Source organism: Lycium barbarum, chromosome 2, assembly GCF_019175385.1.
Source record: "Lycium barbarum isolate Lr01 chromosome 2, ASM1917538v2, whole genome shotgun sequence".
Classification (NCBI taxonomy): Eukaryota; Viridiplantae; Streptophyta; class Magnoliopsida; order Solanales; family Solanaceae; genus Lycium; species Lycium barbarum.
Window position 1 is genome coordinate 20,319,656 of NC_083338.1, and position 60,948 is coordinate 20,380,603.

Genomic DNA, 60,948 nt, shown 5'->3' on the forward strand with positions numbered 1-60,948 from the left:
TCGGTTCCCCGGAATCCGCACCTAAAGTTTTCCACTTTTTGTTCAATAGAATTGAACTAGAAAGTGTGCCAATTGTTGGAAAAACCTCCTACACCCTTAGAACTTGTATGAATGGGACCCGATTACCCTAAGACCCTCAAAAGTAACGTTATGACACGTAACATACATAAATCGTATACGCTACCTCATCCGGCCCGAGGTGGGCCCGTTACTCTCGGATTTTTCTATAAGTCGTAGTTGACTTACTTGAAGTAAATCCAAAGGGGACTTTTGATCCCAATCTCGTTACCGAATGATAAGTACTATGACCACTCTAACGAGAATGTTTCTATGAGGATAATGACAATGACAATGTTAGACAAGAGAATGTACCTTTGGTAAGTACGACCGGAACGACTCTATGACTAAGCTAAGTATCTTATGTAAACAGGAAAGTGATACACTAATTTTTGAATCGTATTTATATTTCCTAGCTATATCTTTATTTTCTCTGACTCCAAAGCTTATGACGGTCATCTATGATGCCCACGATTTCATTCTACGGTTACTGTAATACTATTCTCCGTTGATAGTCTCGCCTTAAAATACTTGTTCCTTCAAGGTGAGACAAAGCTATCACTAGCATTCCATAACGTAATCGGAGGTCACCGACCTTACGTCACTCCGATGGATACATGATTTTCCTTGGCGCTTGTATGCTTATATGATATATGTATATAAAACAGGTATATGTGTATGGATATGTATATATAAATAAGATAAGTAATTGTATATGAGACGTGTATATGTATAAAAGATAAGCAAATGTATATGTATATGTGTATGGGAAAAGGGGAAGGGCCACTGTTATATCACCACCTGATTCAGCTGGATTCCATCCTGGACGCGGGATGCCCGGACACGGGATATGGGAGAGCCGTATGCGGCGTCTGTATATTTATATAATGTATGATACATATATATGATGTAATGTGTTGGGACACCGTTGGGGAGGGGGTTGGGAGAGCCGATGTATTCGGCGTCTGTAAATGTGAACAAAAGGTACCGTTACTGAAATGTACTGTTTTCTATACACGAGAATAAGTAATATATAAATGTTAATTCCTATGCTTATGAAAAGAAACGTTTCAAAGACGAAAGGACAAGCCTACATGACAGCCGGCCTGAAAAGGGGCCTTCCTATGCACAGGTTACTTGCTCGCCTCGTTATATGCCCTGTGACTCCATGATATTATTAATCGTACTCTATGTTACTGCTTGTATTATTTTCTATGCCTTACATACTCGGTACACTATTCGTACTGACGTCCCTTCTTGTGGACGCTGCGTTTCATGCCGTGCAGGTCAGCAGACAGGTGGACTTGATCCTTAGGAGCTCTGCCAGCAGTACTCTATAGCGCTCCAGTCGTTCCGGAGCCTTATTTCAGTGGTACTATTTTGTGTATATATAATCTCGGGCACGATAGTACTCGGCCCTTTTCTATGTATAAGTGTACTATGTCTAGAGGCTCGTAGGCAGATATGTACAGTCAGTCAAGTACAGTTAGACATATGGTGTTTTGGCATGGTTGTTGTATAAAGTGATAACGAAGTTTGTTAGTCTATGTTCAGAATGACGCTGCTAATGTTAATGTTCAAAAAAAATATGGCTCTGTTTACACGGCTTGCTAAGAAGTAAAGGAAATATGATAGATAAGGAGTGCTCGGTACAAGTATCGGGTACTCGTCACAGCCCCTAGTCGGAGCGTGACAAATATCTACTCCAACCAATTACAAAACAACTCCCAAACATCAATAACAACATCAACAATGACATAATCAAGATACTACATGACAAACATGTGTAGTCAAAACATTTCGCCTCATTTATGTCGTAAGTAAACTAACGTAAGCCCGGAGAGGTCATGGAACCTTTATAAGGTTAAGGAATACTTTTAACAAGTATTAAGTAAGTGTCTAAAGGTTCCGGGATCAAGCAAATTGAAGGAATTAAGTTTGTCAAAACTTTGGGAAAACATGACAGAATTTTAGACAGAAATTTTGGTCAAATTTGAGAGTCATATCTCCTAGAATATGAGGAGTTATGGAATCTATAATCTACGTAAATTCAAGTTCAACGAGTCTTCTTTCCAATACAACTGACATATCACAATTCTGAGAATTACGGGATAAGTTATGGCCCGTACAAAATGAACATCCCGTACATTTTTGACATACATTACCCGAAATTTCCAGAAAGTTGAATTTTTTTTTATCTCCAAGTATGGGATGATAGTAGCACGTACTTGAAAGTATGATATGAACAATAGCACATACTTTGAAAGTATGGGATGAACAGTAACACGTATTTTGCCCAAATTTCCAGAAAATTTAAGTCGGTGGACTTGGCCTATATATTGATTTCCCCATGACTTGGGCCTCATTTTTCACTAAAATAAAATCCCTAATGTCTATCTAAGCTTCCCTTAACATCCATAAACACTCCAAATCATTCCAAATCAAATCAAGAGAAGATCAACCTTGAAAACCTAAGTTAATTTATGAAAGTTGGATGTTCTTGCTTTTACTTGGATTTGTGGGGATTAAGTCTTGGAGTAAGTAGTGTGAGTTGAAATTATTCAAATAAGAGATTTGTTCTTCATCTTATCTCTTATGTTAAGTTGATTTGAAGGTGTAGCAAGTCTTAAAAAGTGAAAAGAGTTATGGGGAAAAGTTCAAATATGAATTTATGATATTTTGAGTTGTAAATTAACTTGAGCTATAATTGTTAGAATATTATGAGTATAATATTGTTACGAAGGGTAATAATGATCTTGATAAAGTGTGGTATACAAGTGTATAAGGGGTCGTATTGAAGTTGTTGTTATGGATTGTTTATGAAAAGAAGTTTTGGGATTGGATTGAGTATAATTGGAATGTAATCTTTTGATTATGGAATTATTGATGTTTTTATTTTTGTTTTGGGAGTTGTTTGAGTTGGAGTAAATAGAAGATATAAGGGGAAATGCTGCCCAATTTTCATTAGCTCATTCATTAATTCAGTTTGACCACTAAGCATTTCAATGAGTTACCCGAAGTGTGAATCATCTTGCATGTAGATTTACGAGCTCAGGAGGATAGGTGTTGAGTAGTTAAGGAGACGACGAGGTATGTTAAGGCTGTCCCTTTCTTTCTTACGGCATGATTTTTTTGATACAAACCCATCCGCATGATATCCATAATGTCCTAATTTTTAGAAATGCTAGAAGCTTATGGTTCTTGAGGTCCTTATGATAATGTTGATAATTGTCTCATGATTTATTGATCTTTATTTTATGGTTATTGATCTCATTCACTGATGCTGATCTCATCTTATGATTATTGTTCCTTCAAGGTGAGATATGTTTATGATGATAGTTCCATAATGATAATCGGAGGTTTACTGACCTTACGTCACTCCAATAGATTTATAGCTTTTATTTGTGGCTCTCATGCATGCTTTATATATGTGTATATTTTCTCACACCACGCCGCACTATAGTTGGCCGGGCAGGCACGTTGATGTGCACACCACTGCAGTGGGCAGATTATGATGTTACCCCGAACGCGGGATGCCTCGGACACGGGATAATGATGATAACACCGAGCTTAAATTGCCGCGCAGGATACTATATATATGTATGTATGAAAATGTTTTTTTAAAAGCTAAGCATGCATGATATCAGCCTTAAGAGGCATTCAGATGTACATGTTATCTCTCGTATCTCGTGCTACTTTCCATGTCTTTATATTATGTTGTTATTCATGCCTTACATACTCAGTACATCAATCATACTGATATCCTTTTATTTGTGGACGCTGCGCTCATGCTTGCCGGTAGACGGGGAGATGGTTCAGTCTCTTAGGTTGCCTACTTAGCGGTTGTATGCGGGCACTCCACTTGTTTTGGAGTTGTAGTCCAGTTGGTATGGTTCCTTTGTGTACAGATGGGTATGGTGGGGTCCTGTCCCATCCTTAATATGTTATGTACTCCAGTAGAAGCTTATAGATAGATATGTACAGTTAGATGTTCTATGACTTTCCTTGTCCATATTTTGTTATATTATTTTGACAGCTTTGTCGGCTTGTATACATGGCCTAGTTTGATGATATATGTATATATGTATATCTCTTTCGGACTTGTGTCCCTTACAGACTATCAGATATATTAGCTGGCACAATGGCCCACTTAGGTATGGATATGATATGTATGTATGTTTGTGGTGCTCGGTAGGTTAGCTCCGGGTGCTCGTCATGGCCCTCTGGTTGGGTCGTGACAAAAGTAGTATCAGAGCATTTCATTCTAGGGTTTGTCTACGAGCGGTGTCCAGTAAAGTCTTATTTATGGGTGTGAAGCGCGCTACACTTATAAATAGGAGGTTGCAGGGCATTTAGGATGGTTACTTTTCTTTTTATTCTAGATCGTGCTATAGAGCCGAGTCATAGGGTATAAATCTTCAACCCTAACCTCTGTTGTTTTAGATTTTGACGACGACTGCTTTAGAAAAGACTACGGGCGATTCGAGGATTGTAATGATGACAGGGGAAGGATTAAGTTACACTTTGGAGGAGGAGCCAAGTGAGGATGTACTCTCCATTGAGACGGACTCATTCGAGATCATGTCCTCTATGGAAACAGACCCGTCAGAGGTTCAGGATGAATCAATGCTACAAATATCATCGACTTTGATAAGAGTAGATGAGTCAGAAGAAGCCCTGATGTTGCTAGTTCCTCCTTTGGCCATAGCTGGGTAAAGAAGGGAGAGGTCAATGCTGGGAGTTGATCCCTAAGCTTCGAATTATAGTAGATCAGTGGAGAGTGTAGGCCTTTCTAAGAAATCGAGGAGTTTGCAGCCCGAGGACCCTATTAACCAAGACTTGATGGTATCTTCGGAGCAAGGTTCAAATGAAGGTGGTGGTCAGACCGGACAGGTTAGTATAGTTGGTACATTTTTAGAAGTTCCAAGTGTTGGTGAACGACCGACAGAGGGATAGCAGGAAGGAGAATTTTTCCAGTCTATGTTAAAGCGATTCGTGCCAGATCAGGGTTCTAGAGTAGGGCTATGGAGAGGCTCACATCCATCGAAATTTTAGGACCAGAGCAACTACTGATGGAAGGTGCATCTGTCGCTTTGATAAGGTGTTAGAATTAAGAAAGTATGTGTCACGCCCCGAACCATGGCCTGGACGTAACACGGCACTCGGTGCTTGACTGCATCTGACCGAGTGAACCACATGGCTTGCTGAATCATCATGATACATAACATAAGCGGAATATAACGTGAATGCATGATGAGCCTTGATAAAACGTAATAAGTCATAATACTTAATAAAAATACTTGTTTAAACATGAGTGCGGAAATAACATGAATGAGCCAAAATGGCTATACGACTCCAAATGTCTGACATGACATAACTGACTTGTCTAGTCTATGAAACCTCTATCATGAGTCTGACTGGAAGACATACTTACTGGGACAAGGCCCCCAACATACCTTAGTTGCATAACTAAACATAAAACCAAAGTTACTAAACCCCGAATGAGATGGGGCTCACCAATAAGCTGAGACGAATGCTGTCCTACTGAGCAGATGTGTCGTCCTGTATATCAGTACCTGCATCGTGAAATGCAGGCCCCCGGGCAATAAAAAGGAGACGTCAGCACATTGAATGTACTGGTATGTAAACAACTTAATGAAATAACATGGGACATGAAATAACATGATAAGAACTGAAACTGGAAACCTGGACATGAACATGAGCATGAGTATATATGAAGTTGAAACTGAAATTGAATACTGAAACTGAACATAAACATGAGTACTGTAAGCATGAAATAATCTGTAATACCGACATGAACCACCACGGGGAGAAACGTGGAGTCTTATCTCTGCCCGATCAGCTAAGCCATCTCGTACCTTGCCGAGGCACGAGACATGAACATGAAATGAATGGATCCAAAATCCCTCAATGGGGAAAATATGAAGGAATCGTCCTAACTGGGCGGAGCGATCCTTATCCTACGTTGGCATACGTAGTTTCAGGCTATCTGAGCCTTCTCGGTATTAATATAACTCCCGAACATGAAAATAACTGAAAACATGATTTCTGAATCTTGACATGAACATGGGTACATGAAGACATGACAATAAATACATATATAAAAGTTTTTCATGAAAATAAACATAATATCTCATATCTTGTGTTATAGAACCCATGGGATGCAAGTTATGGGTTTTTCATAGATTACGGACTGAGTCTCAATTACCAAAACAGTAAATTAAGACTAATCAAACGGAATTGTAACTGACCATATAATATACATCATGGTTCAAGTGTCTAGGTTTTATCACGAATATACCTAGATTCCTAAAACTTGGTGTGTAATCATGGAATACTGAAACGTGAGGAAGAACAAGCATGTTCCCACACGTGGATAGCGCCTACATACCTTGACTTCCTGCTTTTAAGCGTATCACAATGTCCTTCAATCCCTTCAACTTTAATCTATAACAATATAGGTCATAGGGATTCTATATTAGCAACAATATCCATGCTTTGATCATCTAAGCATTTTATCAAACACTTGGTGGGCATGAAGCTCCACAACCTTCATTAATGGTGTTTTCTTCACCTAATCCCCATTCTATTACTTCTAGCTGATTCTACAATCTCAATTAGATGTAATTAACATCATTCTTCATCACCCATATGAATACAACAATCCCAAGTCAACAATCCAAAATCCCTAGCATAGTTCATATAATTCTCTTTATCAAACCCATTTACTATTCTCCCAAGAATTCATAAATTCAAAACTATAAATGATTAGAGAGTAGAAAAATTACCTTAGATAGTGGTTGAACAAATCTTGAGTGGAGTTACTCCTCTAGCACCAAAACCCTACTTCACTTCCCTTGGGTTTTCTTGAATTAGATGAACTTTGGCTAGGTTTCATACACTTGGGTTCATGGATTTGGTGTTATTGATCATGGATTTCCCTTGAATTTTCTTGTGGATGAATGTTAAAGAGAATTCTAGAGGTTTTCTATGTCTAAAATGGTGAAAATAATGAGTTAGGGTCGAATTTGATATATATATAGTGGTCCCCAATGACACGACAAGCGACACACTTTGCTGGACGCAAAGCATGCTTTGCTAAACGCATGTTGTGTCGCAAACCATGCAGAACCACCAAAAATCTCACTGGCACACTTTGCGGCGGAACTGCGTGGCCGCATGTCGTGTTTGCGGGTCGCATGTTGCGCCGCAAAGTGCGACAGAATGTGATATTCTGCCGAACAGTCTGTCGTAGAATGGCCATAACGTTTTGTACATAGCTCCGTTCAAGACCCATAATATACCGTTGGAAATCTATTTCAAAGGGTTACAACTTTCATCAAGGAAGTATTCCCAAATTCCAAATTAATAGAGGGGTTATGGTCGTTGGAAGTAAGACCTTCTATAAAGTCACTTGCAAACATGCCCCGTAGAGTGGCTTCTAACTTTTCTTTGCCCAAAGACATTTCTTATGACTTAATTGGTTTTCAAAACACTTCCTATAACCCTCATATTAGTTCCATTATATTATCATCTTATGAGTCAAACCTTCACCCGAAGCTACGAGGTGTTACAGTATGATTTTGAAACGTTTTATGTTATGTAACGACGGTAAGTTGTAAAACCCCAATGAGTATGTTAGGGAAAGGAAAAGAGTAATGTTAAAGAGGAATCTAGAGTGAAGTTGTGGTTAGATGATGGGCTAAAATTGTGAATATGTTGAGAGAACAATGGAAAAGATATGTTGTGGTATTAAGGCAGTAGTATGATTAATTAGGAAGGAATGTGTGGGGAACATAGTTCGACGAAGAGATTATATCTACAGAATCACAAATGATGGGTATCAAGAGGAATCCATAAGATACGAATGACTTGTAGGGGAAGATAGTAGAGTACGAGGGGATGAGTGATGACGTCAAGGACAACTATTTTGGTAATAATTTTTATACAACCCCGAGGATGGTATTGATATATCATGTGTAATTTTTGTAAGATAACCTCTGAAGTACTACCGATAAGACTTAAAAAGAAGAGAAGTTTGATGGTTTTTCAGTTGAGCAATAGCAAACGACTGTGGTTATACTGTGAGTGGTAAGCAACCTTAGAAGTGTTTTATTAATAAAACATTGATATGATTAGATTGGAGTTTCATTTTCTCCTTGAGGTAAGAAGTGGAAAGGATAGGTATATGTTTAAATATGACACTTGAATGTAAATATGTGGATGATTTACGAGTAGAAAGAGGTAAGCCAGGAATTACGAAAACGGAAAAGAGTATCAATTATAAGTATGATGATGTTTAATGTCTAAAAGGGATAGGATGCGGAATGCAAGATTCGCCAAGGATAGTTATCGTTTTGAATGTTAAAAAGGGATATGATTGGTTAGAAGAAGTAAAAGAACGATGTATGTTGTTCAATAAGTTAGATATTGATGAGGGCTTTCTTATTGTATAGATTATATTGGCAAGATGTTATACAAAGGTACGAGTGTAAGGATATATGAAATATGAGATTCTCATAGGTATGTATAAGACAAAGGTAGGACCCAGGCACGGAAAAATTTCCCTCCAGATGTTTACCATCACAGGATTACTGAGCTAGTAATACAAGGCTGAATAGTTAATGAAGGAAGTGAAAGATATTCTGGAAGAATTAACTATATGATGGGAAATGAATGAGTAGGAAGTCTCAAGTCGATATAAAATACGCCCTTCATTGAGGAGACGAATTTTTAGTCTAAAAGAGACCTGCCTAAAGAACGAGCGTGTATGTAATGAAGAAGAGGAGGAATATTGACAATCAGGGTAGATTTTGGAGAATAGAATTTTGTGCTAGATACTATTACAGTGATGAAATGGGAAAGCGAGTAATAGGAGAAGGGTAATATTTGGAAGGACAGTAAGGAAAATTATACAGATCTCTACAATGAAAGATTAGACCCTTCCAGGGCCAATATGTCTATAAAAGTATGTGACCTTTTATATGTTCGTGCAACCGCCCATACAAACACAAAGATGAATAGTTATGGTTAAGATTAGTCGTAGAAATTACTGGGAGTATGTACCTACAGGAAAAAAGAGGGCTAAATGGGATGTCAAATGTAGAGTAGTGGATTAACACCTTAAGGGGGGAAGACGAAACGACAAGTATGGGATCAGAAGTATGCCTTGTAAAGATAGGAAGATAGTAGCAAAAAGGAATTAGAAACTACCGTAAAGGAATATTACGCTAGCAGGCCGGTAAGGTGTAAGGATGATTTTATGATAAAGATAACCAGTCATTCATATGCATGACTAAATGAAGATTGAGAGATAGCATTTCAAGGAAGGAATTATTCAAAATTTCAAGATAAAGGTGTAATAGGAAGTTCAGTAATGAAGAAGCAAAGAATGATTGAGTAAAATGGCACTCGAGGTAAATAAGGGACTAAGATAACAAGTTAAGCAAAATATCCACCGCGAGCTAGTCGTATGGATACGAAGTTCTAGTATCGCAAAAAGGTTGGGAAAACATTGTACAAGGAAAACCTTTGTCATGACCGGACTAGGGGGCTATGATGGGTACCCGGAGCTGACTACCGAGCACCACTCGTTACGCTAGTCATCATACTCATTCTAAACTCATATAAACTCCAAAGCAATACATAAATATACATAAGCCCTCACGGCTACAGAAATGATATACAAATAAACAATAATATGTTCATGAGACTACTACCCACACATGTGCATCTACGAGCGTCTACTAGAGTACTGAGACATAAGGATGGAACAGGACCCCACCGTGTCCAAATAAATACACAAAATAATGTATCAAATGGCACCTCCGGATTAATGGAGTGCTCCTGTAAATCTGTTGATGAGCTCCTATGAATCTGGGTCACCTCCCTATCTACCTGTGGGCATGAACACAACGTCCAAAAAGGAAGGACGTCAGTACAAACATTGTACTGAATATGTAAGGCATGAACAATAATAACATATAGAAGAAGTAAGGGAACCTCAAATAAGGAAACAACATGTAACTCAAGATCATTTAAAACAGAATAATGCATGCTAACTTTCATCATAAACATCATCATCATATCGAGTGTGCATATATAAACTGCCCGACCATATTGGTACGGTGTGATCATCATTAGCCCCCATCCAGGCCTCCCGCGTCCGGGGTAAACATCTCATGCCGCCCACTAGTGGTGTCTGCCTATGCCCTCTAGACATGGTGTATATGTTGCCCGCCATAGCGGTGTCTGCACGGCCATATAGGCACGGTGTAATCTCGCTATCATATATTCGTCATAAATCATGCATAAGAACTCAAAGATAAGCTATAACTCTATCGGAGTGACGTAAGGTCGAGAACCCCCGATTCCATTATGGAGTAGTCATAATCATCATGCCTCACCTTGAAGGAACTAGCATTATAAGGTGAGTGCAACAACAATGAGCAACTTCAAAGAATCACATAAGAATCATTAGCTTCGTAGGAATATCATATCATAAGCTTTAGAATCTTTAGACTTAAACTCATCATCATCATTATCATATTTGTAACATATCTCTTATCTTTATCTCATGGTAAGCTCTTTATAAACATGGACTCATAATTTTCGGAGTGTAAGAAGGTCATGGATGTTACACCCCGCACTTTCAGTGTTACACCCCGTACCTCGGAGAAGCACTGGTTAAATTTTAAAGTAAATATGTCGAGCTATGGCTAGGTAAAACAACTTTAGAGTGTGAGGAACGAAGCATTATTAAGTATATTATTTAAGTAAAGGATGAATTATGATCTTGTAAGTCGTAACCGGGAAGGGCAATCTTGAATACACAAATCTTGAAAACACAAGAACATGACCATTATCAAGTATAATAAATGATAAATATCATGTAGGGGGAGTTTTGGAATTTTCCAGGACCAAGCAAATCAAAGAAAATAAGTTCGTCGAAAATTTGGAAAAAGTTGGTAGAATTAAGGATAGAATTTTGGGTCACCTTTGGAGGGATATATCTCCAGGTATATTAGGAGTTTTAAGGTGTTTCAAAATCCTAAAATGAATTTCGTCGAGTCTAGTTTCTAACGCAACAAACCTCTCGTCGATAGGACATCTGAGTAGAGAATTATGAACGTTACAAGTCAGGCTGACAGAGCAGAAACGGGTGCTACAGTACTGCAACAGTCCGACCTGCTACAGTAAAATGCTACAGTGAACCCGACCCGAATTTGACTCGAATTTGACCCTTATAAAAAGGGTAAGAACCCTCTTTTTTCACCATATTTTAGTTTAGATTTGCCCAGAAAATTCTAGAAAATTTGAAGAGGGAGTGAGGGAATCAAAAAGTAAGCAATTTTCAAGTGACGGAGTATTAATCGAAGCTCGGATAAACGCATAGATGTGATTGTAGTATGGTTTTGCGGTGGATTGAAGATGGATAGTGAAGATATCGCTATTTTAACAAAAATATGGTATGAATATCTCTGTATTAATATTACTTTTGGTTTATTTACGAAGATAGAGTGATGAAATGGTTGTATAATAAAGTTGTTGGTTGAGAAATTGGACAAACATCGCGTGAGATGTTTTATGGAATATTTTGGTATTGATGATGATGTTGTTGATGTTGGTGTTGTTGTAGTTGTTGTTCTGTTGGTATTGTGATTTCGGGCTAGACATATAAACAGGGGAGGTGCTGCCCCAATTTCGGTAGATTATAAATGGATTTATTTGAAGGACTAAGACAGGCGTATATTGATGAGTCTAACGATTGTGTGAATCCTATTAAATGTAGACTTGCGAGCTCGGACGAATAAGTGTAGATAATTTGAGGCTGAACAGGTATGTTAAGGCTCGTCCCTTTCTTTCAAAGGCATGATTCCTATGTTACGATTTCATAAATGCTTCCATAACTTCTTTGTTTTCAAAAGTTAGAAGTCTATGATTCCAAGGCATGATTCCTTTCCCGATAATCCGTAAACGTTTTCCAAAATGTCCCTATTTTCCGAGTCAAAGATTTATGATTCTATAAGCTTTTATGACAACAACAACGGACATGTTTTTACAATGTTAATGACGATGCTAAAGACGAGAATGTTTCTATGATGATTACTGATGTGCCGGGAAATTATGGCACATTTGATACTCTTTTACGAGAAGTTTTACTTGTTTTTAGGCAAGTATGTGCTGTTTTGATGTGTTTTTGACATGTTTCAGGTAAACCGGGAAGTTCGGGTTCAAGTAGTAGAAGTTACAGAAAAGTTGCACTGAAGTTGGAGTTTCACGGTCTGTATAAAGATGCATGGACCGTACTTCGGGTCGTACAAAAGGTGGTAACATAACAGAATGTCACAGGGGATAGATGCTGAACCACGGACACTTATACGGACCGTACAATATTGTACGGGTCATATAAGTAGATATGACGATATTGGAAGATGCTTCACGAGCAGGATTGTACGAGCCATAGAACATTACACGGATCGTGGAAAGCCAGTTAGTATTACTCGTTGTTGACACTGGAAGAAGGTCGTAGAAATCTTGTACGGTCCGTGGAAAGTTGTACGGACCGTATAAGTACCGTCTGGGACTTAAGTGCAAATTCTGTAATTTTACGTTTTTGAGACCTATAAATAGTCCATTGTAGGGTTTTGATCATTATCAGTTATTATATTTTTTGTCTCTTGACTTAGAACATTAAATACTCTCTAGTTTTGAAGGTTCAGACATCAATTCAAGTATTATCAATTCCTTTTTTCTTCCAAAGTAAGCAATTATGAATTCTTCAATTTCTTATTTCTTGTTCTTTGTCATGAGTAGCTAAATTCTCTTACTAGGGTTGTGAACCCAAAGATGAGTGTTTTGTTATTGGGTTTGTGATTGATATACACATAATGGATTATTAAGGTTTAGTTATTCTTCATTCTTCATTCATAATTAAGGGTTGCAAACATTGATTAAAGCCATAAACCTTGATTTATTTGGGAAAATAATTAGGGTTGGCAAGAATAACTAACAAGGACTCAAAGCTTTAAATTTTGTTTAATAAATTCACTTAGGAATAAGAAGAATTTACTTGGCATGATTAATCGTTCTTCATAGTTACTTTCTTATATTTGGGAAAATCATAGAAAGACATAATCATGGAAGTCCGACGGTTTACAGTGGTGCTATTGATAGAGTAATTGGTAGACCACCACCCATCACTGGGGATAGCACCGAGGAGCCAATTGGCTGGGGTTTTTACAATTTTGTGAGGGTGAAAAAGTTGGGAAGTAACAGGTTATTATTTAGTAAATTAATCAGCAGCGGCAGGTGATGGTGGAGGGCGGTGGACGGCGATAACAGTGGCGGAGAAGAAGAAGGGGAAGTGATGGTTTTTACAATAAGATTTAAAGGAAAAACAAATTTATTTACACACATGGAGGTTATGTAGACTGATAAGGAGTTCTAGTCATACTTGCATCCATAATAAGCACAATTTTAACAAGTATATTAACGGAAGGGGCAAATTTGACCCCTAACTCTAATGGAAGGCAAATTTAATCTATAGACCATACTTGGAGGGTAAATTTGACCCTTTTCCCATTAAGGAAAGAAGTGATGTAATTCAACATATGACGAGGAAGAAAAGTGATGATGCTAACGGATTGTGTGTTAAAATTATCAATTGCATTAACAATTTCTTACAAAATTACTTGTGGAGTCTTGTAATTTTTTCACAATAAACACCTATTTTAACCTCAAGGTCATCACTCTCAACTTGTGGTATCTAGAATGATCTCAAGTCACTTCCCTTTATAAGTGATCAATGTGACTTGTAACTCTACTTCATCTCCGAGGAAGAGTCGAAATAGAATAACTTGAATTTGGAACCGTCACAATCTTAGTGAGAGACTCAATTTCTTATCTCATGTTTGTTAAATTTTTTGTAAAAAATTCCAATTGAAGTGGAGAGTTTCTTCCGGAAAAAAAAAAAAAAGGTGCCTGGGTCAACTATTCAATAGAATGATATTGAGCATCTTTCCTTCAAGAATTTCATGACTTAGATGGACACATACCCTAACTCCGATATCAATGAAGGAAAAACATGGAGATTTATGTGGAATTAAGTATACATTCTTGTAGGATCCATTGTGTTTTACCTCTACCAATTGCATTAGCAATTTCTTACAAGATCACTTATAAAGTCCCGTGAGTCTATCACTATAAATATTTGATTTAACCTAAAAAAAATTAACTCTCAACTTGTAGCATCTAGAATTATCTCAAGTTATTTTATATTATAGGTGAACAACGTGATTTCTAAAATCACTTCATTCAATAGTTTCATAACTCTTCTTTCTTTAATGTGACTTAGCTCCACTTCATTCAAGAATGTCATAATCAACTAAGAATATAACCTGACTCTCGTACCAAAATAAAATACTTGGAGATTCATGCTTAACTATACATTTCTTCTTCTAAGATAGATTGTGTGTTATCATTAATTACCAGTTGCATTCATGGTTTCTCAAGATCATTTGTGGAATTTATCAATTTTCTGTAACACACTTTTATACTTAACGATTTCCACTCTCTACTTGTGATATCTAGATTTTTATTGGGTGGCTCCTTTTTATAGGTGAACAATGTGACTTCTAACTTCACTTCATTCAAGAGTTTTATGATTTCTTCTCTTAATGTGACTTAACTCTCACTTCAATAGAGAGTTTAATAACTTAGATAAACACGTAAGTTCGTTTTGGTATCATTGTAGGAAAAAATTTGGAGATTATGTGAAATTCAACATACCTTCTTTTAGGATATATTGTATGTTACCACTAATTGCAATAAACAAAAACAACTTACCCAGTGAAATCCCACAAAGAGGGGTCTGAGGAGGGTTGAGTGTACGCAGACCTTACCTCTACTTTGGGAGGTAGAGAGGCTAATTTCGGTAGACCTTCAGCATAAGAACCAACAATTCAAAGCAGTACAAAAGGCATGACAAAATACTATAGGAAGCAAGATAAAGCTGACTGAACGGAAAAGAGTCGTAACTACCACAGAATAATATGCTATTCAAAGTACAAGCAATAACAAATAGTAACAGAAATCAAACGACAAGAAACTACAAGAATAATACTATGACTATTAGTATGAAATGATAAGTAGGACAACACTCAACTACTTGCTACTCCTCTACCCTAATCTGTGTCCTTCATAACCTCCTATCTAAAGTCATATCCTCGGTAAGCTGGACCTACGCCATGTTCTGTCTAATCCCCTATCCGCAATACTTCTTCGGCCTACCTCTGTCTGTCCCGAAACATTCATAGCTAACCTCTCACACCTTTGCACTGGGCATCTGTGCATCTCTTCTGCACATGCCTGAACCATCTTAACCTCGCTTCCCACATCTTATCCTCCACCGAAGCCACTCCCACCTTGTCTGTAATGACCCATTTGGTCATTTAGGCTTTTTGATCCTTTTACCTCTGTTGACCCTTTCCCTAGCTTTGTTAGAATAATTTTGACCCGCAGGGATATGTGGTATAATTCCGAAGGAAGTCGGAAGAGTAGTAATGAAAATTAAGGATTTTAGAAGCCCTTAAGTTGAAATAGTGATAAATGGTTGAAGAAAAGATGACTTTTGTGTATACGAACCTTTTTGGGAATTTCATTGGTTCCATGAGGTTCATAAAGTCGATTATAACTTGGTAGGATAGTTGGTTCAGAGAAGCGTTTTAGTTACTTGGTTGGAAACTTGTTTTTTGGGATTGTGGGGGTTAACCGGGTCAAGATGATCTCCGTTGGGAATTTTGAGGGCACGGGTGACTTTGTAGCATGTTTTTACATCGATATGCATATTTAGTTTGTATTCAGGAAGTCTCAGAAGGATGTCCAGTTTCGGGCTGGACTTATGCGGGCTCACCTACACAGGACTTGGCTCGAAGACGCGAGAGGGTGAGGTGTTAAGTGGCTCCGTATATGTGAGAGCCACTTCGCGTAGGCGAGTCCGCATCTGCGTACAAAGTGTTTGTGGATGCAAAAATCGCTAAACAGAATTCCCAATTTCGAACCCATTCTTTCCATTCACCAAAATCTTAACCCAGAGAGTATTGTGGATGAATTTGGAGAGCTTGTGGGTGATTTCATCTTGGGGTAAGCTCATTTGTACTTCTTTGTGATTTGTTTATGGCTTAAATTGAAATCCATGATAGCTTTCATCTTTTAAGTTAGGGAAGATACGTTAAAACCCTAAAGTGTTTTATGATTCGTTTTCAATTCTAATGAGTTTTGTAGGAATGTCTATTGATTCCAAGCTTCTAATCATTGGGGAATTTAGTTACTAAGTTGAATCTCTCCTTAATTCTAGGGTGTTGAATATGGAAAATTGGGGTTTTCTCTAAATTTGGGGTTTTTCATTAACGATGAAATTAATGCTAATGGGGGACTAGTTGGTGTTGATGATTAGTATTTGGAGTTCTTGAGCTTAGGGTCGACCTTTTTCAACTTGAAATTTCTCATTTTACTCTTGTGGGCCCAAGGTCACTTTTTAGGGTTATTTTTGTGGTTTTTCCGAAAGCATTGCAATATGTATATCATTAGATTCATAATATAATGCAGATCAATTATTTGTTAAACTTTGAGTGTTTGGAGGCAATTCGGAAGGGAAAGGCTCAGGTTTGAAGAGTTAGAGGTTCATGTTCGGCTTTGAGGTAGGTTATGGCTTACCTTTCTTAGACTTTGATTAGTGAATCACATGTGCTATGTAGTTAATTACGGGGAAAACATGATATGCCTTCGAGCATGGTTGTGGTGTTAAATCCTTTGGTTTGGTATGATTTCTAATTATTTGGGCTTGCTGCCATATTTTATACAATTATTGACATGTGTTGTACTTGAAACGTGGTTGTGATTATGTGGGCTGTGCTAGTTCTTTTGTTATGATTGGGATTAAGTATCTGATATGTTCCCATGATAGTCTTGATAATCCGTGCAAGGGTTGAATTGTTATTGTGGTGCTTATGAATTCCATCTAATATTAACTGGAATTGGTCACATGTGATTTCTTATTTCTTGCATTCATACATTAATACATGATGAAAGAGTTCTGGGAACAGATTTTGAAATGGATAGAAAGAGAAAAAGGAAAGTAACAGTCTTATTGCTATAGTCTGAGGTCTGTACCAGATGTATAGTAGTAGAGTCATGATCCGAAGTCTGTTCCGGAGTGGCTCGTACATAGACACTGCGGATCCCTCATGGGTCATGGCTATTAAAGAGAAAAGTGCTTATAGCATGTGTGTACAGGTTCGAGCTACTGATCATTATATCTCATCTGCATTGCACTTCTTATCTTCGCATTGCATACTACCTCATTGGATTCTTATTGATGTTGCACTTGTGTTATTGAGTGTTTTATTAGAAAATTGGTAGACTTGTGGGTTAGAAGCTTAAACCTAGGCTATGACTGGTGAATATTGAGACATACTGTGACTGTTGATTGTTATTGAGTAAGTTATTTGTTCCACTAGTTGATTTATGTGTTTCATATGTGTTAATTAATCTTAGTTGGCCTATGATGCTTACCAGTACTAGTGTTGTACTGATACTACTCTTGCTACACTCCTTTTGGAGTGTTGATTTTGATCCAGGTTGTGTTCTAGACCTCGCTAGCGATCTGAGGCCTTTGATAGAGACTCCAGGGTGAGCTACTGCTAGACCTGCATCTTGGAGATTCTTCATTTACATATCTGTCTCTTCTTTTTATATTCATGAGCTAATAGTTTTACTAATGAGATCTGTAGTACTCTTTTCAGACTATGTATTATTTGGTAGCTCTTGTAATAGCTTCAGACTAGATCCTTGGGGTGTAATATTTCTCATCCCGCACCTACATTATTATTTTATATATCTATTGAGACTTAGTATATTTCTATTTTCACTTCCGCGTTGATTTAATGTTTGGTTATGAGGGAAAGGTTCGCCCACTCGGGGGTTAGAGTGGGTGCCCGCACGATTCACAAGTTAGGTCGTGACAATTTGGTAACCGAGTCCTAGGTTCACCGATCTCACCAGTACCAGAGCAATGTCTAGTTGAATCTTGCAGATCGGTATGAAGAGCTTTGCACTCATCCTCGAGAGGCTATTGGGCATTTAGGAAACTTCCATTCGTTCACTCCTTTCATTTTACTTTAATCAAATTGGTATCTAGACGATTCAAATTAGTATCTAAACGATTCAAATTGGTATCCAGACGATTAAAATTGGTACCTGACTTCACTTTCTATTCTCTCACTGATGGTGAGAACACGTTCTTGAATTCACAAACGGGTGGTTGACATGACATGGCACGGTATGGTTCGAGATGTGCCATTCTGATATGGTGGCGTGACCAAGTACAGTCTTTACCTATAATCGATACTTTTGGGTTCGGTATGAGAAAGTGGAGTGATGATACAGAGGACCGCATGATCTTTATGTCTTCAGCGATTAGTTGCTCGGAAGACGCAGAAGTGCAATTATGGTTTATCCAGAACGATTTGTTTGTGATTGGTTGGGGGAAGTTCAGCATCGTCAAGGTTAGTATGATAGTTTTGTTGGCACAAGTGTATCAATGGCAAGTCAATGATTCGGTAGTGACAGAGTATAGATGTTAATATGTGGAAACAAGTGTAAGCTTAGGGAGTACCATTAGAATTGACAAACGAATAGTAACCGTGTTAAGACATTGAATAGAAGTTGAGGATAAGGAATAGAAAGGCTACTTGAGTGATAAGGCGTGAGGAAGTAAGATTTCTCGGGGTACAATTGTAAGATCACTTTGTTGTTCTATGGGACAGGCGCACAAGGAAGAGAACTTAAATAGATCAATCTCCGCAATATGAAGGAAACAATTGGTATCTGAAGTTCTTGTCAGGATATGGTTGCAAGATGTGCAAGGGTGGACGTCGTACAAGCATATGAAAAGTTAAGTTGGGCTTCGTGATGACAGAATTATAGTGGTGGAGTAATGATTAGTGGTTTGGGGGTTCCTGCAAGAATTGGCTATCCATTTCAGGTCAGGTTGCAAGGATACTTGTGACGTGTAAACTTAAGGAAATAGACAACGGTGATTCTTCAATAGAAGGTGTGCTTGTATGGTCGTGGTGTTTTGAGGTTAGAGAAAAAGGGGTTCGTTTGAACTAAGAGCTTATTGATTTGAGAATTTTGTTGCGGTTTTTCGATGTAGAGTGGGTGTAAGGGTTCATAGATGAGTGGTATGTTCGATTAAGTCATAGGCTAATGGAGAGGGCTTGAGCACTAGACAAGGGTAAAGTTTTTATTTCTAAGGAATTACCAGGTGTTGCATCTAGTCTAGGATAAGATTTGTGGGCATATTATATAAAGGTTAATGCATGAAGAGTTCTACAATTACTGGTGTCATGACTTTTTGGAGTTGACCGAATGAGAGGAATAATTGCACTATTGTTAAAGGTGTTCGGGTTCAGCAAAGTAAGGCAAGGGGCAAGTATCGTTCAAGGACCCTTGAGTGAGGAGTCAGTCAGTAAGGACATTTTATAGATCAATGATGGTTTTGAGCCAATTCAAGTTGCGAAGAGCATTTCGAAAATTAAGTTAAGGATCAGCGGTATCGGTTGGTACAAGGAAAGGCGAGTTCACTATTGAATGTTCGGTATCGATGTTGGGTTTGTAAACTCATGAAGTTAAAAGAAGGGTTCTTCAGTTAATAGATTTTGGCAAAGGTACTTTGATGAAGCTATATGAGGACGTTAGAGGATTATGTCTACGGTAATTAAGGATTTTAGATCAGTTCAGTGGTGGTTTGAGGTATTGCATCGATAATGATGGATTCTTGTTTGGATAGCTAGAGTTGGTTGGTATTTTTCTAGCAGAGAGGCTACATGAAGAATTATATATATGGTGTGACGAGTTTTGAGGAGAAATCAATTTTGAAGTTAGGTGAGATAAGGGAACTCTCGGTTGTTCGGGTATGTGGCATACTACTATCTTCAGGATTGACTCAGCTATTTTGCGAGACTTATGATATTGCGAAACACTCTTGAGTCAGTTTGAGTGACGTTCAGTCGGTAACAGTGATTGTAACTTTGAAATGGAATATGGAAAGTGAGGAATTAAGGTAAAGCATAGGTGATCTTGAACCGGAGGAAGCAAGGTACATCTTCAGAAAATGAAAGAACTCGAACTTATATCAGCGTGACTACTTGAATCATGTACGGATTATGGCGAACTTATATTATATCTTTTAGATAGGGTGTAAAAGTGATAAGTATGATTGAGGAAAGAAGTCTATGGACAATTCGACATGGGGTATGGAAAGTGCTATAGGACCTTCAGACGATTATGGAAGAGATGCATATCTTGGATGACGTGTGTGGCAGATGAGGAGGTGAATTGTACGGTACCAAGATGGGTAATTTCAGGGCATCCTTGGATAGATGAGCTAAAGTTGACTGATAAGAAGGAATCTCTACAATGGAAAGTTGAGCGTATAATTCGAGGCAGGACCATGTCAGTGGTAGTGGATTGTGTCGAAATGACGATTACATAGTATAGTTGAGTATTTCGAATACGAATGACTTGAGAGTAATGGGGCGTGGTAAGACACATGGACTGTAAAAAATTGATGATTTTGAATTTTGCTAAAAGTATAATATGTTTGTGAAGGATGAAGTTCGGGACCATAGGCCTTACATTGGAATTTTAGGGGTTACGAATGAGTTTAATAAATGTTCAAGGAGGAGAGTTCGATGTAATTAGATTCCATGGAGTTTATAGTAATTGGGTGGCTAGTGCGAGTCGAGGAATATGAAGGTTTTAAGTCATAAGATAAAGTTCATCAGTACTCAATTGACGACTCGGGAAAGATCCAACTTTTAAGGTTGGGAACTACACCACGAGGGTGAGTATCCAAGAATAACGGATTAGACTAGGTCACCACAGACTGATGGAAGACTTACTGTCCAGTTTATGAAGATTTCAAAACAGTTCGGGTGATTATTATGGATATTTAGAGAAAAGTTCATTATAAATGGATCGGGTCTGCACAATTAATGTCAGGTAGTTTATGGATATATTACCAGGAACTTTATGGCTATTTGAGTAACCCATATCTAAGATTTGACGGATTTCGATTCGGGATAGAGTTATGGCGGGTTTATCGGGTGTTATCGGAGTTTGAAGAGAGGTTTGATAATATTTTGTTGATGACAGTCTTACGGGAATTTCAAATAGTCTGCGTGGATACTGGTGATATTTCGAGGAGGTACAAATCGATACGAGAAGTCTTTAGAGTGATCAGTAGATTTTCTACTGATTTGGGCGGTAAGGTAATCAATAGGTATGCTTATAGTATGGTGATTTGGAGATTTGAGAAGAATTGGGCAGTGGGTTCTAACTAAGTGATTTCAACTTTGCGATACAGAACTAATGAAATTGAAATTAGCACAATCGGCCTTGGATAAAGACAATTTTTGGATGGAATCGCTTTAGAATTTTCTCCGGTAAACTAAGGATTCTATTCTGGTGAAAGGAAGTCATGATTTGGGCTTACGATGTGTGTCTATGTGGTTATAAGGAATCTTGGTGCGAAGGACGGCTTGAGATGGTGAGAGAGAAGGATTGGTAGAATCAGAATATTTTATTGATACGGGTTGGACAGTGGTTTGTGGCTACAACTAAGGGATGGTGGTGATCAAGGTGATAATTGTGGATTCAATTGAACAAGTATAAAGGTATGGTTATAATCAATTTGGAATTCAAGTGGAGCTAGTTCTTACACTCAAGGATCAGTTGTGAAAGAAATTGGGGTACGAAGAAATGGAAATTTGGGTCGTTGAGCTAAGTTAAAGGTAGTTTGACTGATAAAGTGAACAAGCAGTACTATCGGCATACTTCTTGCCTGTGGAGGCTTCCATGAGGTTTTAATGGAGGTTCTTGGGTTTCTCGTCAATATTCGTACTCTTCATTCCTTTCCCGTTCGAGGACGAATGATTATTTAATTAGTATTTAATGTAGTGACTCGTTTAGTTGTTTAGGATTTTTTACCCTTTTACCCCTACTGACCCTTTCCTTAGCTCCCTTAGAATAATTTTGACCCGTGGGGATGGGTGGTACGGTTCCCGAGGGAGTCGGAAGAGTCGTAATGAAAATTGGGGATTTTAGAAGCCCTTAAGTTGAAATCGTGAAAAATGATTGACCAAAAGTTGACTTTTGTGTATACGAACCATTTTGGGAATTTCATCGGTTCCATGAGGTCAGGAGAGTCGATTATAACTTGGTAGGGTGGTTAGTTCAATTCCCGAGGCGCTCGGGAGCATTTTCGTCACTTGGTTGGAAACTTGATTTTTGAGGTTGTGGGGGTTGACCGGGTCAAGATGATCTCCATTCGGAATTCCAAAGGCACGAGTGAGTTTGTGGCGTCTTTTTACGTCAATATGCATATTCGGTTTGTATTCAGGAGGTGTCGCATGGATGTCGGGGTTCAGGCTGGACTTAGCGAAAAAAAAGATTTTGCTGGTTTCTAGTGTCCCGCTTCCGTGGGTGTGCGCTCTCTTCTGCCGGCCCGCCTACGCGGGAGTTAGCCTACTGACGCGAGAGGGTAAGGTGTTAAGTGTCGCCGAGGCGAGTCTGCACCTGCGGACAAGGTGTTCGCGGATGCGAAAATCGCTGAGTAGAATTCCCATTTAATTCCCAATTTCAAACCCATTCTTTCCACTCATCAAAATCTTAACCTAGAGAGTGTTGTGGAAGAATTTGGAAAGCTTGTGGGTGATTTCATCTTGGGGTAAATTCCTTTGTACTTCCTTGTGATTTATTTTTCGCTTAGATTGAAATCCATGATAGCGTTCATCTTTTAGACTTCACGAGCCACACTGGGTTGTGCTACCGAGATGTTGATATTTCCGTCCGGAGTACATGTGTACACGGCATTTGCATGGCATTGCATTGCATTCATACATTATTGCATTGCATTGCATTATGGATCGACTTTGAGAGGTTTTGGTGTTGCACTTGTGATTATTGGATTCGGACTTGATTCATTCGGACTTGGCACATTTGGGATTAGATGCTTCACTTAGGCGAAGATGTGTACTTGGATTCGATTACATTTGATTTATACTTGTTGGTTTGTCTGCTTATCTGCTTCATTATCTGGATTGTGTTAGCTATGCTTAGTTGGTCGATGATGACCACTAGTACTGTTGTTTTGTACTGACCTGCACTTGCTGCATTCCTTTATGAATGCAGAGTATCAGGTTGGATCCGCTTCTGTTACACGTGGCTGATAGTCGCTTCGAGTCTCCAGGGTGAGCATGGTCATTCGCTGCCTTGAAGACTTCTCTATCGTTATGTCCTATTAGACATAGACACTTTATGTATTATTATTCCAGACTTGTATCATTTCCCTTTTAGATGCTCTTGTATTATTCAGACTAGACCCTATGGGTATTGTTATTATTCCGCACTATTCTACTATATATATATATATATATATATATATATATATATATATATATATATATATATATATATATATATATATATATATATATATATCGTGAGACTTATGTAATTATTCTATTCCGTTGCTTGATTTAATTATTTACGTCTTAATTATCATTGGGTTAAGGGTTAGCTTACCGAGGTGGGAGAGGTAAGTGCCCGCACGGCTTATGACAAAATAGGTCGTGACATAATGTGAATCCATTTATATCAGGCAACGTGAATTAACATTAGTGGATGTTTCATTACTGCCAATTAAAGGGAAAATAAATAAGAAAAACAACAAAGACTTTTAATGTGTTAAATTCAACAAATAAAGAAATAAATACAGATAGTTAAACTTGCAAAACAAAATCAGTCACATTCTAAACAAGGATGGCATGTTGTTTTGCGTTCTATGTTTTCTCCTTTTGTTTTTATTTTTGCCTTTTTTACTTTAGTTTACAAGTATGTTTAAATACAATTTCAAATATTTGAATTCTTTTCCCTTCCTTATCTAATAATTATGTCTTTAATTTGGAAGAGATGTTGAACAAACAAGCCTAGAATCAAGACTTACACTCTGTTAATTAATTATGAACATATGTTATACAAGTTGGGAAGATGAGATGATCCTCCAATGCATGAACCAGTAATTATACTTTATGCCCATTTAAATGTGTTGTGATAATTATTCTTTAATTAGGAGATTCCCGTAACCGTTTCATTCCTAAACAACAACGAAAAGGCTCTCATTTTCATTTCACATATTGTATATAAGGAGCACATTCCAATCTTTTTCTATCAAAAGTAAGATTTTATCATCTTTTTTATTATTTTCTGTATTTATGTGCTTTCTTTGTTTCATTTTCTAGATAAATCACAACGTTCTCTCCGTCTCTTTTTCCGTTTTCATTTTCGGCATGAGTTTTCAGTAAAAAGTATTTCTCCTTTATTGATCTTCTTCCGCGCCATTGCTTGCTCTAATGGGGCGTACAAGGCAGTCTCTAATCAAATTTGAAAGGCATTATGTTATGAAACATGAAATATAGTTCGATATGGCTTGATTTAACACAGGTATGGCCGCATAATTGGGAACACAAAGATCTATTCATTCGACATATGTGTTAGATGAGCTTTATTTTCACGTACCATATAACATCTTTAATTTGTATCTGATAACGTCGAACTAGATCTCATATTCTTGTAATCCCTCCATTCCAAAAAGATTGTCTTAGTTTGACTTGACACAGAGTTTAAGAAATAAAGGAAGACTTTTGAAATGTGTGGTCCAAAACAAGTCTTAAATATTTGTGTGGCTGTAAATCATCTCATAAAGTTAAAGTGTTTCTAAATATAAAAAAGTGTCAATCTTTTTGGGACAGACTAAAAAGGAAAGAAAGACAATTTTTTTGAAACAGAGGGAGTACCTAATAGCATCAACATAGATCTCATTACACGTCTTACCTATGTAATTAAATATAGTATTTCGCTCTTTGCAGGTTCAAACAATATCTATCTGCATGCATATTTTACAAATATTTGTGTCATTCTAAGAATTTGTACTTATTGAACTGGGATAGTTTGTACCTATTGACATGGGATACACGTGCAACGCACGTGTGCAAACACTAATAAAATTTAAAGATATAAATTTATTTTACGGAAAAGGGCTAAAATTACCCCTGAACTTTGGAAAATAGTTCATTCATATCCTTCGTTATACTTTAGGGCCAATTATACCCTTACCGTTATACTATGGGGTCAATTATACCCTTATGTTTAACAGCTGCCACGTGGCATCATCCCAGCCCTTCAAAATTATTTTCCCCTCAAATAATTTTTTACCCACTAAAATAACCCAACCCGACCCGATTTTTTTTTCCAAGCCAAACTGATATGGACCCAACCCAATACCCCTTGCTGGAAAAAAAAAATCCGGTCGGGTTGGGTTATTTTAGTGGGTAAAATATTATTTGAGGGGGAAAATAATTTTGAAGGGCTGGGATGATGTCACGTGGCAGCTGTTAGACATAAGGACATAATTGACCCCATAGTATAACGGTAAAGGTATAATTGGCCCTAAAGTATAACGAAGGGTATGAATGAACTATTTTCCAAAGTTCAGAGATAATTTTGGCCCTTTTCCGTTTATTTTATGCTTGGTATTTTCTTTTATCACCCGACTCTGATAAAGAAAAAACTTGGACATATAAGTGTAATTAAAGATACATTTTTCTAAGATCAGTTGTGTTTTACCATCACTACTTGCCTTTATTGCAAGATCACTTTTTAAATATTGTGATATTTCCAAACTATGAATACTTTTTTTTTTTTTTTGTATAAAGATTTTCGCTCTGAACTTGTGATATCTAGATTGATCTCAAGTGAATCTCTTTTCCAAATACGATTTCTAGCTCCAATTCATAAAAGAGTTTTATAACTCTTCTTCCTTTAATGTCCGATTCGCCTTGGGTGCATAAAACAATTTTTCTATTTTAATTTGAGATCTATGGGAAACCATAAACTTCAAATGGTATCTGGAATGATCTCTAGTCACTACCTTTTATAGGTTAACAATGTGATTTCTAACTCCACTTTATTAAAGAGTTCCACAACTTCTTTTATTTAGGGAGTTACGTGGTGGAGTTCATGAAGGTTTGTTGTGGGTTTCGTCATCATGGGTGTACCAAGATTTTCTCTATTCTAAGGTTGAAAATGAGACCGTTAAATCTCGTTACCCTTTATCATAATGATAATACTGATTTCATACAGAGCAAGACCGTATTTTGTATGGACTTATGCTCATATATGTTCAAATAGTCTTTTGATAGTGGTGGAAAAGGATGATGTTAAACTAGTGAACTTAACCTATATATCTTCGCGAAGCAGCATTAGTAGAATCAGTAATATATTTTGGCTTTAAGTGTATTCCAAGCTGAAATGAACTGTACCACAAGGCATACAACATGCAGATATAAAATAAGACAAGTTGCGGGCCTGAGATCCTTTATCATAGACTTTTCTAGAAATAATATCTCAAATAGTCACTCTTATAAGGATAGTTCTCTTAGAAAGTCACTTAATATTGAAATTTCACATACAAAGTCACTCAATATTTAAGTAATTTAAATTTTGCTGACATGAAATTCTTATTTAAAGTTATTTTTTTAAGAATTAAAAAGATACTCATTTTAACCATTTTATTGACACACCTCACTTGACCCAACCCACTAAAAATATATTGAATAAGACCCTCTTATTTTACCCCATTCTCTCCTAATTAGATTTTCTTAAGTTAAGGTTGTAGAAAGAAAAGGATTTGAAGTACGAAGATACTGAAAGAGAAAAGAAATTTCTTGACAACTATTCCAATTCAGAAGTGCTTTGACATCATTTATTAATTTAAAATCTGTGACCAGACCAGATAATGAGGGTAAAATATAAAGGTCCACCTAAATATGTTTTTCGCCGGATGGGTCAAGTGGAGCGGGTCAATAAAATAGTTAAAATAGATACCTTTATATTTCTTTAAAATTTGGCTTTAAATAAAAATGCCTTGTCGACAAAATTTAAGAAAAGTCACTTAAATAGGCTGGGTGACTTTGTAGGTAAAATATCAATAGTTGAGTGACTTTTGGGTTATAGACTAAAGAACAATGACTTTCTAAGAGAACTACCCTTAGTTGAGTGACCATATGAGATAGTATCTAGACTTGTCTGTTTGATCTGTCTAGTTGAATTAGTCTTAGGATTTGAATTGAGTTTGATATTGGCTTTACCCTTTTGTAAGTATTGGAATAGCTATTGGGCCGGACCTATAAGTGATACGATCCTAACTAGGAAGTGTGAAAACAACAAAAAATATGCTGAAATTAAAGATTGGAGAAATCGATAGATGAGTAGAAGAACTGGAGATGAAAATACAGGAAAGAAGGGATCAAATTCACTAATTGATGTGATCAAAATTGGATTGGTTACCAACACCTATCAATCAACAAAAAAGATATGATTCAATCCAAGGGGGAAGGGAACTTGAACTCATGCATGGAAAATCTTATCTAAGAGGGGATCAAGGTAAAGAGTTAAAGGAATCCTCCCATCACCTAACACTAGCTAATCCTAGCTTGACCTAAACTCCACAGATAGAGAACTACTCTCATAAGAATTTCTTCATCAATCAGCAACTAAGGAATGAAAATAGGCTAAGGCAAGCTTATATAGTTTTGCCTTTACATGCCTAACCACAATTGTGTAACTAATAGCCACATTTGGCATTTAACTACCCAAGCTCGAAATTGTAGCCACATATAAAACGTTTGGGCTTCTTTAAGAGGCAAGTATTGGGTCTTGGACTCTTGGACTCTCGAACTCTTCCTGCATGCTATCTTCTCTCCATTCAAGGGCTTCTATATCTATGAACTTGGTTTGTAAGGGTTGAAAGTTCTTGGCTTGGCTTCTAGTACAAGGCCTTGGAGAAGGTTGAGCACTTGAGCCATCCGATATCATATCATCCTCCCCTTCTTAAAAAGGATTCGTCCTCGAATCCATACCTTGCAAGACATAGAAGAAAATGAGTACATGCTCACGCACAAAACACATGAGGTAATCATCATAAGGCAAATGATAATACCTAAAGTAAGCATATTATGCAATCAACACAGTAAATGGCTCATTCTTATGATATAACTAAGCATCATAAGGATCTAGAAAGAGTATGTATCCAAATAATGCCCAAGACACTTGGATATTCAAGACATTTTGACAAAAGGGTAATTTAAAGGAACCAATGCATTTAGGAAAACAAACATACAAGTTCTCATTGGTCCTAACATTCAAGAAACACATATCTCCCCTTAAGTCAAGAACAAGTGATATCCTTCACGGCTAAGTGCAAGATCACAAACAAGACCAACCCAAGTTAAGACCCTATCCAATGGGCTAGCCCACCTCAATAAAGGACTCAATACCAAGTCAACACCGGGATCAAATACAAATGTATCCCCTACACTAGTTTGCAAGCAATCTCCATGCGAGCCCAACATAAAATCAAGTAATAACAGTAGTAAAGAGTCACATGAATGACTAGAAGTGTTACTACCATACTCATCACACAAATAAATTACCTCTATGGCTTACCAAAAATAAGCAAGAGCCACGAATACATACCATCCATGAAGGAAGTACAAGATGTGACTTCACACCAAGTTGCCATTCCATAAGGTTCCCTCCAGTGATCCTTCTCTTCAAGACTCCTCCTTTGATGAAACTTCATAAACAAGTTAATCAAATAATCAAGTTCATCAAGACAGAGAGTTTTACCTTCAAGCTCTTCGATCCTATGTCAAGCTTTGACTAGCATCTTATTACCCCTTAGGTTAGAAGATCTAGCATAGTCCTTCCAAAGAGTACGATCTTGAGCACTTTTCACTTTCAAAAGCCTTTTCCAAACATGACATTGACCCATTAAGCGGGCCACAAACCCTCAATAAAGACTTTTCGTTATCATCTTCCCATAGTGGATTACGAAACACATTATATCCTCCAACGGTGGCTACATTTTTAACATTACACTACATACCACTATGCACTTCACTTTCAATAGTCATGCCATTACCAAATAAGACATTATCTTTAAAGAGCGAACAATCAATGAATGATGAGGAATCAAATAATCTAAGTCCATTCTCAAAAGAACAAATGTCATCTTTCAAAGTACGATCCATCACATGACTATCTATATGACCAACTATATCAACATCATCACTAATTTGAGATTCATTAAGCACATTATAAATTTTCTCAATTAGTGGACTATTATCAAAAGCTAGTTGATCAACACAAGTATCCACACTAATTGGACTCAAATTGATCTTGCTACAAGAATCAATCTGGTCATCAATAGGATCAACTAGTGTGTGAGCAATCTTATCATGTGATAATGAACTAACATGTTCACCACAAGTGTCAACACTAGGTGGATACAAATTAATCTAGCATGAAGAATCAATCCGGTCATCAAGAGGATCAACTAGTGTTGGAACAACAACATTGAAAACATTGTCAACAATCATTAAAAATCCAAGCTCAACACATGGTAAAGGTCCATTAAGCTCACATAAAAAACAAGCTACACACTCAAGTCAACATGCTCATTCACAACATTTAGAGGTTGAGATTAGCTATTTTACCTTGAAGTTCACATGACGCATCTTCTTTACCTTGTTTTCAACTTTGGAGCACATTTGCTCATTCCGGAAGTCTTCGACTACCTCATAATTTTTCAACGTTTGAGGTTCAACATCCTATTTGCTTCCAAGAATACCTGCACAATTATCAAGACAACTAGAGAAGAAATAAAAGTTACATAAGTTAGAATGGGGCTGTGACAACCCTCTCACATCACTCCTCACAACTTTTCCTTTTTCCACTCTAGAGTTGTCACCTTTCTCTCCCTTACTCCCCTCAATCTTTTCTCTCTTAATTTCGTAGGAGTTGGGACAAGTGCCAAGAATTTCGTATAAGGATTAGGTGAACCCTTCACTTCTAGCTTCCACTTGGAATGGACTTCTCTTCTTATATTGGTTGCTCCTTGGCTAAGAATTGAGAAACTATTTGGAGATTCTTTTCAATCGTTTCAAAAACCTTTTGTCCATCCTTTCCCATAGTTGGATCAGGATCTCTCACTCTAGGAAGTGATTCACTTGCATTTGCTTCATCTTTAGGTGGTAGGGGTGGAAAGAGAAGTTTTCCTTTCTTGTCCATGACGTTCTTATACCATTTTTACTCATATGGAATCCTATGTTCTTGGAACCAAGGATATCCCAAACACAAGTGACAATTGTCTACGGGAAGCACATCACACCAAACCTCCTCTTCATAATCGCCATGAGCAAAGAATACCTTCATGCTCTTATCAACCACATACCTTCTTTAATCATAATGCGGGTTTTATCTCTTCACACAAGGTATCCTCAACCATTCAACCACTTGAGGTGTAATGTAGTTAGTATAACTACCATCATTAAGCACAAGAAATCATCCATTACAACCAAGAAACTAAATTTTGTTTCAAGAGTTTGCCTCTTCGGTTCACTATTCCCCCAAAACATAAAATATCCTCTACTTTCATTGCCTATCGATGCTCCCCTCCTACTCTCAAAATCATATCCATATTAAGAACATGACACATTTGTATTAGGATAAGAAACACGATACATTATAGTTCTTGAAGTAAGATATGCATATTCTCTTTCTCTTCTAGGACGACTCCGACTTACTCCAACACACACACACTTACACCATCTCATTTAGGATAGGAAGTATCACGCAACAATGCACATGAATATCCACTATAAGACTCTTCACAATTAACATAAAACCCACTATATTCATAGACATATTCATCACAAGGTGCAAAATCGCAAGATTCATATTCATCACAACTTCCTACTTCATGAGGATCTTCATCAAATAATTCATAAGGTATGTGTGAGAAAGAATTATTCCTCAAGTCGCCTCTATATCTATGCTTTGTAGTATGAGAACCTTTATCTTCACTATAAACGTCATAAAAGTTTCTTCTACTCCTTCATCTTCATCATAAGTTCCATGAGCACCAATGGCTTCATATTCACTTTCGGAGTAGTAGTTATCACTACCATATGGTTCATGATCATATTGACCATCATCGAATCCATAATATCTATCATCATCATGGTCATATCCTCCGTCGCTAAAGGCATAGCCTTCCATGTCATCATCACAAGGATCCAAAGCTATGGATGACATGATTCCTTACGTGTCCTGTCCGTGTACCTATAAAACAATCAAATAAGGTTATTAATAAAAGCTCTTCAACAATCACTCGTGTTTACACTTGTTTGTCCTTGGCTAGCACCACTCAAATGTGCTCACCTTCTTGCCTTTACCACTCTAAAAGTATCACTTAACTCGTGAACCACCGACTTGAATAAGTTCTAAGATATCACCATGTATCGGTTCAGAATCAAGTCTATGAAACACTAAAAAATGAACTAGTAAAGGACGAAAGAAGAGATAAAGAAGTATCAACGAAATAAAACGAGAAAAGCACGATAAGAATTGGCACGAAATAAAAATACGAACACAAAAAACTAACTAAAAATCAAGTAACAACACTTACTAGTGTCAATTAATTTGGAAGATCAAAGAAAAGAAGTTAAAGTTGTCCAAAAAATGTGGCAAAATATCCCTCATGTTCAGCTACGTGGGTGGTTACGTAGGTGAGGACAGCTACGTGGGTGAGTTACGTCGGTAAGCTATGTGGGCCACATAACTAATGTGGGTGATTCCAGAACCTAAATTCTTTTTCTCCTTGGATGTGTGGGTGAGGCCAGCTACGTGGGTGGCCACGTGGCCCACTCTGATTTTCCTCTTTTGCACTAAAAAACACTTTTTCTCAAATTCTCACTTGGGTTTTTGGATCAAACTCTACTTTTGCACCTTCTTCCTTATGAACTTACGAAGGTCTTCAAGAACACTTAGCACACCCAAATTTGTAAGTGCTTCAATTTCAACTCAACTTCATCCCAATTTTCAGATCTAGCTTCCCCTCAACTGATGCAATCCTAGTAGCCCCTAGGTCGTTTATGTAGAGTTAAGTCAAGAGGCTCCATACATCACAAGGGTTGTACATGAAGATAGGCGCTTGTGAGCATGCATTAGCGCGTCATACCGATGATCCCAAGTGTGGAATATTGCATGGGAGGACGGAATGGGGAAGAGTGACGAAGATGGCTATGCATGAAAAGAAGCTAATACTTAAATACAAGCCTTTTCAAGTTTCATTTCCAAGGAAGACCAACCAAACAAGGCCCTTACTTTATTAAGGGTATAATTGTAATAACTAGCTTGTCTTCCTTATTTCCCTAGTATAAGTAGTAGACTTAAACATTTTCCTAGAGTTAGACTTTTACGAATATTGATGATTTTATACTCTTTGAGAGTTGTGAGCTTGTTGAAGCCATTGATTGTGTGTTTGTTGAGAGGATTGGTTGCCTGGAAACTTATATTCCCTTGAGATTATCCTAAGAGGATTGGTGCTTGTTTGTATGCTAATTGGAGGCCTTAGTTATTATAGACTTTGGTTACCAATTAGTGTCTCTTACTGTGTCATCCTATTTATTTTTACTTTCTTGTCAAATTCCTTATTTTCCCATATCTGTTATTGTATCATCTCAACTTAGAGAACAATGCCCACTCCAAATTAAAATCAATTGATTACCAAATCTCAAAGACCCACTTGCTTGTTCTTCAAAAACTTTAAGTCAAATAATGGTGAAACCCCCAATTCAACTCCAAACAACTTGAAACTTTGATATTTGATAGATTTGACCTCAAGGAACTCAAATATAACAATAATTTCTCTCAAATCACGACACATGTTTTTTTTTTTTAATTTTTGATTTTTTTTCTAGATTTTGTAATCAAAATAAAAAGAACCAAGGATTAAGAATTGTATAAAATAATCCTTTATCCTAGGCTCTAATACCAAATGATACTATCCTAACTAGGAAAGTATGAAAACAACAACAAATATGCGAAAATTAAAGATCGAAGAAATCAATAGATGAAATAGAAGAATAGGAGAGGAGAATGCAGGAAAGAAAGGATCAAATCCACTAATTGATGTGATCAACATTGGATTGGTTACAACCACCTATCAATCAACAAAAAAAAGATATGATTCAATCTAAGGGGGAAGGGAACTTAAACTCATGCATGGAAAATCTTATCCTAGAGGTGACCAAGGTAAATAGTTAAGGGAGTCCTCCTACTACCTAACACTAGCTAATCCTAGCTTAACCCAAACTCAATTGAAGAAGAACTACTCTCATAAGAGTTTCTTCATCAATCAACAACTAAGGAATGAAAATAGGCTAAGGCAAGCTTATATAGTTTGGCCTTTACATGCCTAACCACAATTATTTAACTAATAGCCGTATTTGGCATTTAACTATCCAAGCTTGCAATTGTAGCCACATATCAAACGTTTGAGCTTCTTTAAGAGGCAAGTATTGGGCCTTGGACTCTTGGACTCTTGAACTCTTCCTCCATTCTATCTTCCATAGCTTGAAGGCTCTCCAATGGTTGTCTTCAAGGGCTTCCATAGCTTCATTCTGTACGAACTTGGCTTGTAAGGCCTGAAAGTTCTTGGCTTGACTTCTAGTACAAGGCCTTGGAGAAGGTTGAGCACTTGAGCCATCCGATATCGTATCAATAAGGGGTGTTAATTAGCTTATGTGCTTATCCTCTTTCTAAATCCTACCCATAACCTATAAATACACTATTGTGGATATTGGAAAAGATAAGGTTTTCCACCATAATAAGATAGCTATGGTTTGCGAACATAAAACATTCTATCTAGGCTCTAGACACAGGAAATTTGTCTGACTATTAGTGACTCTAGTCATGGTTGTTGTAGATTTGCTTCCACAAGGAAAACCCCGTAAGTCTTTTAAGTATTATTTACGGTTAAATACTACTGTGAGTACACGTGTGACGTGACATAAACCATCTCACCACATTAGCACTAATGCCAGCTTTACTCAAATGCTGATCTTTGTTTTGATAAATAACAAATTCATTGATTACATTTCAGAATAAACCTTTTATAACTTTTATTTACAATCACAGCAGAGGAAATTCACAATTTCCCAACTTTCAAATTTGTATTGCAGGAAGACAAGCTAGCTAGTCTCATTCTTTAGCTTTCTTGGGAGAGCTCATCACATTGATAACATAGCGGCCGATACCAAGAACCACCAGAGCAGCCAAGGATATGTTTATGACTTGTCTTGACCCCTTTAGCTTTTCAAATAAATCACTAGTAGTTCGCATTGTGTTATCTTTTATCGATTGATCGTGCGGTTTAACTTGTGTTTTTTCTCTAGTCTTTGGTTCTTCTTTGGCTTCTTCTTTAGCAGGGATATTCTCAGCATTCTCCTGCTCATTAATTTCATTTCTTGAAGTGTTCATTTCTTGTGTTTTGTGATCCTGCTCTGGTTCACTAGTTGAGGGTGGCAATTCCTTATCTTTTTTTTCTGATGAACTCCTTATTATAAGTTTTGGATGTTTAATATAAAGAATTCCATTTACAAGTTTTGCACTAATTTTACTTTTGTCACAATTTGTTGAAACTGGAATTTCCTTCTGAAAGCTCAAGAATTTATTGACTGGTCTTTGTCCACTAATCTTTAGAATTCCTGTACTATTGCACAGTTGAACCTTCACCTCTTCTTTTTTGAAACCTACAGAATTCAAATGTTCATTATTTGGTAATTCCGACTGATCAAAAGCCAAAAGCGTGTTAGTAAAAAATATGTTTTGGGCCTTATACACCCATAAGGGATGCTAGTTAAATAAGAGGCCCATTAGTTAAACTAACAAGTCCTAATACGGTCTATATAGACATCATTATGGGCGTTGGAAGACGTACTCTAAATCGTCTAGAGAACGGCTAGGATTAGTAGAATATTTTGCATAACTAAATAGGATATTTAGGCTGTGGAACTAAGGTTTCTATTCATTCGTGAGGGTTTTCAATGATCAGTAATTTGAGTCGTGGTTGCTGCAAACGATCGGCTTCCGCAAGGAGAAGACCCGTAAGTCTCCGAACTAATAATTACTACAAAGAGCAAAAAAGCGCCAAGGCCTATTGGAGTGTTAAAGGGCAGAACGAAATCAAAGCACTACAAGAAATGTGATATTTAGCTACAAAATTCTTAACTACGACACAAAATTCGTCACTAATTATTCATTTTTTGTGACGAATTTTACATTTCGTGTTTAAATGCACGGGTCATACACTTTTAGTGACGAAACAAGAATTCCGTAGTGAAAAATTTGTCCCCTAAAGTTTCCCACCAAAAAATGAGTTGGCGCCATTTATTGGGTAACATTAGCCACAAAATTTAGATTATCAGTGACACATTATTTTGTCACTAATAATGTACCCAATTTGTGACAAATCATTTTTTGTCTTAAAATTAGTTAAGTATTGGACACGAAAAAGTTTCGTCACAAAATATATGTTGTTACAATAGTGACAAATTAGCATTTGTAGTTAAATGTTGTAAGCTTTAGCCACAAAATTTTATATTTATTTGTGACCTTAATTTTCGTCACTAATAATATAAACAATTAGTGACAATCATTTTATTGTCTCTGATCAAGCTTCGACTTAGTGACAATAAAGATTTGTCACAAAATATGTAATGTGTTAAATAGTGACGACTTAAAATTTGTAGTTGAATAAATTCAACTATTTGCTACGAAAAATATTCGTAGCTAAATACAAAATGTTCTTTGCTACAATTGATAATGATTTGAAGCAGAGGCGGGCCCACATGAAAGAGTGGAGGTGCAAGTGCAACCATACGCAAATGAGTGAGTCGAGATTCGAACCTGTGATTGTGCTTACATTTTGTATAACCTTAACCATTGCGCTATCTCTGACAGTTGCTTCACATGTGTTGAAGATTTATTATTATAGCAGAAATCATATTTGACCTATATAGTATATACCTGTGTTTTCGTCACTGCTCACGCTATCAGTAACCAATCCGACATGGTTTATCCATCAATCGTCACTGAAAATTTTGTTGCCGTTTATGTTAAGATAGTATTATCCCTGTCGTCTTTAAATCATGAGTCTGTCTCTGATTATGAGTGACAAGTGACAACTAACAAACATCTATTCAAGCGCTTTTAAGGGGAAACAACAAGACTAAATCATAGAATGATACTATATCTTATGAAAAGGCAAAGGTCAATACAAACTCAAAACATAGTGTGAGTTGGGATTATGATTCACTAGTAAAAATACTGCCTATTCCAAGGGCAAAAACCGAGCAACAACATTAAAAAGTAGTGGATTTTCGATTAAAAATCAATTGATTTGTGATTGTCGAAAAGTAGCAAATTGGTATTACTAACCGACCGAATCTTTGATAAAAACAAAATGAGTCTATTGGTTAATTGGGAGGGAAAAAAAACTAAAAATCGACGGATTTGATCTGTTTTATAATGCACCGACTGAAAATCAAATCGAGGTATGGACCATGGAGGTTGTTATTATTCTACCCTAGACTACTTATGTTGGTCTAAGGTTTTCGTTTTTCTTATTTATACTATATAACCGCATTTTTGTGCCAAAATAATCAATTATTCCGTTGGTTTTCCTTAAAAAATACCTTCCAATATGCTAGTTTGAGCAACTCTCGTTGGTCACACTTCTTAATAGCTGCTATTAAATTACTGACCATGCCAATCGGTTTTTCAATAGGTCATTTTTAATAAGTTAACATGAGTTTTGACCAAAAAGATTGACCGATGGTTCGATTTTCTGAATATTATTTTTCATTTATTTTTAATACAAAACCGACTGATTTTGTCGTTGTATGAAATGAATGAATTTTTTTGTTCAATTTATCAATAGACTTAGTTGGGAAAATAATTCCCAGCATTTTGGCTCTATAAAAACTGATGAATATCCGTTGGTTCCTTAAAAAAAGTGATTTCCAAAATAAAGAGCAATTATACAAAGACTTATATTTAATTAGTGATTCCATAAATAGCAATTATATATACAAAGATAGCGTCGATTTGCAAAAATAGACGTTGCAAAAGTGCGGAGTTGCACGAACCCGTCAACAAGAATTGAGGGTTTAATTGGACTTGGGAGTTTATATTACGCCAAGCACAGTGGCAGAGCCAGGAATTTGGCGAAGGGTATACAAAGTTAAATATGCATTCATAGTAGCTAACTTTTAACCTATGTTTACCGTGTAGTTTTACAGGGAAGGGTGTGCACCTGACCACCCTTCACCTAAGGGGGATCCACCCATGGCCAAGCAATGTACCCGATCCTATTTTATTTAGCTTCAGCGTTGTAATTGGATACTCAATTTTCAAATTATTATGCTGTTATCTTAGCATAAGCCTTATTATTGTTTTGAGATGCATATAGTATTGTTTAATTGTGATTCACTCGATACAAGTGTTGTTGACTGCTAGTATAGAAGCTATGAGATTTTGGATCGTGATAGATACATTTTAGAATTTTTACATTTTTTATTTGCATTTGTTTTTACCAAAAACCACGATATTATTGGTCAATTTCAATAACTTGATTTAATTTTTGGTATATATATTTTCTTACAAGGAGCTTTTTAAATTTTTTATTTAATGATGGCAAACATTTTAATGTTGACATATTTTATGGGTTGTTATAGATCCTAAAATCTAACAGTTTGATAAGAAAATATTTTTATTGTTGCCAAATTTTTTATGTTATTTCTAAAACATATCTTTCTTTATATTTTCTTTCATCAGAACGGTTTGTAGAATACTAATTTACTCTACAACATATTATTTTGAAATAAAACACTTATTGGCTCTTGGTTTTTGGCGTAAATATTTTGTAGATTTTCAACTTTCCGCCAAAAAGCAAACGCGGCAAAAGAAAATTCTTTCCCTCTTTTATTTTTCACTTGGGCTCCAGGTTTTCTCCTTTCAATTACGGTTAGAACTGAATTTGGTGTCTCTCTTCCTTAATTGTACTCCCACTTATTTTTTGATTAGTTTTAGAGGTTGATTCTTCTCCTTCTTTGTTACTATGTTTATTACGAAAGCCCAACTTTGGTAATTCAACCAATTACTTCAGATTCTTTACAATCTTTTTTTTCTTAGGTTTTTTTTTTTTTTAATTAGGAGTTTTTAGCAGATTCTAATCATCCAAAGGCCGTTGAATCAGGGATGGCAACTGGGCGGGTTTAGTTTTGTAAAAATAAAAATAGAGCGGTTGCGGGGAGGTTGCGGGTTAAATGAATAGCGAATCAGCAAAGCTAAGTTAGTTAGCTTTGCAAATGAACCAGTAAAGCTTATCTTCAGGCATTCAATTCTGATACAATTATTTTTTGGTACGTAGTTAACTTCTTAGCAATTCTTACAGATCTTAGGAAATATTTTGGAAAAGTAATTTTGAGAAAAGAAGGTTTATAAATATTTATTGGATAATTATAGTTTGGAGTGTTCTTACTTTGATATGTACTTTTGAAGTGTTCTTATTATTTTTAAAAATATTTTAGATTCTAGAGTCTTATTTTGATAGGTACAGTAAAGGACAATGAAGATGGATCAATGGAGTTTGATCTAATTGAAGCTGCAATTCGAGATCCTGGCTTCTAGATATGTTATCCAACCACTAGGCTTATCTGCTCGGAAAACTCAAATACACAGTAAGAATGTTCTCTCCTCATAGAACTGCTTCTATGTCAACTCTCAAATTGGTGCGTTATCTGAAAATGCTATCAGATTTTGCTAGTTTTTGTTAGAGGTGTATATATATATCTAGTGTATCATTGGACCATACACAACGACTATGCTTCAATTCCAAGCAAGTTGGGGTTGACTACAGTGGCGGAGCCACATAGAGCCGAGGGTGTTCATCTGAATCCCCTCGGCGGAAAAAAAAACTATTTTTACAAGGTTAAAATTATTTTTTATGTATATATAGTAGATGTTGAACCCCCTTAAGCTTCTTCATATGTTTACTTTTTCATATTCTGAATCCTCTCGGCGGAAATCCTGGCTCCGCCATTGATTGACTATATGGATCTTCACTGTTCATGTCGCTTCGTTTAAGACCGTATCAGTTCAATATTATGACATTAGAGTCTCTAGCATTAAAAGTTCTCTACATTTTCATTTGGCCTTACTACATTTTCAATTGGCCTTAATCTCGTACAAGATTAAAAAACTCCTATAAAACATTGGATATAAAATATGACTAAAACTTAATTCCAACTAATTGGTATCACTTATATAGATCATGCCCTTTCGCTAGGTTTTGCATGAATTTCAAGAGATTGTGGTTTATTCGTGGCAACTTCTTTGCATGTGTTTTTTGGTCTACCTCTCCCTGTTTAATACCTTCATTGGCCGCTGTTTCACACCCACGGGCCAGTTTTGAAGGTTGATACAGGACATAAACAAACCCATTTCAAGCAACCTCTTCCACTTGCACCTATTATGAATGTGGTCTTTGTCTTATTAAACTATACATAATACACATATTTGAGTACTATACTGTAATCTTGTTCCCATAATTGAGTACTGTACTGTAATCTTGTTCCCACTACTACATTGTAAAGCAAATCTTAATCTTCTTCCCTCAACTCTTGGACCTTGTCTGCAACTACTCTCTTGCTTTCATTCCATGATGTCCATCAATGCATGAAGATAAAATAAGGGAAGACTTAATAACCAGTATTCAAACTTCTTGGATATTTCTTACAAATTGAACTCTTTCTTTAATATAGAATACATCCTGTAAATTTTCTCGTATTTAAATCATCATTCTAACTGGTATGGACAACAGTCATGAAGTTGATAAAGTTTACAATTTATCCTGGTTCTTACACATTACTGAGGAATTTGACTTTATGGGATAACCTATAGGATTGTTGTGTTTCTGGAACTTCTAAATGTTTCATCAATTCCTCACAGTGCAATAGGAGTCAAAAAAATTTATATGCTCCTCGAGCTCAAATACTTGGGTATAAAAAGCTCTGAAACTGTCATTAGAAGTTGTGGCAAAAGCACCTCAAATAGACTTCAATTCAAGGAGTGTGAAGGGCTTTGACACTCTGCTTCATAGTTTTTGTTTTAAGAAATGATTTGATATATCCGAGGATCAAGTCTGAAAATATAGTTTAGTTGCTTAATTCTCATGCTTTTATGTTGATTTAATCAGTTTGAGTCTCTTTATAATGCAAATTCTTAATCAACAGCATTGCACAAGTGCAGCTCAGGAGGCATATGCCTTTCTGCAGAGTATATAGACAAAGTTGGACAACTAGTGAAGAAGTATGGTCTGATGCTTCAAATTGATGGAGCTCGTATATTCAGTGCATCAGTTGTGAGTACTAAAATTTCTTCTTGTTACGAGAATAATGCTACCCCGAGTCATATGGATCTTGAAATTAGAGTGATTTTCAGTAGTTTCCTTTAAAGAATATCCTAATCTAGTTCAATGTCATATTAAACACACTTTGATGAATTGAATTTTTATGGGACCTGCAGTATAACTAAAGAGCTAAATTTGAACTAGGATATATAATGCATGCTCTAAAGACTAGGAGTACCATTTATTGGAACGTGTACTAATAACATTGATGGATTTTTCGGATTGATTACAACATATAGAAACTTTTCTATAAAAAGACATGGGACAAGTTTCCTCAAGGAAGGTTATTGAATTTGAACAGAAATATTATGTATCTTGTTAGTGTGCTAATTAAAAAGGGTTAGCTTGTTTTACTTGGATGCTCAACTGCAGGTAATTCCTTCTCTGCTAAAAGAATTGAAATGATCACGAGTGGTTATAAAGTGATAAATATTGTATTCAGATAAATGATTAATGTGTATAGCCAGGTAAACGTCTTTTTATTCTAGAAGCATACTTGTGTGTACTACCCTAAGTGGCTGATTTGACTTAAACTTTGACAGATCTAACAAATATCATTCCTTTTTATGGACATATGACTTCATGGATTCTTGAGTCTTAAAGGAGGTCTAAAATGTGGAGTTGTCCATAGTTACTTTTAAGGGCATTTACGTTTGTCCTTATGTATGCCTTCTTTTTATATTCATTCTGATTAACTGGATTAATCTGTCTTTTAGGCACTTGGAGTGCCGGTTCATAGGCTTGTACAGGCTGTTGATTCAATTTTGGTAAGTGATCTCATAGCCAAAAATCTAGATAATCTCTCTTTATCTCGGTGCTAAGAGTCCATAAACTTTTAACGATAAAGTTAAACTTCTAACGATAAAGTTTTCAGTTGTAAATTAGAAATTACTATTGCAGTATTTTCAGATAGTAAATGTAGAGTTGTCCATAGTTACTTTTAAGGGCATTTGCGTTTGTCCTTATGTATGCCTTCTTTTTATATTCATTCTGATTAACTGGATTAATCTGTCTTTTAGGCACTTGGAGTGTCGGTTCATAGGCTTGTACATGCTGCTGATTCAATTTTGGTAAGTGATCTCATAGTCAAAGATCTAGATAATCTCTCTTTATCTCGGTGCTAAGAGTCCATAAACTTTTAACGATAAAGTTGAACTTCTAACGATAAAGTTTTCAGTTGTAAATTAGAAATTACTATTGCAGTATTTTCAGATAGTTTTCTGAATTGACCTTTTTAATATAGATGCAGAATTCATTGAAATCAAGAAAGTTCATGGAAAGCTTGAAGAAAGGTCTTGCGAAATGAAGTAGTTTGTGGGATTAAATTATATTAAAGATCCAGTTGATAAGGTGAGGTCTGTTAAGGCGATTCCATCAGCAAAGCTATCAATAGAGTTGGAAATAACAGTTGAAAATTTTCATTTGTTCCAACGAAGTGGAAGGAGCTCACAGGATATTAGAAAGATGCAATGATTAATTACATTGTGTTTTCGAGATAAACACATTTTTGTCATAGCACATTATTTTGTCATAAATTGACTACTTTTGTGACAAAACATTGTTTTTTCCTAGAATTGTCTTATAAAAAATATAATTCATTCTTTATTTTATCACAATTGTTATTGTCATTAATCACGACAATTTACAGTGACAAATTTGTAGTGTCGGTAAAAATAATATTTTTGGTGACGAAATAATAGGTTTCAACAACATTATACACCATATTTATAAGAGCAAATTTGTCACTAATTTATATATTTAGGGGTGAAAGATTTTTTCGTATATAAAAGGCTATTTTTAGTGACGAGATTACTTTTGTTCAGCTACGAAATACATATAACTTTAGGGACAATTGATGTCGTCACTAATTAAACTAAAAATATTAGTGACAAGGTAGTTTCGTCAGTATTAATAACTTTTTTAGTGACGAAAACACACCATCAATTACAATTTTTTTGTACTTTTTCTGACGAATGATTTCGTCATAAATACTATACATTTGGCGACAAAAACAATTTTCGTAGTTAATATGTCTTTATTTAGCGACGAAACATTAAGTTATTTTTGTATACATTTAGCGACGGGGCTTTAGGGACGATTGATTGACGAATTTCTTTTCGTCATGAAAGGATTTTTGTGACGAAATTTGATGTTTAAGTGACAAAATAATTCGTCATTGATAATCGAATTTGTTGTAGTGAAAGGGACTTTAGCAAAAGAAAAGCGCTAATGAAAAAATAAATAGAAATGCAATGCAAGATAATGTAACTATAAAGACAAACATGGAAAAAAGAATGGAAAAATAATTAAGCTATATATGTGTTGTTTTGCCTAGGCCTGCTTATCAGTCGATTCGATTTGATTTTATATGTTTTCGGTACGATTTATCAATATTTGTAAATATGCTTAACCGATAACTAAGTCAATAAGAAATTTGTTATCTTTATCGGCTAGTGGTCCATATATAATGGTTCGGTTCGATTTAACGGATAAAAAAAATGTCTTCTGTGAGCCAACAACCAACCTGCTCTTCCATGTATTTTTTCCTTCCCTTCTTGTTTCCATTTAGTAATATGCACTTTCTTCAATAAAAAACTTTTCGAATGTCAAGGTCAAATATTACTTCCTCCGTTTCAATTTATATGAAACCATTTGACTGGGCACGACATTTAAGAAAGAGAGAAGACTTTTGAAACTTGTGGTTCAAAATAAGCCTTGAAAATTTGTGTGACTGTAAATCATTCATAAAGTGAATTTGTTTCCAAATTAGGAAAGAGGTCATTCATTTTGACACGGACTAAAAAAAAAAAAAATTCAAACAAATTGAAAAAGAGAGTATTAAAAAGGCAACAGTGACTTAAAATGACATCCATTTCTATGATAGTAGGCTACGAAGTCTCAGGCACGCAATACGATATAATGGTCTCGACATCAGAGACGTACTTCCTTCCCTCTTAATTTCCTTTTCTTCTTTGAAAGTCATTCTGAAGCCACTTTTATATAATCAGGGGTGAATAGATAAATTTTAACACAAGTTTATAGGGTTATTGGTTTAACCGTTAAGGAAACTTAACGAACCGTTAACCGAATTGATAAGGCCAATATTAAAAACACAAAATCATTTTCAAACCGTTAATCAGATAAGCTGACACCGATAAATTTTCAATTCGGATTATCAATTTTGCACACATATTTGTGTCCTTAAAGATGGAAATGATCAGCAAAGGTACACATGCCTCAGTACCTTGATGCCTATATTAAAGCGCACAACTGAGCTTCAAACCTTACGCGCTTTAAACGAGCCTTTAACAATACGGGGGTCATTGAAAACAATATCTCCCTGAAGATAGAACATATTCCTTAAGGTTGAAAACTGATGGGAATAAAATAGACCCGCAAAAATAATATTCACGGTATTAGTGATAAACGCGGAACACTAACTTATGGTTAAATCAGCAAGAATAAAATGCAGCAATAATGACACCAAGATTTTACGTGGAAACCCTTCTGAATAAGGGAAAAACCACGGCCAAGAGGAGCAGCTGATATCACTATAGAGGAATTTTACACTGTGTAGTAACGAGTACAAATACTCCTAAAACCACTACACCCTCAAAAGAAATAACACTCTTTTGATTTTCCCACCTCACTACAATATCACTCACACTCTATTTTTCTTCACAGACTATTTTCTTACAGTCTATGGAATACCTCACTTTTGCTCTCACTCAGATGTATTGTCTGAGATTTTGGTGTGTTACAAATGAACCATAAGCTGCCTATTTATAGGAATGAATTTCCTATGGTGAGGTAAGCGCTTCCATCACGATTATGATGAGGTAAGCGCTTACATCATGAAAATGTGAACAAAGAAATTGGCTTGTTAGCCAAGTCCACAATTGTTGCCAATGTATAATTTGTCAAAGGAAGAAAAATCTTCCTTTCTTAAAATATGGGATAGGGGACTGGACCCCACAAATCTCCCCCTCCAGTCCCATTCACCTGAAGGAGGGTACACTGGCTTCTAATTTGAGTGCATGCCGACAAGTTCTTTGCACGATTCGAACTTGTCTCTCGGTACCGCCTTGGTCAGCATATCTGCAGGATTTTCATTCGTGTGAATCTTCTTGACTTGGAACAATTCGCTTTCCAATTGCTCACGAATCCAATGATATCTGACATCGATGTGTTTTGTTCTCGCTTGGTACATGGAGTTCTTGCTCAAGTCTATTGCACTCTGACTGTCACAATAGACAACATACTCCATTTGCTGCAATCCAAGTTCTTGAAGGAATCTCTTGAGCCATATCATCTCTTTGCCAGCTTCAGTAGCCGCAATATACTCCGCTTCCGTTGTAGATAGTGCAACACACTTCTGCAACTTTGACTGCCATGATATAGCTCCCCCTGAAAAAGTAAACAAATATCCAGTAGTGGATTTTCTGTTATCAAGGTCACCTGCCATATCAGAATCTGTATAGCCCTTCAAAATTGGATTTGATCCTCCAAAACACAAGCATTCATCTGATCTTCCTCTTAGATACCTGAGTATCCACTTCACAGCTTCCCAATGCTCTTTCCCTGGATTTTCGAGAAATCTGCTAACAACACCGACTGCATGAGCAATATCTGGTCGAGTGCATACCATTGCATACATTAAACTTCCGACGGCAGAGGAATAAGGAATCTTGGCCATTCTCTGTTTTTCCTCTGTTGTTGTAGGACACATCTTTTTGCTCAATTTCAGATGACCAGGAAGAGGTGTGCTAACCCACTTAGCACTCTTCATATTGAAGCGCTCTAGTACACGTTCTATGTACTTTTTCTGCGACAAATAAAGCTTCTTTTCATCTCTCGAACGAGTAATTCTCATGCCCAAAATCTGCTTAGCATGACCCAAGTCTTTCATTGCAAAAGACTTACTCAACTGTTTCTTCAACTCGTCAATCCTGGAAGCATTTTTGCCTACAATCAACATATCATCCACATATAGCAGAAGGATGATAAAGTCACCATCAGAAAATCTTTGTACAAACACACAGTGATCTGAAGAAGTCTTCTTGTAGCCTTGCTTCCCCATAACAGACTCAAACTTCTTGTACCACTGTCTGGGAGCTTGCTTCAATCCATAGAGACTCTTCTTGAGTTTGCATACAAGATTTTCTTTACCTTTTACCTTGAAGCCTTCAGGTTGTTCCATATAAATCTCCTCTTCTAAGTCACCATGAAGAAAAGCAGTCTTCACATCCATCTGCTCAATCTCCAAATCAAGACTAGCAGTCAAACCAAGAACTGTCCGAATGGAGGACATTTTCACGACAGGAGAAAATATTTCGTCAAAGTCAATACCTTTCCTTTGACCAAATCCCTTAACAACCAATCTAGCTTTGTATCTGGGCTTCAAGCTGTGTTCTTCGGCTTTAACTTTGAACACCCACTTGTTCTTCAAAGCTCTCATGCCCTTAGGCAAGTTCACCAACTCATAAGTATGGTTCTCACGCAGAGATTTCATCTCATCTTGCATGGCTTCAATCCATTGATCCTTGTGCTCATCTTCCATGGCCTCCTCATAACATTCAGGTTCTCCCCCATCAGTGAGTAATACATACTCATTAGGTGAATAACGGGAAGAAGGAACATGCTGTCTAGTAGACCTTCTAAGTGGAATATCTGACTCATCCACGACTTCATGAGTAGGAGCATCTACTTCATCAATAGCAACATCGTTATCATCATCAACATGCTGATCTGGAACATGATTGTGGGCATCACCATCGTCATCGAGCCCACCAACTTCATCAGCATTTGTATGAGGAACTTGATCAAGATTAACTAAACCTTCAGAACTTGAAGATTTTATCTTCTCCGCTTTGTTAATATCTTCAATGGTTTGATCCTCCATGAAGATAACATCACGACTTCTCACAACCTTCTTCTCAATTGGATCATATAGCCTGTAACCAAACTCATCAAGGCCATAACCAATGAAGATGCACTGCCTTGTCTTGGCAGTTAATTTTGACCTTTCATCTTTAGGCACATGTACAAAAGCTTTACAACCAAACACTTTCAAGTGGTCATAGGAAACATCCTTTCCATACCAAACTCTGTTTGGAACATCACTTTGCAAAGCAACCGCAGGGGATAGATTAATAACATGTGCAGCGGTCAATAAAGCCTCACCCCAAAAGGAATTCGGCAACTTTGCTTCAGAAAGCAAACATCTGACTCTTTCCATCAAGGTCCTGTTCATCCTCTCTGCTAAACCATTAAGCTGAGGAGTCTTAGGAGGAGTCTTCTGGTGTCTGATACCCTGTTGCTTGCAGTATTCGTCAAACGGTCCACAATATTCACCACCGTTATCAGTACGAATACACTTCAGCTTCTTTCCAGTTTCTCTTTCAACTGAGGCTTGAAACTGCTTAAAGACACCCAACACTTGGTCTTTAGTCTTTAAGACGTAGACCCAAAGTTTCCTTGAGCAATCATCAATAAAGGTAGCAAAATAAAGTGCACCACCCAAAGTCCTTGTCTTCATTGGACCACATAAATCTGAATGCACCAACTCAAGCAACTCTGTCTTTCTTGAAGGAGGATGAGACTTGAAAGAAACTCTATTTTGTTTTCCAGCCAAGCAGTGCTCACACTTTTCTAATTTAGCACTTTCGAAATTTGACAATAATTTCTTTTTGGCCAGAACATTTAGTCCTTTCTCGCTAATGTGGCTAAGCCTCTTATGCCATAACGTTGAAGAGTTATTGCTCTCAACTGCATTCACCATATCAACACAGGTAGAGGCTGTAGTCCAGTATAGACCACGACGCTTTTCGCCACGAGCCACAATCATGGAACCTTTAGTAAGCTTCCACTTTCCAGCACCATTGGTACTGACATATCCCTCATCATCCAAAACACCAACAGAGATCAAGTGCAAACGAACATCAGGTGCATGCTTTACATTGTTTAAAACTAGTTTAGTTCCAATACTAGTTTTCAAACAAATCGTTCCAACACCAGCCACCCTGGATAAAGTCTCATTACCCATGCTCAAAGTTCCAAAGTCACCCGGAGTATAGGATGAGAAAAATTCCTTCCTTGATGTCACATGAGATGCGGCACCACTGTCCACAACCCAGCTTGACTCATCACAAGCAATATTTATCAGATCCGCATCAAGGACAGTAACAAGATCTTCTGTAGTGACAGCGGCAACACGATTGCCATCTTCTTTCTTTTCCTCCTTTTCTCTATTCTCTTTTTTCAAAATCCGGCAGAACTTCTTTGTGTGCCCTTTTTTCCCGCAATGATAGCAGTCAATATCTTTAAGTCTGCTTCTGGATTTGCTTCTATGATGTTCTCTATTTTGAGAACCACGATTCTTGCCTCTCCCCCTAGTGTCAGTCACCAAGACATCTGATGAGGAGGAACCTTGAGATTTTCTTCTCATCTCTTCATTTAAAAGACTGCTCTTGGCAAGATCCATAGAGATCACACCATCCGGAGCAGAATTTGATAATGAAGTTCTAATAATTTCCCAAGAATCTGGTAGGGAACCAAGTAGAAATAAGCCTTGAATTTCTTCATCAAAATTAATACCCATAGCAGATAACTGGTTCATGATCCCCTGAAAAATATTCAGATGATCTGTCATTGCGGAACCATCGTGGTATTTTAAACCCAGCATTTGCTTTATCAGAAACATCTTGTTATTACCAGTTTTTCGAGCATACAAACTTTCAAGATGCTCCCATAGGGTCCGAGCATGTGTCTCTCCAGAAATATGGTTCAACACATTATCGTCAACCCACTGTCTAATAAAGCCGCAAACCTGTCGATGCAACAAATTCCACTCTTCATCTGATTTATTATCAGGCTTTTTATTTCCAAAGACAGGTTGATGAAAATTCTTGACATAGAGCAAATCTTCCATTTTGCCCTTCCAAATGGCATAATTTACGCCACTCAAAGTAACCATTCTACTAGTGTTGGCTTCCATCGTTTATCACAAATACAAATATTATTTTATTCGAAGACCAAAGTAATTCTTTTCTGATGTGGAAGTTCAGACTGTGCTGCAACCACAGAGCATACTCAGACAGAACCTTGGCTCTGATACCACTTGATGGGAATAAAATAGACCCGCAAAAATAATATTCACGGTATTAGTGATAAACGCGGAACACTAACTTATGGTTAAATCAGCAAGAATAAAATGCAGCAATAATGACACCAAGATTTTACGTGGAAACCCTTCTGAATAAGGGAAAAACCACGGCCAAGAGGAGCAGCTGATATCACTATAGAGGAATTTTACACTGTGTAGTAACGAGTACAAATACTCCTAAAACCACTACACCCTCAAAAGAAATAACACTCTTTTGATTTTCCCACCTCACTACAATATCACTCACACTCTATTTTTCTTCACAGACTATTTTCTTACAGTCTATGGAATACCTCACTTTTGCTCTCACTCAGATGTATTGTCTGAGATTTTGGTGTGTTACAAATGAACCATAAGCTGCCTATTTATAGGAATGAATTTCCTATGGTGAGGTAAGCGCTTCCATCACGATTATGATGAGGTAAGCGCTTACATCATGAAAATGTGAACAAAGAAATTGGCTTGTTAGCCAAGTCCACAATTGTTGCCAATGTATAATTTGTCAAAGGAAGAAAAATCTTCCTTTCTTAAAATATGGGATAGGGGACTGGACCCCACAAAAACATGATTGTAACAACTACCCTGTTGATAATGATACATGACTTCCCGGTAAGGCATGAAAAAAGATAGTGTAAGACGTCACATTTTGATCCGATTACACTTGATTTTTGGGAGAATTTTGTCATCATTCTGTGAATACTGAAGTTCGAATTTTGGAATGTACGTGCCTTCCTTTTTTCTTTCTGAAAATATCTCCTCTCATATAGACAGTATAGTAAAATTGTTATTTTAGTCCAAAATTGCAGCCACCATTTTGTGCGCGCGTGTTTTATTTTTACAATAGGACTTGTAGCCTGTGGGTAGGATAGCCGTTTGTTTATTTAAAATAGCGTTTGGTTATATTATTGGACTGATTTTCTTTAAAATAAATAAATAAATAAATAAAAAGTTTTGAAGATGGGTTCAAGTTTGAAAAGGTGATTTTGACTAAGTTTTTCAAGTGAAATTCACTCACGAAACTTTTATTTTCTTTAAGTTAAATGCATGTCCAAACACAATTTCAACTTTCATACTCCTTTTCAACTTTTTTTTCAATTTCAATTATCACATTTTTTATGTCCGAACGCCAACACGTCTAAGCCTATGGGGTTCTAAGACTTTAATTCTTGTACCAAATTAATGTATATGTTGCATTATTTGCATGTTGTTCAACTATTGTATATATACATATTCTTTTTTAGAAAATTCTTATTTATATATTAAGCAGCGAAATTTTTCGACCAAACAATATCGATGACAAAAAAATGTTAGTGCACCTGGAAGATTAAGGAGAAGAGTGTCATAGTCTTTTCCATGAACCACTTCTGATGATGGCACAAAATCTTCATATATTCTTGAATCGCTACAGCGGCTGCAGCTATCTTTGTATCCATTTTCCATGTTCCTTTTTCTTCTTTTGCGGATTTTGTAATATTTCCTGTTAAGGATTTCTTTATTGTTGATTTCAGAAAGGGTAGAACTTTGTAGATTTATATATTGACACAACTTTATTGAGATTCTTTCTCTGTTTACTTAAAATTAAATATTCCTTATACATAGTTACATGCCTTTCTTTATTTATAAACCTTTGCCAAGTATTGTTTGCTTGTACAAGAAAAAGAAGTTAGAAGAATTCCTAAGCAAGAAACCAAGTTTGGGGCAGAAGTTTTAGGAAATCCCTATTTGAGGAATGAGTTCATAGTTTGACATCTGGAACATAATATATCCCCCAAGGCTTCATTCTAGTGGTAAAAGCACAACGCGTGATGTCTGAAGAAGTACTTGTTATGAATTCAAATGTCATTGCAGATAAATCCTAGTATAATCCCATTATCAGCTTGAATTTCAAACCTGTGATTATTACCTTCAGAGATTTCTTGATTATAAAAAGTTAATTTAATAGAGGGAACGCACAATCAGTAAAACTACAGAAGTGGAGGCTCAATTCCAAGTGAGAAATAAGAGAAAGGTTTATACGTCCGGGCAATTTGCAGGATTGCCCTTCGCTGGGGGTGGTCTTCAATTTTTGCCCCTCAAATTGATGGTCTTTCATTTTTACCCTCTGCCTTTGCAAGGCAGAATTTGGGTCTTAAGGCAGAGGGCAAAAGTTATGGACCACCAATTTGAGACAAAACTTAAAAACCACCAATTTAAAGGCAAAAAATTAAAGACCACCCCAAATGAACGGCAATCCGTGCAAAAAAAAAAAAGTATACATCCAGCAAATAGAATAATGAGCACAAAGCCATGTCTTTATGATATTTACCATTAATAAATTTCTATATTTCTTAATCCTTCTTTAAGAATATTTTGAAAACTTATGCCCCAATTAACATTTGTTTTCTACATGGGAAAGAGAGAGTTCCTTAAAGAATTTGTAGGAATCTATTCTTTAAGCATGAGAAAAGTTGGAATAATCTTCCATGTGTAACTGCATGTCTCGTTTTTACATCCTTTTCTATTATTTTTTTAAAGTATATATGCTTGCTTTATTCATATTCTTCGCAATTATCTTTTACCGTAATTCCATAAATCATGCATATTATAAGCGTTAATTTCACCGGGTAACCACCTTTTACCTTGCTATTTAAGGCACATTGTATTCGTAGCCAGTATGGCAGTATAGGCAAACTTCAGAAAACTAATACCCTCAGCTTCTTCTTTTTTCTAAAGTTATTGTACTATAGTTTTTTTTTTTTTTTGAAATAATCTATATGAATTGAAGCATTGTGCTTTAAAGCAGTGAGTTTTAGCGGAAATAGTTTGTGTCGTAAAAGTTTGAAAACGTTAGCAAATGCAAATCGCCATTGTGGCAAACTTGAAAAAGTGAGTCCTGAATTTCGAATATAAAAAAGTGTTTTTCTTATCCCACCACACCTCCCTCCCTTTGTCAAGCCTTTCATTTAAATTACGTCGGTTGATACACTCAAATTACACCTAAATTATGGCGTAAGGCGGTCGGTGTCAAATATAGTAACCCAACTAGGTTGGGGTCGAATCCCACCGGGAATAAAGTGTGAAATAAGTACTAATTATATATGTTACTAATCTCTAAAGACTTTAGTTCTATTCCGACTAGTACAGAAAAAGGGTTCTGATTTGTATTCGCTACTTTGAGGTATTTGGAATTTGTTTGGATTAAAAGAACCAAAGTTGTATCCCCGTTGTGATTAGATGTTATGCTATGGGTATCAATATGATATATTTCAAATGGGTCGAGATTTTGTATGCACTTAATCTCTAATGCACTTCCTAATATTTTCCAATAGTTAGAAAGTATTTGTTTTCATGATTTTTCCAAATTTAGAAAAGTTGCAAGTAAAACCGATTAAATATGCCAAGTAGAACTCATCTTATCCCTAAGTAAGTTCATTAAACGAGGGCTAGCGCCCCGAGTCCTTGTTATATTATTTCAACTCAAACCTTAGTTCGTCTTTCCAAAAAAAAAAAACTAGGGTTTGTGCATGTTTGCAACCACTAACTAACAATGAATATGATAAATAATAAAACACATAACAACCCATTATATATATATATATATATATATATATATATATATATATTATGTTAGACACCCATTACATAACACCGATCGTTTGGGTCCATGACTTTGATTAAAGAAACTACTCACACATATTGGTCTCAAAAGTAGTAAGCAATAATAGAGATATAAAGCTTACAAAGTGTAATAAAAATGGTGAGAATGGAATCTTTTTGTCTTCACTAAGCTCCAAAAGTGGAGTATTCAATGCTCACCCACCAATGGAAAAAGTGTTAGATGTTGGAGAAAAATCTGATGTGTACAAAATCCTAAAATGTTCTGTAAATAGGCTCCAAAAACGCACATCAGCAATTGGCAAAACTGCCCCTGGTAGAATGATCGACGGCCCGTCGATCAGTTCGACGGCCCGTCGATCAGTTCGACGGTCCGTCGATGCCTTCGTCTTTTGGTTCTTCAGTTCTATGGTCCATTCGACAGTGTCGTCGACCAATTCGACCTTCCATTGATTCTTTCGTCTTTCTCTCTTCTGGTAGACAATTCTTTTTGACGATACAAATGACGAAACGTCGATCAGGTCGACGCTTCGTCGATGGCTCCGTCCATTGTCCTCTTCAACTTAGGCCATCACTGAAAAATTGAACTTATCAACGCTTCAAATGACGGCCCGTCGATTGATCAACGAACCGTCGAATCTTCATTTCTGGGCAATTTTTCCTTTTTTTTCTTTGTTTTTGCTTTTGGGCCATCGTCTTCCTAAAACACAACAAAAACACATTAAAATAACCCAGACTTACTTGAAAACAACCAAAATTCATAGTAAAAAGGCGTTCAGTACAACCAAATGAGGGTTTTGTCTCTTCACACAAGGTATCCTCAACCATTCAACCACTTGAGGTGTAATGCAGTTAGCATAACTACCATCATTAAGCACAAGAAAGCATCCAGTACAACCAAAGAAACTAACTTTTGTTTCAAGAGTTTGCTTTTTCGGTTTACTATTCCTTCAAAACATTAAATATCCTCTACTTCCATTGCCTATCAGTGCTCCCCTCCTACTCTCAACATCATATCCATATTAAGAACATGACACATTTGTATTAGGATAAGAAACATGATACATTATAGTTCTTGAAGTAAGAAATGCATATTCTCTTTCTCTTCTAGGACGACTCCGACTTACTCCAACACACACACATTTATACCATCTCGTTTAGGATAGAAAGTATCACGCAACAATGCACATGAATATCCACCATATGACTCTTCAAAATTAACATCAAACCCACTATATTCATGGACATATTCATCACAAAGTGCAAAATCACAAGATTCATATTCATCACAACTTCCTATTTCATGAGGATCTTCATCAAATAATTCATAAGGTATGTGCGAGAAAGAATTATTCCTCAAGTCGCCTCCATATCTATTCTTTGTAGTGAGAACCTTTATCTTCATTACAAATGTAATCACAAGGTTCTTCTACTCCTTCATCTTCATCATAAGTTCCATGAGCACCATTGGCTTCATATTCACTTTCGGAGTAGTAGTTATCACTACCATATTGTTCATGATCATATTGACCATCATTGACTCCATAATCTCTATCATCATCATGGTCATATCCTCCGTCGCTAAAGGCATAGCCTTCCATGTCATCATCACAAGGATCCAAAGCTATGGATGACATGATTCCTTACGTGTCTTGTTCATGTACCTACAAAACAAGCAAACAAGGTTAGTAATAAAAGCTCCTCAACAATCACTCGTGTTTGCACTCGTTTGTGCTTGGCTAGCACCACTCAAATGTGCTTACCTTCTTGCCTTTACCACTCTAAGAGTATCCCTTAACTCGTGAACCACCGACTTGAATAAGTTCTAAGATATTACCATGTATCGGTTCAGAATCAAGTTTATGAGACATTGAAAAACGAACTAGTAAAGGACGAAAGAAGAGACAAAGAAGTATCAACGAAATAAAACGAGAAAAACATGATAAGAATTGGCACGAAATAAAAATACGGACACAAAAACTAACTAAAAACCAAGTAACAATAGTTACTAGTGTCAATTAATTTGGAATATCAAAGAAAAGAAGTTAAAGTTGTCCAAAACATGTGGCAAAATATCCCTCACGTTCAGCTACGTGGGTGGCTGTGTGGGTGAGGACAACTACGTGGGTGAGTTACGTGGGTAAGCTATGTGGGCCACATAGCTCATGTGGGTGATTCCAAAACCTAAATTCTTTTTCTCCTTGGATGCGTGGGTAAGGCCAGCTACGTGGGTGGCCACGTGGCCCACTCTGATTTTCCTCTTTTGCACTAAAAAACACTTTTTCTCAAATTTTCACTTGGATTTTTGGATCAAACTCTACTTTTGCACCTTCTTCCTTATGAACTTACGAAGGTCTTCAAGAACGCTTAGCACACCCAAATTTGTAAGTGCTTCAATTTCAACTCAAATTCATCCCAATTTTCAGATCTAGCTTCCCCTCAACTGATGCAACCCTAGTAACCCCTAGGTCGTTTATGTGGAGTTAAGTCAAGGGGCTCCATACATCACAAGGGTTGTACATGAAGATAGGCGCTTGTGAGCATGCATTAGCGCGTCATACCGATGATCCCAAGTGTGGAAGATTGCATAGGAGGACGGAATGGGGAAGAGTGACGAAGATGGCTATTCATGAAAAGAGGCTAATACTTAAATACAAGCCTTTTCAAGTTTCATTTCCAAGGAAGACCAACCAAACAAGGCCCTTACTTTATTAAGGGTATAATTGTAATAACTAGCTTGTCTTCCTTATTTCCCTAGTATAAGTAGTAGACTTAAACATTTCCCTAGATTTAGACTTTTATGAATATTGATGATTTTATACTCTTTGAGAGTTGTGAGCATGTTAAAGCCATTGATTGTGTGTTTGTTGAGAGGATTGGTTACCTGGAAACTTAGATTCCCTTGAGGTTATCCTAAGAGGATTGCTGCTTGTTTGTATGCTAATTGGAGGCCTTAGTTATTATAGACTTTGGTTACCGATTAGTGTCTCTTACTATGTCATCCTATTTATCTTTACTTTCTTGTCAAATTCCTTATTTTCCCATATCCGTTATTGTATCATCTCAACTTAGAGAACAATGCCCACTCTAAATTAAAATCAATTGATTACCAAATCTCAAATACCCACTTGCTTGTTCTTCAAAAACTGCAAGTCTAATAATGGTGAAACCCCCAATTCAACTCCAAACAACTTGAAACTTTGATATTTGATAGATTGGACCTCAAGGAACTCAAATATAACAATAATTTCTCTCAAATCACAACACGTGTTTTTTTTTAATTTTCGATTTTTTTTCTAGATTTTTGTAATCAAAATAAAAAGAACCAAGGATTAAGAATTGTATAAAACAATCCTTTATCCTAGGCTCGACTACCAAATGATACGATCCTAACTAGGAAAGTATGAAAACAACAACAAATATGCAGAAAATAAAGATCGGAGAAATCAATAGATGAGATAGAATAATAGGAGAGGAGAATGCAGGAAAGAAAGGATCAAATCCACTAATTGATATGATCAACATTGGATTGGTTACCAACACCTATCAATCAACAAAAAAGATATGATTCAATCCAAGGGAGAAGGGAACTTAAACTCATGCATGGAAAATCTTATCCTAGAGGTGACCAAGGTAAATAGTTAAAGGAATCCTCCCACTACCTAACACTAGCTAATTCTGGCTTAACCCAAACTCAATTGAAGAATAACTACTCTCATAAGAGTTTCTTCATCAATCAACATGTAAGGAATGAAAATAGGCTAAGGCAAGCTTATATAGTTTGGCCTTTACATGCCTAACCACAATTATTTAACTAATAGCCATATTTGGCATTTAACTATCCAAGCTTGCAATTGTAGCCACATATCAAACGTTTGAGCTTCTTTAAGAGGCAAGTATTAGACCTTGGACTGTTGAACTCTTCCTCCATTCTATCTTCCATGGCTTGAAGGCTCTCCAATGGTTGTCTTCAAGGGCTTCCATAGCTTCATTCTCTACGAACTTGGCTTGTAAGGCCTTAAAGTTTTTGGCTTGGCTTCTAGTACAAGGCATTGGAGAAGGTTGAGCACTTGAGCCATCCGATATCGTATCAATAAGGGGAGTTAATTAGCTTATGTGCTTATCCTCTTTCTAAATCCTGCCCATAACCTATAAATACACTATTGTGGATATTGGAAAAGATAAGGTTTTCCACCATAATAAGACAGCTATGGTTTGCGAACATAAAACATTCTATCTAGGCTCTGGACACAAGAAATTTGTCTGACTATTAGTGACTCTAGTCCATGGTTATTGTAGATTTTCTTTCACAAGGAAAACCTCGTAAGTCTTCTAACTATTATTTACGGTTAAATACTACTGCGAGTACACATGTGACGTGACATAAACCATCTCACCACATTAGCACTAATGCCAGCTTTACTCAAATGCTAATCTTTGTTTTGATAAATAACAAATTCATTGATTACATTTTAGAATAAACCTTTTATAACTTTTATTTACAATCACAGCAGAGGAAATGCACATTTCCCAACTTTCAAATTTGTATTGCAAGAAGACAAGCTAGCTAGTCTCATTCTTGAGCTTTCTTGGGAGAGCTCATCACATTGATAACATAGCGGCCGATACCAAGAACCACCAGAGCAGCCAAGGATATGTTTATGACTTGCCTTGACCCCTTTAGCTTTTCAAATAAATCACTAGTAGTTCGCATTGTGTTATCTTTTACCGATTGATCGTGTGGTTTAACTTGTGTTTTTTTTCTGGTCTTTGGTTCTTCTTTGGCTTCTTCTTTAGCAGGGATATTCTCAGCATTCTCCTCCTCATTAATTTCATTTCTTGAAGTGTTCATTTCTTGTGTTTTGTGATCCTGCTCTGGTTCACTAGTTGAGGGTGGCAATTCCTTATCTTTTTTTTCTGATGAACTCCTTATTATATGTTTTGGATGTTTAATATAAAGAATTCCATTTACAAGTGCTGCACTAATTTTACTTTTGTCACAATTTGTTGAAACTGGAATTTCCTTCTGAAAGCTCAAGAATTTATTGACTGGTCTTTGTCCACTAATCTTCAGAATTCCTGTACTCTTGCACAGTTGAACCTTCACCTCTTCTTTCTTGAAACCTATAGAATTCAAATGTATTCATTATTTGGTAATTCCGACTGGTCAAAAGCGAAAAGCGTGTAAGTAAAAAATATGTTTTGGGCCTTATACACCCATAAGGGGTGCTAGCTAAATAAGAGGCCCATTAGTTAAACTAACAAGTCCTAATACGGTCATATAGACATCATTATGGGCATTGGAAGACGTACTCTAAATCGTCTAGAGGACGGCTAGGATTAGTAGAATTTTTTGCATAACTAAATAGGATATTTAGGCTGTGGAACTAAGGTTTCTATTCATTCGTGAGGGTTTTCAATGATCAGTAATTTGAGTCGTGGTTGCTGCAAACGATCCGCTTCCGCAAGGAGATGACCCGTAAGTCTCCGAACTAATAATTACTACAAAGAGCAAAAAAGCGCCAAGGCCTATTGGAGTGTTAAAGGGCAAAACGAAATCAAAGGGACTTTAGCAAAGAAAAGCGCTAATGAAAAAATTAATAGAAATGCAATGCAAGATAATGTTACTATAAAGACAAACATGGACAAAAGAATGGAAAAATAATTAAGCTATATATGTGCTGTTTTGCCTAGCCCTGCTTATCGGTCGATTCGATTTGATTTTATATGTTTTCGGTACGATTTATTAATATTTATAAATATTCTTAATCAATAACTAAATCAATAAGAAATTCGTTACCTTTATTGGCTAGTGGTCTATATATAATGGTTCGGTTCGATTTAGCGGATAAAAAAAATGTCTTCCGTGAGCCAACAACCAACCTGCTCCTCCATGTATTTTTTCCTTCCCTTCTTGTTTCCATTTAATAATATGCACTTTCGTCAATAAAAAACTTTTAGAGTGTCAAGGTCAAATATTATTAAAAAGGCAACAGTGACTTAAAATGACATCCATTTCTATGATAGTAGGCTAGGAAATCTCAGGCACGCAATACGATATAATGGTCTCGACATCAGAGACGTACTTCCTTCCCTCTTAATTTCCTTTTCTTCTTTGAAAGTCATTCTGAAGCCACTTTTATATAATCAGGGGTGAATAGATAAATTTTAACACAAGTTTATAGGGTTATTGGTTTAACCGTTAAGGAAACTTAACGAACCGTTAACCGAATTGATAAGGCCAATATTAAAAACACAAAATCATTTTCAAACCGTTAATCAGATAAGCTGACACCGATAAATTTTCAATTCGGATTATCAATTTTGCACACATATTTGTGTCCTTAAAGATGGAAATGATCAGCAAAGGTACACATGCCTCAGCACCTTGATGCCTATATTAAAGCGCACAACTGAGCTTCAAAGCTTACGCGCTTTAAACGAGCCTTTAACAATACGGGGGTCATTGAAAACAATATCTCCCTGAAGATAGAACATATTCCTTAAGGTTGAAAACATGATTGTAACAACTACCCTGTTGATAATGATACATGACTCTCGGTAAGGCATGAAAAAAGATAGTGTAAGACGTCACATTTTGATCCGATTACACTTGATTTTTGGGAGAATTTTGTCATCATTCTGTGAATACTGAAGTTTGAATTTTGGAATGTACGTGCCCTCCTTTTTTCTTTCTGAAAATATCTCCTCTCATATAGACAGTATAGTAAAATTGTTATTTTAGTCCAAAATTGCAGCCACCATTTTGTGCGCGCGTGTTTTATTTTTACAATAGGACTTGTAGCCTGTAGGTAGGATAGCCGTTTGTTTATTTAAAATAGCGTTTGGTTATATTATTGGACTGATTTTCTTTAAAATAAATAAATAAATAAATAAAAAGTTTTGAAGATGGGTTCAAGTTTGAAAAGGTGATTTTGACTAAGTTTTTCAAGTGAAATTCACTCACGAAATTTTTATTTTCTTTAAGTTAAATGCATGTCTAAACACAATTTCAACTTTCATACTTCTTTTCAACTTTTTTTTAAATTTCAATTATCACATTTTTTATGTCCGAACGCCAACACGTCTAAGACTATGGGGTTCTAAGACTTTAATTCTTGTACCAAATTAATGTATATGTTGCATTAATTGCATGTTGTTCAACCATTGTATATATACATATTCTTTTTTAGAAAATTCTTATTTATATATTAAGCAGCGAAATTTTTCGACCAAACAATATCGATGACAAAAAAATGTTATTGCACCTGGAAGATTAAGGAGAAGAGTGTCATAGTCTTTTCCATGAACCACTTCTGATGATGGCACAAAATCTTCATATATTCTTGAATCGCTACAGCGGCTGCAGCTATCTTTGTATCCATTTTCCATGTTCCTTTTTCTTCTTTTGCGGATTTTGTAATATTTCCTTTTAAGGATTTCTTTATTGTTGATTTCAGAAAGAGTAGAAGTTTGTAGATTTATATATAGACACAACTTTATTGAGATTCTTTCTCTGTTTACTTAAAATTAAATATTCCTTATACATAGTTACATGCCTTTCTTTATTTATAAACCTTTGCCAAGTATTGTTTGCTTGTACAAGAAAAAGAAGTTAGAAGAATTCCTAAGCAAGAAACCAAGTTTGGGGCAGAAGTTTTAGGAAATCCCTATTTGAGGAATGAGTTCATAGTTTGACATCTGGAACATAATATATCCCCCAAGGCTTCATTCTAGTGGTAAAAGCACAACGCGTGATGTCTGAAGAAGTACTTGTTATGAATTCAAATGTCATTGCAGATAAATCCTAGTATAATCCCATTATCAGCTTGAATTTCAAACCTGTGATTATTACCTTCAGAGATTTCTTGATTATAAAAAGTTAATTTAATAGAGGGAACGCACAATCAGTAAAACTACAGAAGTGGAGGCTCAATTCCAAGTGAAAAATAAGAGAAAAGTTTATACATCCGGGCAATTTGCAGGATTGCCCTTCGCTGGGGGTGGTCATTAATTTTTGCCCCTCAAATTGGTGGTCTTTCATTTTTACCCTCTGCCTTTGCAAGGCAGAATTTGAGTCATAAGGCAGAGGACAAAAGTTATGGACCACCAATTTGAGGGACAAAACATAAAGACCACCAATTTAAAGGCAAAAAATTAAAAACCACACCAAATGAAGGGCAATCCGCGCAAAAAAGGAAAAAAGTATACATCCAGCAAATAGAATAATGAGCACAAAGCAATGTCTTTATGATATTGACCATTAATGAATTTCTATATTTCTTAATCCTTCTTTAAGAATATTTTGAAAACTTATGCCCCAATTAACATTTGTTTTCTACATGGGAAAGAGAGAGTTCCTTAAAGAATTTGTAGGAATCTATTCTTTAAGCATGAGAAAAGTTGGAATAATCGTCCATGTGTAACTGCATGTCTCGTTTTTACATCCTTTTCTATTTTTTTTTTAAAGTATATGTGCTTGCTTTATTCATATTCTTTGCAATTATCTTTTACCATAATTCCATAAATCATGCATATTATAAGCGTTAATTTCACCGGGTAACCACCTTTTACCTTGCTATTTAAGGCACATTGTATTCATAGCCAGTAT

The 60,948-nt window shown here is 36.4% G+C and overlaps 2 protein-coding genes across 2 annotated transcripts; both read right to left on the reverse strand.

The window, feature by feature from the left end:
* Window positions 1-34,224: 34,224 nt before the first annotated feature.
* On the reverse strand, window positions 34,225-50,228 carry LOC132626317 (inactive protein RESTRICTED TEV MOVEMENT 2-like). The gene is made up of 2 exons (XM_060341152.1): window positions 50,060-50,228; window positions 34,225-34,859 (listed from the first exon to the last, which is right to left on the reverse strand). Exons 1-2 carry the CDS (start codon window positions 50,181-50,183, stop codon window positions 34,309-34,311), a joined length of 675 nt encoding a protein of 224 aa, XP_060197135.1. The 5' UTR covers window positions 50,184-50,228; the 3' UTR covers window positions 34,225-34,308.
* Window positions 50,229-56,737: 6,509 nt separating this feature from the next.
* Window positions 56,738-59,789, reverse strand: LOC132629389 (inactive protein RESTRICTED TEV MOVEMENT 2-like). The gene is made up of 2 exons (XM_060345052.1): window positions 59,606-59,789; window positions 56,738-57,461 (listed from the first exon to the last, which is right to left on the reverse strand). Exons 1-2 carry the CDS (start codon window positions 59,727-59,729, stop codon window positions 56,911-56,913), a joined length of 675 nt encoding a protein of 224 aa, XP_060201035.1. The 5' UTR covers window positions 59,730-59,789; the 3' UTR covers window positions 56,738-56,910.
* Window positions 59,790-60,948: the final 1,159 nt, after the last annotated feature.

Bases quoted from the DNA above. Each gene is read 5' to 3' on its own strand.
- LOC132626317 (XM_060341152.1), bottom strand. From the start codon at position 50,183: ATGGAAAATGGATACAAAGATAGCTGCAGCCGCTGTAGCGATTCAAGA. The intron at 34,860-50,059 runs GTGCACTAACAT...TGAATTCTGTAG, and splicing joins TCTTCTCCTTAATCTTCCAG to GTTTCAAAAAAGAAGAGGTG.
- LOC132629389 (XM_060345052.1), bottom strand. From the start codon at position 59,729: ATGGAAAATGGATACAAAGATAGCTGCAGCCGCTGTAGCGATTCAAGA. The intron at 57,462-59,605 runs GTGCAATAACAT...TGAATTCTATAG, and splicing joins TCTTCTCCTTAATCTTCCAG to GTTTCAAGAAAGAAGAGGTG.